This window comes from Myotis yumanensis, unplaced genomic scaffold, assembly GCF_028538775.1.
Source record: "Myotis yumanensis isolate MYYU_CA2020_CCGP unplaced genomic scaffold, mMyoYum1.0.hap1 SCAF_4, whole genome shotgun sequence".
Taxonomy (NCBI): domain Eukaryota; kingdom Metazoa; phylum Chordata; class Mammalia; order Chiroptera; family Vespertilionidae; genus Myotis; species Myotis yumanensis.
In genome coordinates this window covers 6,029,241-6,091,870 of record NW_027223755.1, presented here as the reverse complement: position 1 = coordinate 6,091,870, position 62,630 = coordinate 6,029,241, and the positions used below count along the sequence as shown (strand labels likewise).

General features: G+C 42.1%; 1 protein-coding gene across 3 annotated transcripts; it reads right to left on the bottom strand.

Annotated features, from left to right (window-relative positions):
- Positions 1-8,167: 8,167 nt before the first annotated feature.
- DAB2 (DAB adaptor protein 2) lies at positions 8,168-57,876 on the bottom strand. 3 transcript variants are annotated; one of them, XM_070411792.1, is made up of 15 exons: positions 57,676-57,876; positions 29,495-29,687; positions 28,406-28,545; positions 27,650-27,748; positions 26,980-27,111; positions 26,074-26,154; positions 25,595-25,621; positions 25,302-25,355; positions 24,632-24,694; positions 18,927-19,577; positions 17,807-17,969; positions 13,338-13,967; positions 12,693-12,802; positions 12,045-12,115; positions 8,168-9,896 (listed from the first exon to the last, which is right to left on the bottom strand). In XM_070411792.1, exons 2-14 carry the CDS (start codon positions 29,583-29,585, stop codon positions 12,050-12,052), a joined length of 2,307 nt encoding a protein of 768 aa, XP_070267893.1. In that variant the 5' UTR covers positions 29,586-29,687; positions 57,676-57,876; the 3' UTR covers positions 8,168-9,896; positions 12,045-12,049. The 3 variants fall into 3 exon arrangements, with proteins under 3 accessions (XP_070267893.1, XP_070267894.1, XP_070267892.1); XM_070411793.1 differs by lacking the exon at positions 57,676-57,876 and adding an exon at positions 57,168-57,243; XM_070411791.1 differs by lacking the exons at positions 24,632-24,694; positions 57,676-57,876 and having other exon boundaries at positions 29,495-29,669.
- Between the last annotated feature and the right edge of the window lie 4,754 nt (positions 57,877-62,630).

Below are 62,630 nucleotides of genomic sequence, written 5' to 3'. Positions count from 1 at the left end.
TGTAGCTCTTTGGCCCCTTGAGTGTGGCGGTATTTTGTGGAAGACTCAAACTCAAGGGGCCAAAGAGCCGCATGTGGCTCGCGAGCCGAGGTTTGCTGACCATGGCCCTAGGGCCTAGGCCAGTGGTTCTCAACCTTGGCTGCACATTAGAATCACCTGGGAATCTTTTTAAAATCCTGATTTCTGGGCCTCATCCTCCGGAAATTCTGTTATTTTGTTATGGGGTGGGGCCACAACATTAGTAACAAAGAAACAGAATTTCCGGAGGATGAGGCCCAGAAATCAGGATTTTAAAAAGATTCCCAGGTGATTCTAATGAGCAGCCAAGGTTGAGAACCACTGCCCTAGGAGAATATGGTCCAGAAACACAAGATCAACTATGTCAGCATGAAAGATTCTGAGATGGAACAATTTGCTCCAACCCCTCATAAATGATGTCCCTCAACCCCACTCCCTCTTGCATGTCCTCCAGGACTTGGAGGAAGGGTAAGGTGTTTTGGAAGTACCTGAAAAGGTGGACATCACAGCTGCTCTTAAAACACTGGTTGCACCCTGACCTGTGTGGCTCAGTAGGTTGGAGTGTTGTCCAGTACACTGAAAGGTCACGGGTTAAGCCCTAGCCTGCTTGGCTCACTGAAAGGTCACGGGTTCAATTCCTGGTTGGGGCACATATCTGGATTGCAGGTTTGGTCCCTTGTTGGGGCATGTGTGAGAGGCAACCGATTGATATTTATTTCTCTCTCACATTGATGTTTCTCTCTCTCTCCCTTCCTCTCTCTAAAAATCAATAAACAGGTATCCCAAACTAAATAAAAGTATGGAAAAAAAATTAAAAATAAAAATCAATAAACATATCCGTGGGTCAGTATTTTTAAAAATTTAAAAAAACACTGCTTGCATAATAGAATGACTAGGGGGAAAATATTGATGAAAAAACACTGATGCCTGCCCACCTCCACCTGATTGTAATAATTAAGCTGGAACGGGCTCTTGCATCAGTACTTTTTAAAGTTCGCGGAGTAAATTTTCAAACATTAGCACAAACGAAGACCAGTAAAGCAGGGGTAGGTTGTGGAGGTAACAGATTTAGAGCTAGTTTTCCCAGGACTGCCTTCCTTCTCCAGAAACAGTCCTACCTACAGAAAAGTTGTCTACTCTCACCACCCTTTCTTGCCCTTTCTCCTTTTTGTGCGAAGAGCTTGAGGTATCTAATGGGATTCCTTTCACAGGCTGCCCTGAGCTAGATGTTTATAAACAATGTACAAGGTCTGCATGTCAGCCATGCAGGATTACCTCACTCTCACGCTCTCCGTTTCCCTGTTCTTTGGCTTTATTGAGACACCTAGCTCTTTGCTCCATTTTTCTCCAGATTAGCATCTTCCCGCCGGCCCATCTGTCACACTATTTCTGAATTCCCTGTCCATGAAAAAACTCCTCTCCCAAAGGCAACTCCCTCATACAGCTTCCACTCCTTGCATGGGCATCTATAAACTATCTGGCACCAATCCCACCTATAAAATTTTCCACTGCTTTGCCTAAATCTCGTGGACACGATCTCTGACTATCTATCCTTTCATTGGCCTTTCGTCAGTTCATTTCACTTGGTTGAGGTGTATTTGGCTTCTGGAACTTCAGACTTGGACAAAAAGAAACTAGTGTTTCAGGACCAAACCCAAGTCAGACTTATCAGTGAAGAACATGTAAGCCCAATTAAATGTAATAGGGGATGACGCTTTGCAAATCTTGAACTCTCTTTAATTTTTTTCCTCTTTTAAAATTATGCTTTCTTGACACTTTACAACTCCCAGGCTGAACCCTGAGGCTTGTTCCCAGGAAAGAGACGGTAGAATCAAAAAGCAATTGATCACATGTGCATCTCAAAGCAGTGGGGACAACCCAGGTTATTATGCAGAAAAGGTGAAAAGACTGCCAGTCTGAGAAAGAGTGAGAGGGGGGAAGGCAAAGGTGGGAGAAGCAGGCTGGGAGATGTCTGTTCTGAGTAAGTTTTTCAGACCAACTACCCAGAATGGAGCCAGCAGGATACATAGGTTGAGGTCAAAGATAGGTGTTTCTGTCCTTGCCGTCTGAGACACTGGGAGAACAGCTTCCAGGCGTTCCCAGTGTGGGGAAGCCAACTCGGAATAAGAGTGTTGGTGCCATGTGCTTGGCAAGACGGGAGCGACTGGATTTGGCTCCCTGAGTTTCTTTGACAATCAGGGGCCACAGAGGCTGTCAAAGCTCCCCTCTGACCCGAGGAGGGAGAGCGGGGGTCGGGGGGGGGGGCAAGGGTGAGTGGTAGTTGGCAGGCTCGCTGGGAGGCTTGCTACCTTAAGGGCAACCTGAGCCTGGAACTGAGGGAAAAAGATGGAGAAGCTCTTACAATCAGACCTCAGGAGCCCAGTGTTACGAGGGCCAAGGTGGGGCCCAGGCAGCAGGGAGAACCACCAGGCCCTGCGGAGCCCCCAACTGCATGGAGAGGAATAGAGTCCACAATCTCTAGTCAAAAGCTTTAGCTGCAGGTAACAACAAGGTAGGTGAGGTGATGCTGCAGAGACTGGAAGAACCAGAGGACAGCATAAGGACCTGTCTGAGGATCTAGCCCTTTCTCAGCACCCCCCTCCACCCCACACCCCCATAATACTAAACACTATCATGGAGAAGAGCAGGAAGAAAGAAATGCATTTGAATTACTGAGCACATATTTTTTTTCTATATATTTTATTTATTTTTTACAGAGAGGAAGGGAGAGTGATAGAGAGTCAGAAACATCGATGAGAGAGAAACACCAATCAGCTGCCTCCTGCATACTCCTCACTGGGGATGTGCCTGCAACCAAGGTACATGCCCTTGACTGGAATCGAACCTGGGACCCTTCAGTCCGCAGGCCGATGCTCTATCCACGGAGCCAAACCGGTCAGGGCCTGAGCACATATTTAAAAGAGATAGTTACTTATGGAGGGAGTAATAATGACAGGATTGAGGTTACACGTTGGCACCTTCACCCAGCAAAGTGGAGGCATGGGAGAAGATCAGACTGGAGCAAGAAAGAGAGAAATAAAGAAAGAAATAAAAAAGCAAGGAAGAAAGTTACATTTTTTCTTTGCACACAAGTGCTGTGTAAGCAAATGTTTGAGACCTTGTTAGGAAATACGTGTCTTCTCCAGACATGTTCTGCTAAGCTTTCTTCTCTAGAGACAGGGCTGGCTCATAATTACAGATGAGTTCAGTCGGGAAACTGATCCTGTTTCTGGTCCAGCATCATCTCCTTTATTTACTTTTTCTCTCTTTGCTGACTTGTGCTTTTCACGGCCACGGTGTTGTGTGTGTGTGTTGTCGATGGGCTTCCAGATGTCTCTCTGCTCTCTGTTTACACGTTCAGTTTTTAATATTTACAGTTCAAGGGTTTGTGTTTGTCAAATTAAAAGATTAAGGAAGTCATCACCACTGATAGGCTTTTTAAATCCTGAAGACTTAAGAGGAGAGAATTTAAGTAAGCTGCATGTCATGAATATGTAGGTTTGACCAGTTATGAAGAGCATGCTGCCACTGGATGGGAGATTTTGATGAAACTACACAGCAGCATTCCTGTTATAAAATGGAATGTGTGATCAGCCTTCCTCATTGACCACAGGACATGCATCTAACCTGACTGTGCAGATGCAGGATGGGTTGCTATTTATCATGGAGAAGAAATTGGGAGAGCATCGCTCACAACCCATCGTTCACTGTGAGTAGTCTGAAGCTTGCATTAAACAAAAACAGGCTCACTGACTTGTCAACTCTGAATTAGAATGGACTAAATGTGAGGTTAAATTGCTGTGTTGCACTTAGAACTAGAAAATTCAAACTTTGAAGTGTTAACTAATCCATGCTGAAAGTGAGCTCTAGAAGGGTCAAATGGTGATTAACTTGCCAAATTAAAAATGAATGAAAACATACTTTTTTCATGCATTTTTTGTGACAGGCATACTGGTTACAGGAAAAGTACTATGAATAAAATCTTGGTGAATGTAAGATATGCCATAGTAAAGGGGGTGGTGCCAGTTTTGGAGGCAATGGAGTGGTTAAGTGGTTAACTTGAGGTTAAGTACAAGGACATTGGAGACTGGGTGGGATTTCACTTTAGCCATTTACTAGCTCTTCGACTTTGCACCTTAGTGCTCTCTTCTATAAAATGGTGGTGGTGGTACTGACAGACCAACTCAGAAATGATATGAAAATTAAATTATTTATTTGTAACACATTGAAGAATAGTGTCTGTAGGTGGTAAATGCTGGGTAGGTTGTTATTATTCATTGACTTCTGTGAGCTATCCCTGAATCCACTATTGTTTGCCAAATCTGGCAGTGTCATGTTTGCAGTGAAGTAAAATGGAGAGCTACAAAGCATTTTATTTTATTATTATTTTATTTTTTTCCATCACCATGTATCCCCTCTATACCCTCTTCCACCTCCCCCGTCCCAATCAGGAAGTAAGAGCTCAGGAGTTTTACAGTCCTCCCCTCAATATCTTTCCAACGGATCCAACTGAAATGGCACAGCCCTTGAGTTCAAATTAGGTTATGTCAACATTGAAGCCTACCCTGCAGTGGCTTTTAATTCCCTACCGCCTTCCAATTTTTATCGTCTCTGATAATTCTCATGCTACTCGCACATGGAAACTAGTCAGTCCTCTGTAGTCTTTGCTTCCACTTTCTAGTCAAGGTACCTTGCCATGACTTTGCTGACTATGCTTCCCATGTGCTTGTCTTCTGCCCAGAGGGTGCTACGAAGTCAAAGACTGCTGTGATCTGCATTTGGTGGTGGGCCAACATTGGGTTAAACTATCATCTGGGCATGTGGGAGTCGCATTGGCTAATCTACCACCCATTTCCAAGGCCTTCCTGCCAAGTCTGGCTTCATGGGCATGCAACCTGCCCAGTGCTCAGGGCTCAGCACTCAGAAGGACCCCATCCTTGCTTGAGTGCTCTATTGTTGCCATCTTGAAATTCTTAATTTCATGTTTGAACTTTTGTTTTGAAAGCAAAGTCTGATGGGAAAATGAAGCACGCCCATGAACAGAGGATATACACATGGAAAATGTCACCCCATTTGCACAGTGTTTATGTTGCCCTCTGAACATGAAATTCAGGTGAGCTCATGAGGTGTGGGAGTTCAGTCCTCAAAGCAAAAGTGCATATAAGGTAAGTGGATTGTGTCCATGACTAAGTAATATCTCTGAGAAGCCGCACTGTTCCTTTGAACTAGAACTTGCTTCCAACACAAAAGAAACACAAATGACCAAGAAACACTGTCAGACCTTTCTTATTAGTGTTCTGTCCCTGCATTAGCCACCTACTTACGCTGAAGATAATGACATTGAAAGAAAAAGATAGGACAACCCAGAGTTTTTTCTCCCCCCATCTTTCTTTACTGAGTAGTAAACTAGAGTCTACTGTAGAATGTACGTGTGTCAGGAAGTGAATTAAAAACAGTTGAGTTAGTATGTGCAGTGTTTCTATTGTTCCAGAAGGAAGGAAGTACAGTGCATATAGGAGTTATGAAATGCAAATTGTATAATTTCAGTGATTCCACTTATGAGTTAAAGATCAGTGGTAAAACTCATGTGAATATCTAAAATTTTAATTTTTCTTTGCTTAGAACATTAAATAGCAGATAAAATACACCACAATATGGGAGAAATTGCAGAAATAAGAAAGGAAGTTGATACTTTAATATCCCAAATGGCACTCTTTTCCTATTTTTTGAGCAAAGGAATTTTATTTTGCCCTAGGCCTCACAAATTATCTAGCTATCCATGTCTTTTCCCTAACTATCTTCACTATAGAAGTTGATAAAACTTTAAGCTTGATTTTCCCAGTCTCCCTTGCACCTAGCAGTGGCCATGAGGCATAGCTGAAGTCCACCCGGAATCCTTGGGAACAACTGAAATGCCCAGAACAAAGAGAAGACATTGAATTGTGCTGCCTTTTCCCTTTCTGCTCTCCTTCTTTGGAGCTATGCAGCCATTTTGTGACTATTAGGAGCCAAAAGGCTATAAAAGTTGGAGGGAAAAGTCTGTGTCTTTGAGGGCCTTGTTGAGCTAAAACCAGCAGCCATTAATCTAGATTTTTTTTATGTGGGAAGAATAGCCCCTACTAATTTTAGTCACTGAGTAGCCCATACTCTCATCTTCCCAGAGATGGGCACTCATATGATTCAGCACACCAGAGAGAGTTAGTAATTAAGTACACAGTTCCAGAGAAGTAAGGGCAAACAGGGTCCTTCATTGGGTGAGTTGACACGTGGCTGGTCCTTGTCCATCAGCATTGCTGTAATTAGGACATGTTAACAGGCTGTGGCCAGTTCACAGCCTTGTATATGTTCATGTCCTGCCCATCAGCTTAGAACATGGGTCTTAGTTATTTTGAATGGAAGGGAATTAGTTAAAACCTTTCCCAGCAGGAGGCAGGTGTTTTAGTATTTAGCAATCTCCTCCAGGGGTAATAGCTTGACTATTTGCCAGGGGCTTTTGGGGAGCTCCCATCTCTCACCAGAAAACTTTGTATTGAACCTTTTCGGGAATTTGGGTCAGAGTCCTCACTCATCAGTTTATTGCAAAGTCAACAAACTCCTGAGTTAGCTTTGTCCTCTGTGCTTCCCCCTCCCTGCTTTTAGCACAGGAAAGACAGAACTGCTCTCTCTGGACACCACAGATAACATTTTGATGGAAGAGTTGAAATCACTTACTGAAAAGATCTCCCTACCACAACACTCAGTTTTACAATGAAATACCATGGAAACCACTCTCTGAAGAGGTGGAGCAGATCACAGCCATTCTCAGACACGATGGGGCAGAAACAGAGCCCACCTCACAGGGTAACGATATCTACAGAATGACATTCTGTTGTGTAAATGGTAAAGCACCTCACAAATGCAAGATCATCTTGAGAAAATCAATCCCTTTTCTTTTTGTGTTGCCTTTGTGTGAGACATTTGGGAGCACGATGACTGTTCAAGTTCAGCTTTTAGCTTAGATCTCTCTGATGCCTAACTGAAACCCTCTTCCACGTAGAGGAGGGTTACCATAAAAGATGGACATCTGGCACCCAGGTCCGAGTAGCACCCGTGACTAGAGAGATGATAAAGAAGAGGTCTGTTTCCACTTTGCTGGGACACTTCAGTAAGCACCTTCCTGCTTGGTCAACAGTAGTTCCCATTATGCTGAAATCGGTGCCCTCCTCTAGCACACACGAGCAAGAGTTAATCTCTGGCAAGATCTCACAGAAGCCACCTGGAAATGGTACACGGGCTCAGTGGGTTAGACACACTGCAGACATCTGGATACATCAGGTAATTTGTGCAACATGCTCTAATCAGCAACCATCTTCACCTGTGGCTTTCTGGAAGCTGCTTTTGTGTGGAGTATGTTTCTCTATATTCTACTCGTGTTGTCAGAAAGAGCAAATGTTCAGGTAAGGGGAAAGGTAAACAGTAATATCGAATGTCCCATAACAGTCAAAACAAATCAGTGACACCTCCCACCTCCACCATACACACATACCAAATTCTTCTTATTCTTAGAGGAATCAAGTTTAGCACCAACACTTCTGTACCCAAGCAAGGCCTGCCTTGGGGTCATCTTCCTCAAACATCTAGGTCTTCTTGAAAAGAATGAGAGCCTCGAACTTTTATACAGAGGAGAGTGTTTATGGGTGTCCTAGGTTTAAAAATAACTGATCATTGGCCAGCCCACCTCATACAGAAGCACTCCTGAATGGCCTGCGCCAGCCTGAGCCAGTCCAAGGCTGTGTCTTGGTGAGGTCAAACAAGAACAAGAACAAGCAAAGAGTAAAAGGTGAGAGCCAAGAGTTCACTATTGAGTGATGTTTATTCCTGACGTCAGTTGAGGTTGTGCTGGTACAGGGCTTATCCACTGGATTCCCATTAATCTCCCAGGAAGGAGGGATGTAGGTCTGAGAGAGGAGAATAAGGAATTGAAAGGTATCAGATGATAATTTATTTATGGTCCTATTTAATGCATCTCCACTTCCTCTTCATCTTTATGACAATTCACAATGCATAATAACTAACATTTCTTCCTTAGGTATATTTTATATCTTGACCCTAGTACATCAACACAGAACAGGGGTTATATATTAGAATAAACTGATGGTAACACATGAGATTCTGCCATTCCAGTTTATTGAAATGAGTAAATTTATAGCTTTATTCGCATACAGAAAGTGCACAAGAAAACAAGTATGTATAAAATATTTATGTGGCTGATCATCACTTTAAAAATTTTTTCTACTTTCAAAAATTCAACTATCTAGAAATAATAGCCTCCAGTTTAGCACATGTAGGTATTTGGACATATAAAATACTATTTCAAGTCTGTGTTTATAATGGCTGAGTAGGAAGCCAGATGGAAAATTATGCCAAATTTGAGGAGCTATTACCATTAAACATAAAACCATGGGAATTTAGCTTGGACTAGTTGGGGCTAATCAATAGAGATTCATGAGGCCAGCATCTTATTTAGATAGTAAGCAGTCATCCTCTTCTTCTACCTAAAAGTTACATTGTATGTGGTTGATTAACACCCACAAGAACCTGAGCATTCGGGGTCAAGAGACAACATTAAAAACCCAACATAAACAAACAAAACTCATTTTGGCAAGAACCAACCCTCCAGAATTGTGCTAGCAATAGGACTGAAAGTGAACTGGGCAGTTTCCAAGGTTAAAGGAGAAAAATATTTCAGACATTAGGTTTGCAATGATAGGAGGAAACAATTGTTCTGCAGGTTCTTGTGTATGTTTTTTTTTTTCCTATCGATCTTCCAATTAACTATGAGGTTGTGGTTTCCAGAAAGCTTTCCAGTTACTTGATCAAGCTCTAGCATAACCCCAAATAAGCACCTAACACATTTGGCACAATCACATTTCACTTTGTGATGTGTTGTCCTTCATTACTGAGTCGAGTTCAGGTTTTCTTCAACATTAACTGCTCTCCTGAAACTTCAGCTCAAGAGGATGGCCCCCTATTCCACAGAAAGGATAAAGGCTGTCCCATTTGCAATTCTAGTTGCTGGGATTAGCAATTACTGAGAAGGTGACAAGAGTTCAGATCTGTGAATCATTAGATATTTTGCCCCACAAAACTCCATTTCTTGTGAAAAGGAAGTGATATGAACCCAGGAGCAAAACTGATTGAAAAGAGAATCAAAGGGAAAAGGAGAGGAGACACGAATAATGCATTTCCCTCATTGGCAAGAGCTAGCAGACTGGAGAAAGGATACTCTCGCCCTTGAGAAAAATATGATCTTCAGAAAGAGGAGAAGTTATATCTTTAAAAAGGTTCTTGGGTGTGTCGGATTCCAAAGTGCCTACAGAGAAGTTGGACTTGCTTCGATTTTACTTTAAAAATTCTCTGGAAGTGATGGTGTGAAGCAAGATTTAAGAAGGTGCCCTGCTTGACTACAATTTTTAGGTTTTATGCTCTAAAACGGAACCCCCAAACAACCTTGAACAGTAAGGATTTTAAAATTTATTCAAAGCAGTCTGATCTGAGGGGTGGCTGCATTGCACAACCAGAGGGTACATGGTAGAATGTTCTAGAAGGTTTTAGGGACACAATAGGCAAGGGCTCAGGTAGGGAAACTACTTCATTTATATTTAAGCTAGAGTGTTTAGATTCTTAATTTATTTAAAGCTATAAGATTCAGTTTAGCGTTAACCTAAACAGAAAGTGAGAGACACTTTACAGGTGGAAGAGGCAGCAAGAAATAAGGCAGCAGATAATACGCAAAGCTGGAACAAGGGCAGAGGTCAGGACTAGTGTGGCAATCAGCTTTGTCCTTGACTGCTAAGGCCAACCTTTCTGTTCCTCTGGATAGCCAGCAAGCCAAGTTCCTAGAGAAGTACGGAGAAGAGAAAACCTGTGGTTAGAATTTTTGGATTGAATATCAGTGTATTAAATATCAAGCCATTATTTAAAATGTCAGTAACAGTATCTCCTAGGGCTGATGCAAGAGGGTTAAATAAGATAATAAATGTAGAACCTGTAATAAAGTGCCTAACACAAGTGATCAATAATGTTAGCTATTTTCTCCCATGATGCTTCCCCTCCCAATCTGTTAGTTTAGCAGATTGACCAAGATTATTCTTCCTTCAAGACCTAAAGAAAAAGGAGCCTCCAAAGAGAACTCTAGTCAATTCAATTTAGTGCAAACAGTTCTCCCACACTCCTAGTGTAGTTTGTATTTTTCTATTTGTTCAATGCTTCTCCTGGAGAGGAGGGTGAGGAATGAGTCTCTGCTAAGACTTCTAGCCCTTCAATATATTACACTGTCTTATTAGCATTACAAACCACCTGGATGTTTGTTAAAACCAAGCTTTTCTCTTCAGCACCACACAGGGATACTTTAGGGCAAGGGTGGGCTCTGGAATTTGCCTTTCCAAAAATCTCACCCAGTTCTCTGAAGCTGATTTTATGAAAAAGCCCGTAAGAAACACTCTAACTGTAGCAACGCATTGAGGGGGAGGTGATCCAAATTGCAAATAAACTCAGTCTTATTGTTGTCAGATAGAAGATGGTTCTTTTCACTCTTTCTATGGGTCTCCTGAGCCAGCTATGCCCATCTCCTAAATGCAGATATACCTCCTTCCCTCCACTAACTTCAATCTTTTAATGTCAATCAAAGTTGCTTCCACTCACTGTTGAGAAAGAAAGGGTGGTTACATCAATAACTTACTTAGGATGAATCCGCTAGTGGGAAGGATCAACTTTCAAACTCATCGGCACTGACACTGTTTTTGAAGGAGGTATTGGCAACTGTCCCATTTTGGGATTTAATGCCATCAGACTATTTAAGACTAGCTTTGAAGGCCCTCACAAAGGAATAAGCACTGATTTGGGAGGCAGAGTATTGTGATCATTACCTCTTTAGCTGACCTGTTTTGTGGCTTTGGAAGGTCTACAGATTTTGAACCTTCTATAGCAGTGATTTTCAACCAGTATGCCAGAATTCTTAAAATATGCAATATCTGACTATTTAGTCAGGGGCACTGACCTCTTTTCCCTTAGATTTTCAAAAAAATGACAACAGCCAACACTACAATAGCCATCCAGTACAAATGAATCAAAATTATACCTATTTTTTTGTCAGACAGGCAAAAAATATAGTATTTTTTTGTGTGTCACAGTATTTTAGTAATTACTTTAGATGTGCCATGAAATGAAAAAGGTTGAAAACCGCTGTTCTATTGGAATCAAGTAATTACCAGGATGCTTTCTAATCACTTAAATATGAAGGTAAAACAAAACAAAACTAGAAAGCTGTAGGTGTTATGTTTTACTTCCATAGATACCTGAAATATCAAAAACACAGGATATGGTAGAAATCCACATGCCCAGGGGTCTATTACTACTTTTGATATATCCTATATAATAAAGGGCTAATATGCAAATTGACCAAATGGTGGAACGACAGATCACTGTGAGGCACACTGACCACCAGGGGGCAGACCCTCAATGCAGGAGATGCCCCCTGGTGGTCAGTGCGCTCTACAGGGGGAGCACCGCTCAGCCAGAAGCCGGGCTCACTGCTGGGGAGTGCAGCTGCAGTGCCAGGAGCCTCTCCCGCCTCCGCAGCAGTGTTAAGGATGTCCAACTGCTAGCTTAGGCCCTCTCCCTGGGAGCGGGCCTAAGCCAGCAGTCGGACATCCCCTGAGGGGTCCCAGTCTGTGAGAGGGTGCAGGCCGGGCTGAGGGACCCTCCACCCCCCCTTCACCCCCCCCTCCCCGAGTGCATGAATTTCATGCACTGGGCCTCTAGTATGTATATGTGTGTATATATATATGTACATATACACATACATATACATATACATATACATATACATATACATATATACATATATATATGAACACCAGCATAGTCATTATAAAAGTAGCTAAGTATAGATTTTCATGTCTATTACTTCTAAATAACAGAGACTGAACCTCTTCCCAATTCTAAAATTGAAATTTCATCCTCACCCCCTATGCCACCCTACTTACAGAAGTTACGCAAAAGGACTTCCGAAAGGATCCCTATATACATCGGGAGATGCAGGTTGAGGAGAAGTCATCTATGGAGATACAACCAACCAATCAATAAGTATACTTATAGTTATAAGAAAAAAAATACTTAAGACTTCTTTAATTTCTTTAAAATTCACATAGGTCACAGAAGGGTCTACAATGATTTATATTTGTCAGCTTGTAACTGGTGGTGTATATTTATTATTTACATCAAAATCAAGGTTCAGGTAGATTATGTTTGCTTCCCTAGAATGGGAAGTATTTCTTTTTCTTTTTGAGCTAAAGAATCATGGGTAAGAAACAAGGAACTTAAATCTATGAAAGATTTTTTAAATATAGTACTTTGGTTTGATTTTCTCTTCAAATGTTTTTATGAGCCATGTTCAATGAGATACAAAAGACTTTTTCTATATGATATTCATTTCTCAAGTTTAGAATAGGCAGCCCTGCAAAAATCACCTTCCCCCAGTTTCAGCTGATTACATGGTGGTTCTTAATGATAAATCTTATTCAACTGTCCTTTATCATCACAGGATTGTTATACCTACAAGCAAGGTTAACTGCGGAGGCAGTAGCTCTATGTGGCAACACTATGATTGACAGCTTGCAGCAGCTGATACTTACAGAGGCTTGTGACGAGCTGAAAGCATTTTTAGAGAAAGGGTTCTCAAAGGCATTGTCAGAAGAGTTGGTAACTGGCGGGGCACCTTGTCTGGGAGCTGGCTTTGGTGGTTCTAGAAGGTGAAAAACCCAAGTAATCAGTAGACAAGCTTTCCTCAAATACAGGCAGCAGCCCCTGGTCAGGCTTATCTTAGAAAGTGAGTTCCATGTCTTTGAAATGTTCATCAATGGAGCAAACATCACCACCACATACGAGGGTTCCCAATTACTACAGGCAATTCCATCCCTCTCAAAAGAGGACACCATGCATATTGATTGACTTAAAGTGAAAGAGCTTCAGATTCCCCACTGGAGGCCATGGAGCTTGGTGGAGGCTTTCCTATACAGCCCTCCAGCTACCAGCACCCATTGCCTATCAATAGCTCTTGGCAGCCCTCAAGATTTGTCACAAGAGGGCAGCACAGGGCCAGACCTTTTCTAGTGAGGTGAATAGTTAGCTTCATAAGGTAAATGGTTAAGTTGTCTCCATAACCACTGATTAGGCTATTGGTGGGTGGGAGAGTTTTCTTCTGATGGATTCTGTGGGCCCATATGAAGGGGGAATACTAGTACTTGTTGGCACAGTAGATGGAGAAGTGGGTAGCTTACCATTGATCTTTTTCAATAGTTGGTTAGCATCGAAGTCATCGTGGTCTGCATTCTCCTGAGGAATGCCCACCTTGCTGTTGAAATAACTCGAGAAGGCACTTGAAGTCCCCGAGGAGGGCTGGTCTCCCTTCCTCGCGGGGACCGGAGGCTGCCGCAGTTGTAAGTCCTTAAACATTTCTTTCACTTCCTTGACTTCTTGATCCCCGAGGGGGTCCAAAGCAACGAAGGCATTGGTGGAGATGTCCTTTGGAGGGCCAGTTCTGGGAGGCGGTTGAGGAGGAGTGACCAGGAGAGAGGAGAGCATAGGAGGGGACTGGGAAGACACAGCAGGAACTGGAAAAATATTGCTCTGAAAAGGATTCCCCAGAGGGCTGGCTGATGACCAAGTATTGGGTGACACAGATGCTGATGGGCCCCAAACAACAGGGGCTGGAGGGGGAGTTGAGGCTGCAAAGGATGAAGGCTGGTTCCAACCTGCAACCGCCGGGCTTGTGGTAAAAACCATTGGTTGACTGAATCCGGCAGGCTGAGCACCCATCATGGCTCCTGGGACCATGGAAGGGGACTGATTGAACACGAGAGATGGCGGGCTCCATGGTCCTGTGTGAGGCGGTGTGATTGCGACACCACCTGAAGGAAGTGAGAGAAAGAACTTATCAGGAGACAAGCTCAAAGAGGATTTCTGAGTTTCAGAAAACAACTTTCCCGGAAGCATTTATAAAGCATCTACATGGCCAATGCCTTCATTCAGCCTTGAGGCTGGCATGGAAATGAAGGCTCAGGTTACCAGGAGGTTAACGAGCTGATACAGTATAGCTGGTATCCAAATGCAGGTGGCATTTTGATGCCCTTTCTTTCTACCACATCTTTTTGCTTCATTGGAAGAGTAACACAGACCGTAAGTACCGAGTCATGAAAAAATGGGCCCCCCTCGTACATACACTGGTGTATTTTAAACAGCTAGAACCGAGCCTGTCAACACTATGAATACATTTACGTATACAAACCATGCTGATTATGAAGTAGCTAATTAAGATAAACCATAGGGCACTCTGAGTCACTGATTCCATCTTTCCATTTGGCAGCTGGCTACTGTCTGAGTCTTATGGAAAGCAGCTATCACGCATGTGCCTTAGGCCTCAACATGCTAATGCCCTAAAGAAACCATTTCAGAGTTGCCTTGCTTTTAAATGCTGCCAAGGTTGATACAGCTATACAAAAGGATGGTAAAATTTGGTTGGTGCCAAGATACTTTCAGGTTTTTCTATATGAACATGGAGAAAAGGCCAGTTATCCTGGGAGAGCTGTTTCAAATAAAAGTGCTTCCTGCCATGTGTCACTCACTAAACTTGGCCAGAAGTTAGAACATGGTATGCAAAAGAGGAGGGGAGGGAGAAGACCCCGTGGAGCAAAAACACCTTTGAGGTAACCAATGTCTTGTGCCCAGGGGTCTGATCTCTGCGGGGAACGCCCCGTGGCCTGCATCCCTGTCACATTGATTAGGAGTTAGTGAAACCACTGCAGTCCAAGTCTCTCCAATGTTGGCCCCTCTTCTTGAGAAGCTTGTTCCCCACATCTTGTTCAGAGACGGAGGGCATCGTCTCTCCTGCTTCTTCCCAAGTGTATTAATGACCCAGCAAAACTGTCACCACTAGCAGCCCTATTCACGAATGATGCTTGGCTCTCAAAACCTACTTGCTCTGAGCTTTGGGGCAGGGCATTCTTTCATCATGAAAGTGCTCTAACCCAACGAAGGGCCTTGAACTTGGGTTAGGGATGTTTCTGTTTCCAAAGTGAGAAATGTTTTGAAAATGGTATTCGGGGGCTGATGAAGCAGGGTATTCTGTCTTGAACTTTTCTAGTATTAGAGGTTGGTGTTCCTTGACTCAACTCTACCACCATGAACATCAGCCATCTGGCCACGAGCACACGGTGTGCTCATGGAGAGCAGTGGGTTTCGGGAAAGGCCATCTTACTAAGTTAACACCCTTATTTCTGAGGGGAGGGAACTGGGTACAAGAATATTAATGATTAAAGTTGGGAAAGTCACAGTTTGCGACAGTAGAGACGAAAACTCAGGCATACTGGCTCCAAACCCAGCAGCCTATCCTCCTGTTCTGCCTCTTTGGCATCAAGAAACAGGACTATTTTTTTTAATTGAATGTTAATTGCAAATATTTATTGTACAGATACAGCTTTAGACTTCATTTACACTAAAAGTATATACATATTCCCTTCACAATGAATCGAAGGGAAAGTTATCTTAGATGGTAGGCTTCTAAAAGGGAGCTGAGTTTGGACCGAGTTATCTCTAGCATTTTCAAACAAATTTATTTAAATTCTATTACTGAAACCCAGAGTCACTCAGTAATAATTTACACCAGATGGATGTGCAAATTGGGTAGAATTTTATCATCTTTCATGTTGAACGGCTTGCCTTCCCTTAGGAAAGTGTGTGGCTTTAGACATAGGTGGTATTAGTGGGAGTGGTGGTAAAAGAGAAAAATATTAAATTTGCCAGGAAATAAAGACTTTCCCAATATATACTTATGCCAGCCTTCATTCCCATCTACAAGATTCCATGTGTTGTGTTACCAAGATACTTAAGGCCCTGCTGGAAAAAGTAGAGGCAAGAGGTAAAAAAAGAAAAAAAAAGAGAGTTTCAGTTAAAAAAAAGTTCATTTTATTATATTCTGATTCTAGATGAAAACACAGGGTAGCAAGTCAAAACTGAAGGCTCAGCTTTTTACAACCCCTTCTCCCCACCCCCCATTCTCCAGAGGAGAGAGTTCCCCCAGCTGGGGCCAGCGGAAGCCAGACCTACCACCTTCCAGGGTTTGGCGGAGGATCCCTGCTAGTGGACAGGGGCTATACTGTGGAGCTCAGTTTGAGTCCCATGTCCAAACTTGGAAGAATCATCAGTATTCTGCAGTTGTATACCCCAAGGCCTCAACAGGGGCTCCTAGCCAAAAAGCTTCACTTCGTCTGAATAAATGAACAGTTATAGGGTCCAGCTGTATTTTCAGGCTGACTTGTTCAATATTGGCTGTGAAAATTCTTCGGGGCATGATATCAGACTACAAAGCTCTGTGATGTGATCTGGCCACAGACACTGCCTGCAAGCTCCCTACCCTTCTGCAAGGAAAAACATCAACCAGCTCCACTTGGGGGTGCAGGGAAAAGAGCAACGAGAAAGGAGGAAGCTCCCAAAAGACATGAAGAGCTCGGGGAGGGTCTCTTGACGGTACCAATGCAAGCAGGGTGCTGGGACAAGCTGGCTTCTCACCCCACATGCATTTCAGCCATCTGGCATCTGGGTAACGACGTTCCTTTTGCTCCCATCCTCCCGATATGATGAAACAGTTAATATGACAGAACTATAGTATGTTCCTTTGCAGGAAAACAGCAGAGAAAAAAACAAAGCAGGGTCCTGATGACTGGCTCTGCAGGAGGCAGAGAGAGATCCCTGATCAACTTGTACAGAACGAGGAAGGGAGCCCTTCGCTGCTTCCTCGGGGACAAAGTCTCTTTGGAGCTCATTGTGGTGCCAAGAAGCAGAAACACAGAGAATCCCCAGCCAGACAGCAAGGTCTGTTATCGGGGTTTCTGAAGACTGTACGACTGAGGCTGTGGACAAAGGGTAGCAGGGCCAGCCCTTAGGCACGTGGCCTTCCCCAGTGTCCTGCCACAGAGTGGCTCAGTGGCTCACAGGAGCTAGTGACACATATATGAATGGCAGCACCAGCACATCCTAGTTATCAGAAAAAGTCCCACCTCTTCCCTTATCTCTATGCTCTTTTCAACGTCACATTTACAGCATTTACTTCTTACTCTATTAAGACACTCAGCTCGCCAGAATATTGGCAAGGAGCTCCTAAGGCTTAAGTATGCAGAGGCAGATAGGATCTATGCCTGTCCACACCCTCCAGATACCAGGGGTGGAGCTGGGCTCAGAAACTAGGACTTTCATTCTATGACTTACACTTGCTTCACACTTTACTTATATCCCTCACAGGGTATATGTCCCTTCTAAGAGGGGTAGCTGTTTAATAGGGAAGAGGGCTTCAAGCTAGAAATGGCAACTTACATGGAAGACATGCACGTTCTTACTTTTCTAATAGAGACGATAAACAAGGCTCTGTCATCTTAGCCCCATTTCTCCAATGAAGCTGGGCTGTGTTTCAGAACCCCTCATAATTGTCTTTAGTGAGCAGTTGGTTCAAATAAGTACAATATTGAAAATGGATTTCTTCTCACATTCCAATTCAAGAAGCCAAATTTCATTTACATCCAAGGGTACCAAATGGGGGTGAGGTTGTACAGAAGGAAGAGTGGGAGAAAGGCTCTCTAAGATGCTCCAGTTTTATGCCCCTGAAACCTCTAAGGATATGAAGTGCCTTCCTTCTAGGCATTATCGTCCTGGGAGTGAAAATAACAGAGTCAAACCTGACTCGATCTCGGGCCCTTACCTAGACCTGCTAGGGGTCCCACAGGGGGAGAAACACTGGTCTTGAAGAGATCCAGAGGGTTGGTCTGTGGGGTTGCAGATTGTCCCGTAGGTGATGCCTGGCCTGGAGGTTCTGAGTCCGGAGGAGCAAAGATGTCTGATGTCAGCAAGTCATTTGCTGGAGACTGACAGGGTAGAGGGGGACATAAAGGAGTTACTCAGCATCAGAGAGATTCAGTGTCATTCTGTCTCCTACTCTGTACCTCAAATCGGGGACCACACAGAAAAACCACTTCCTATACTGATGGACTACCACAAAACACCAACCAACCAACCAACCAAAGCAAAAGGACAAGGATCCCTGCAATGGGCAGGAGATGAGGTCTTGGACTCTCAAAGTGAAATCTAATTTACTTATTTACACATTTGTGTCTGCCTGGTCTCCTTGCCAGCTAAAAGCTTGAAGCTGGGAAAGGGACAGTTATAAATAAGTAGCTTAAATGTGTTTGACCATTCTAGTGGGTTTGAATCAGCCTGCATGGCCTTGATACACTAGTCTATTCATTAGGCCAGCCTACATATTCCAAAGAGATTAAAAAATAATACTTAACAGAAACCACATTTTAAATTGCTTTTGAATGAAGTGGTAACAGTAAATACAGGTTTCTTTTAAGACGATGGATTATTCAGTCAACTTTTAATAGAGACAAACTCAAGAATTTGATGCCCCCACCTTGGTCATTAGCACAACCTGAGGGGTGTGTGCGGGGCGTGTGGGGAAAGTCTGGATAAGGGGAATCACAAGAACCCTTGCCCTCCGCTCCCAAAACGTGACCATCAAACTTACCAGAGGCACAGAAGCATAGCAGCATTAAAAATGGAAAAAAACTTGTGTTTAGTTAATAATAAGAGACAAGACATGCAGAGGGAAAGCAGGCGGCGACAACGCTGCTGAGCACGAAGCTTTGAAAGGGTGGTGATTAGAGGAAGGTATTCCAGGGATGACAGGCTCACCCCACCTTCTATATAGAGTACAGCCACACAGGAAACTACAATAGCAGCAGGAAAGACAGCTGGCCTCAGACCACCCTGGGACAGCGAACATGCATTCTGCCCACGGACATGCGGAGAAGACAATTCACCTTGGCAGTCCTTCTGCCTCTTCCTGGTTTGGTACTCTGTGGAGGTGGGATAATGGCTATGGAGTCATGTGTGGAGGACTGGACAGAGCTCTCCAAGTCCTGCTTTAGGCCATTTGGCACGGGCAGTCCTTTGGGAGGGCTTCCCACAAAAGGGTTCGGGGAGGATTTGACATGGAAGCCGTTCTGTTCTCTGTCAGAGACCCCATTCTGAGTTCTCACTGCTGGCTGGGTTTGCGGGCTGGAGAGGGGCCACGGGTCTGCCTGAGCTTCCTGCTTGCCAGTCCGGTTAGAGATCTGGTCAAACTGCTGACCAAAGTAATCAACATCCCCATTCAGGGGCCCATTACTCAGCGGAGTAGACAAGCCACTCAGATTCTCTGTCTTCTGATCTGGAGATTTGAGAGAATCAAATGAAGAGGGTGGCGATTGGTCCTGCTGTGCAAAAGGATCATCACGGAAAGGGTCGGGATTGGGGGTGGGAAAGAAATGGAGATTGGCAGGAAAGGCATTTTCGGGCAAGAAAGACGCCTGAGGCTTTGGTCGAGGAAGAGAGGAGGAGGTGATGCCGTTTGTTAATGAATTTTCTCTTAAAGAATTCTGATTGGTGTTGATTTCAGAGTTTAGATCCACTAACAGGATATCTTTGCTTTCCTATCACATTTGGAAAGAGAAAAAAAAAAAAGAGAGAAAGAAAGTGTTAGTCCATGTTGTGACTTCAAATGAAAAAGCTACATAAAATGAGCAGGCTTATCACAATTCCCGTGAGATTGTGGTTTTTGACAAACAGGTTGATGATGATCTTCTCCCATCCCCTCGGTGAGTGCATTTTCCAGTTGAATAGGTCCTCCCTCCCCCTTCCCCACCTGTGCCTGTTTATGTCTCAACTTCATTGACCCCTTAATTAAATGAAATCTTACTGTTGTTTATATCATTCATGTCACTGATCACCCTTACAGACTGGCTGAGTTCATGATCATAGTTGTTTCAATTCATGTCTTTGAAAGTCTTAAAGGAATTCACTGTGAGTCACTCCAAGTGATTAAGTATATAGAGCTTGAAGGTAAGACTAGACTTCAGAAGCCCTGCCCAGCTTCCTGCCTGATATCTTTGCTTTCCTATCACTGTACCCCAGTCATGTAACATCACCTCTCCAAATAAGCGCACTTACTGGCTAATATATTCATATTTTGCAGTTCTGGCTGTGATGAAGTTTGAGGTCAAATATATCTCCCTATAATTGGTCTTTCCTTGGGCCAATTATAGGGAGATGTCAGGTATGCTTTTTAAAATATTTCAGAATCTTTTTGAAAGTGCTAGCCAAGTTAGATCTCTCATCCTGATCCTCTTAGCCTCTCCTCTGGACACACCCTTTTGTCTACGTCTTTCTAAGAAAGTGATAACCTAAGATAGGGATATAATCTAACAACATCACATTAACCTCTTGTATTTGTGCATTTTTAAAAAATAATATAGCTTAAGCCTTAGCTGGTTGGGCTCCGTGGATAGAGCGTTGGCCTGCGGACCAACGGGTCTCAGGTTTGATTCCAGTCAAGGGCACATGCCTGGGTTGCAGGCTCGGTCCAACATACATGAGGCAGCCAATCAATAATTCCCTCTCATAATTGATGTTTCTATCTCTCTCTTCCTCTCCCTTCCTCTCTGAAATCAATAAAAATATATTCTAAAAAAAATATAGCTTAAGAGTTGCCTGTGTTATAACAGTAATCTCATCTATCTAGAGGATAAATTCAACTAATCTTTGTCTTTAATTTATATATAATCTAGTCTGATTTATGTATAAGGTGGAGATGTGGGTTTAAGAGTTAATTTGAAAGACATACCAAATTCGTAACTCTACAAATTTTATTCCTTATCAGTTTCTGGCATGTTAATTATCTGGGTTCTCAGTTGTAAGATAAGACATCCTTCTTAACATAAGAGCAGCCAATTGGGTCAATCTGCCATGTCTTTATCACTAATTAGGAGCCACCCTGGGACTGAGCTGTCACACTGACAGACCTTCCTCCTAACTGACTTTGGTCCATTAATACTTCAATATGCTGACCACAGAGGAATATAAACCATAAACACCTTTGAAATGGAAGTTGGAATTCTAGCATTGCCCTGAACAGATCACTAAACATTATGATCCTTGAGACAAAAACAACCGTCAGGGAATATAAAATTCTCAAAAAGAAAAAGGAGGCCTGAGCAGGCAGACCTCTTTTGTTTTACGGGAAAAGAATACATTTCTAGAAAGTTTAGACCCCAGATCAGACCTAATTAGTACTCTATCTTTTAGATCTAATTAGTACTTTATCTTAGTTTAGGTATAAACTAAATGCTTAAAAACCAGCTTTTCTTTTTATAACCAGAAGAATTTGTCAGAAGAAAGAGCTTGTCATTAAAATTTTCTTTTAATCAAAGAAACAGAATGGAAGATTTCTTAATGTAGGGATCTTTAACAATCAAAAGGCAGGAAAAGGTACTACAAAAGCTTGTGATTTCAGTATTTATTCATTTATTAGGAGCCACCTCTGGTTAGAACAGTTGGGTATTCACAGCTGGCAGAGTTCTCCTTTGCAAATACTTCAGAAGAAGTTCTTAGGACACCAAACAGGAGCCCCGTGTTAGACTTCGGAATAGTCGGCCTATAAGTGAAATGTATAAGGCTTCCTCAGCTCAGGTCTGTTGCTAATTCAGATTAAGAGTCTATCACATGATCTCACTCATAAGTGGAATCTAATGAACAAAATAAACTGATGAAGAAAATAGATCCAAAGACATAGAAGCATGGAGCAGACTGTTGAAGTTTAGAGGGATGGTGGGGTTGGGGTGGTGTTTGGGGAGAGATTAGCCAAAGACTTTATATGCATATATGCATAACCATGGACACAGACAATAGTGTGAAGGCCTGGGAGTGGGGGGGAGCAGGGAGGAGGGGGTCAATGGGAAATAAAGGGGACATATGCAATACTTTCAACAATAAAGATAAATTTAAAAAAAAGATTGAGTCTAGTTCATAGACTATAATGAAGAGATGCAAGACTCCTCATCCACCTCCTAGGTCAGAGCTTCATGCAATTTTTCCTTGGATGTCAATACTGCATCCACACGGCCATCGTTGGAGGACCCAAGAGACAAACACTAGTGATAGGAGAGTGAAATGCAGTCCCTGCTCTTAGGGAGCTCCAGCAAGTGGGGCAGCAGGCAACCAAGTGGTGTCTGTCCAGAGACGAAGTCTTAACTACTGAACTCCATAGCCTGGCTCTCCTCTAGGCAGCTATGCCACCTAAACATCTCACTGCCAAATCCTGGACTTCCCTACCCAAAGCTTTCTGTGTCTTTCTGTATTAAAATAAGCTTCGTTAGCCAGACCTTCAAACTGACCCACAAGCAGGGGGCGGAATCCAGTTTACATTTAGCCTAACTACTCTATTTTCCTACACATTTAAAAGACCCAGTTCAAGTTCAGATAATTTATAAAGCCTCTTCCCATGGATCCTCTATTTCAGTTTCACCTGTGCCCTTTCTGCATCTTACTTCCACAACACTGTGCCCTGGCCCATCCCTGCACCAGTTCTAACCTCCTTGAAGGTGGACCGTACCTTATGTTCTTCTCATAATAACTCTGAATGATCAACATTTTCATTAGAGCATGTCTTTTTTCTTCTTTTTCTTTTTTCTTTATTTAGATCAGTATGGATGAATATTGTTCAAGTGGTTTTCCAATAAAAATTACATTCTGAGTATGCTACTTAGTTTGCAACATGAGCTTTATTTGTAATGCATAAAACTATTCTGTATAAATGTTGGAGGAGGGACAGGGCCTAACTAGTAAAGTTTAGATAATTGAGATTTATCCTCTCTTCATCCCTTCCAAAGCAACTACTGTAAGATTTGGATCTTTTAAAACATGCTGGTTTTATCAAGTAAAGATAAGTTTATTTTGTGACCTATGAATATAAAGTCAATCTGCAAGAATGCGCTGGCAAAGTCTGACCAGCTCATAATTAATGCTGTTGGAATTCTCTTACTTATTAGATACCATCTACTTTGATGGTATTTATTTCTTTAATGTATTATGAGTTATTGATACACCAAAAATTCGTAAAATGTATGAAGTCTAATATCAACGAGACTCAGGCTTACTCAAGCTGCTTTCTATTTCCTTTTTCCTAACTTTCCAGAAGGCTACAGAAGCAGACAAAGCCGTCAGTGCTTCCTTGCCTACCCCATGGAAACTGCTTCAGAGCTTGAGTGTTCTGATCTCTTTCAATAAACTTGTTTGAATGCCAGTTACACTTGGAAAGCGTGCTTTTCAGACATCGATTTCAGAGCTGGGATGGACCTTCCAGGGCTGTCTAATCCTGTATGTCAAAAAGTTTCTCCTTAGAACGGTAACAGACACTGTGAAGAATGACAGGTTCTACAGACAAGTGAGTTAGGACACACTGCTTTACAGAACCGTGAACAGGCTTCTCTGTGGCGGCTTTGAGGCCTCCATAATGCAGTTATACAGTGTGAATCTCATAGGCTTAGGGGCTGGGAAGTGGGTATCCAGCCCCTGCTCCTTCTCACCTCCAGAGCTTCAGCATTTTATGTGAAGTTTCATGGACCTGGCATTGTCTGCAATACTCTGGGCCAGTGAGACTCACCCAGTCTCTGGTCTGCTGTGGTTTTATTTCCAGTGACCTTCTTGGCCAGACAGGCTTGCTTAATAATTCCCTGATGTCAGAGACCCCTAGACAGACAATGATGTTCTTTTGTCTGGTTGTTGCCTTCTCGTCTTTTATGATCAAGCCTGGAAATTCACTCAGCACTATTAGCTGACCCTCTAAAGCCAGGTAAATACCTTATAATTAACATCCACTAATAAGCTTTTTAATTGGTTTTAATGTTGGTCTCCTCCTTTTTAATTGGCTTTAACAATGTCATTGACATTGTGCATCTCATTGCTGTGCCCGGCAAGTAGCAGGTAGTCAAGAAACTATTAAATAAATAACAGAAGTTGTAAAAAGCCATTCAAAATTACATGGGTAATTTCACTGGAGGCCTGTTTTGGAAAGTCTGAGACTTGGGTCTTGGTGCTGAATTTGAACCTCTTTCTTTGGTAAATTTTTTTTCTTCCAGAATTACCATTTTCTTATCTGTAAAGGAAAATGTCATTCTAGTCTTGATATTAAGAAGATGTGATACACTCTAATATCCTGTAAAAAATGAGAAACTTTTTTTTTGGAAACAAGGACAAGTCTTGGTTAAACATAACGGAGCTTCTGTTTTAAATCTTGCTTCACACCAAGCTTATGCTAACTCACAAAGGAAGAATAAAAAATAAATGGAGCAGCCAGGAGGTTTTACAATTAATCATTTAACAAACATACTTCCTTCAAGTAGGCTTATGCCAAGAATTATTATTCAACTCCTCCTTCTGATCCTAAGTAATACCAAGAAGGACTACATTGCCTGACCTATGGCTCAGATTTAATCTCCAAGCAATATTAAGTATCTGAATTAGTCCTGATAGGCTCCCATGGTGACTTAAGATGCAAATTTGTTCTAGCAGCCATTTACACTTTATGCAGAAAAAAATCAGCTGCCATGTTCCAAGTTTCAATAAAGATGCTCAAGATTTCTGGTTAATTGCCAATTTGAGTCATAGATGTCATTTCCATTACATTGCAAATTTAAAAACAGACACTTACTGTTGGACTATTTAGGTCAGGAGGTGTAGACATGTCCCCAAACAAATCCATCCGGTCAACAGCCTTAAAAAAGTATTTGGATTAGATTCAGATGTGTCTACTCAAAAAGATTATTTTGAATATTGTCCTAATTGTTTCCTAAACAGACGTTTAGGAAAATAGCCGTCACAATTGAATTTTCATTTAACTAATACAGATTTGATATTGGGCGATTTAGGTCAGGAAGTGTAGACAGGTACCCAAACAAATCCATCTCGTCCAAACTCTTTAAAAAGTATTCGAGCCCCAGCTGGTTTGGCTCAGTGGATAGAGCGTCGGCCTGCATACTGAAGGGTTCCAGGTTTGATTCCACTCAAGGGCACATGCCTGGGTTTCAGGCTTGATCCCCAGTGGGGGCGGAGGGGCATGCAGAGGGCAGCCAATCAATGATTCTTTCTCATCATTGATGTTTCTATCTCTCCCCCTCTCCCTTCCTCTCTGAAATCAATAAAAAAAGTATTTGGATTAGATTTAGATGTCTTTACTAAAAAGATTGCTTTTTATATTAACATCAATGTTAGGGAAATAGTTGTTGCAATTGGATTTTCATACAGATTCTGTCTTTGCAACATCTACAGGAAGTAAAATCCACATTCCAGTAAGCAAGAATCATAAAAAGTCACATACATACCAACTTCAGTTTGTTAGCTTGGTCATCAAGAGTCATTAGGGCCTCGCTTCCATTCTGAAAAGATGGCAAATATTTAAGGGCTTAGTTGGCAAGTTTTAATTTCCTAGTGTGTTGGCTTGCTCAGCGGTTATAATTTTGGTCCTGATCATTCAACCATACGTCTCCCATGACCAGAAGGGTCATGAACACAGAGCAATAAGCCAGAAGGGGAGCATGCTGGGCAGGGAGCAAACAAGGGCTTAATCACGTCCGTCATACATCACAATTCACAAGGAGAGAAGATGCAGTTTTACCTCGACTGCGTTGTTGGCTTCTTCCATCTAAAAAGAAAGACATAAATTCAGTGATCTAGTAATTATAGTTAAAATGAGTTAAATAAAAGGACAAATATACCTATCAGTTCACAGGCATAAGCTAAAGAGACTCTTGCATATTATCTCTGCTCTACAGTCCCCTCCCCTTCTCACATTAATACTGGATTTGAACAGAGTTACTGGCCTTAAACTTGGTAATCCTGTATAGCCTTTAGAATTGATGTGAAGCTTGTAGGGAGGAAAGACCAGAGTCAGGGACTAGAGATAAGTGCTTAATGATAACTCCCATCCATTGCCCTGCTATTTGGGAAGAGGAGCCAATACATTTCTCTACTTCCCATACTTTGGAGATCTACATAGAAGCCAATTCTCCAGACAGGACATATGTTTACATAATGCTCACATATGGTCCTAATACTGTCTTAAGTTTAATAGAACCTGTATTGGGTAGCACTTGCCTTTTTCTTTTCTTCTTCCTTTTTCTTCACGTTATAGATAACTTGAAAAAGGTCCTTAAGATCAATGACTAATGGCTCAGCCTGAAGCAAGAGAGAACATCTTTATCAGTATTTTAATCTTACTATTTCCTTCCCTTTGTCTCCCATCAGTTCTGATTTAGTACTCCCCCCCCTTCTCTTAAAGCTCCTTACTACGTTCCCCTGTTTTATGGGGAATAACCCCTACTCCCATCCCCACCCCCAGATACATAAAAGACAGCAGGGTTAATAAGTACTTAGACCAAACAAGAAACACCACGATAATTTTCCAAGTCCCTCTGCATTTCGAGGAATAATTTGCTATTATTCCATAATCAGCATTCACCTTATAAGAATACTTATTCCAACCATCCTTGTACCACATGCTCCATGGGAATCAATGACATTTCAAAAATGATTCCTTAGACCAGTGGTTCTCAACCTTCCTAATGCTGCGACCCTTTAATATAGTTCCTCATGTTGTGGTGACCCCCAACCATAAAATTATTTTCGTTGCTACTTCATAACTGTAATTTTGCTAATGTTATGAATCGTCATGTAAATATCTGATATGCAGGATGTATTTTCATTGTCACAAATTGAACACAATTAAAGCATAGTGATTAATCACAAAAACAGTATGTAATTATATACGTGTTTTCCGACGGTCTTAGACAACCACTGTGAAAGGGTTGTTTGACCCCCAAAAGGGTCGCGACCCACAGGTTGAGAACCACTGCCTTAGACAAATAAACATAGCTATCCTTATTGTTTATCCCTCCCCCTATCTCCAGTTGTTTCTAGAAAGCTCTCTAGTTGAGAGATGACACTCCTACGTTCCACTGAGGACAAGTCCCCTCCAGGTATACCTCAGGGCTTAGCACTTACCTGCTGCCCTGTTTTTATGGCAAAAAACTGGTGCTGGCCTTCTGCTCCACACACATAACCAAATGCCCGGTTGTCTGTCACATCTCGGGCGATGAAAGAGATCTTATTTACCGGATGTTCGTGCTCTATCACCTGAAAAAGGACAAACACATGATTTACTGGGAAAATTAGCATCTATCTGTAGGCTAGCGCAGCTAAGCATCAGATATATGCAGAGGCTGAATCAACCACTGAGCCACACTGGACAGGTTATTCTTGTATTATTATTTATTAGTTATTTATTATTAATACAATACAACTGAAAACTTACTTTTCTCTACCCCTATATATTAAAATGAGACCCATGCATAGACCTACAATAGCATCACAAACCAAAGGTTAGGATTAATCTAGTTCTTGTATCTGGGGTCGAAAAGAACACCCAAGTGATATTATAGCATAACCGTGTTTATAGACTTGACACATCTATTAGAGGAAATAAATTTCAAGGTAAAGTGACTTAACTCCTCACCCCTACCCTGTTTTCTGCCTTTACATCTGAAGAAGTGATATATACTATTTTTTTTTTCCTACAGAATTTTGAAAAGGAAAAAGGGGAGCTAAAACTTAGTTGCAAATTGTTTGTCAAATTCAGGTGGTCAGAAAAGTGTCAGTGAAAGTGGATTCTTACCCCAGTTTTCTCATCAATTATTTTGATCCCAGAAAGGGAAATGTTGACCCAGATCCTTTGTTTGTGTTGTCCCTGAGACCGACCAGCCGCCGCCATGCCCTGATGAGGTTGGGAAAACAAGAAAACTTAGTTAAAACTACCTTACGATGCTTCTGATACTAAAACTTAAAAGGCAGCTTTGTTTTCAGCTTAATTTACCATCTGTGAAAGGCCTAAGCACCCTGCATAAGAGAGAGCAAGAAGGAATAGAAGGTGTTGAGCCAGGACATCACTAGTTAGTTCTGTGAACTTGGACAAGTCATTTTAATTCTTTGGATCTCAGAGCAGTCACTGGTAAAGACAAGAAGAATGTACTAGAAGTTTTTCAAAGGTGCTACTTCTAGGCCTTGTCTTACTTAACAAGTGTTATCTAATTAGTTTCATGTAGTGTCAGTGCTGGAATTAAAAAATTCAGAAAATCGAAGGTTTAACACTAAGGAGCACCAGTTTCCAGGGAGAGTCCTGACTTTTACCTGAAGACTTCCAAGGTTGAAACAAAGCAAAAGGCATGTGGAGTCCTGCTACACTAGAACAACACTCAGAATATGCAAACAATCTCATGGCTACTCATCAAATGAGGTGCCACTGGATCGATTATGTGATTGGAAAGTTTTCCTCTTGAATAATTGAGATACAGGTAAATACAAACTTCTCATCTAATTCCTCCTGTTGGCCATTTGCCGAAGACAGAGACAAAGCATGCTTTCTGCCTTTTACCTTTAGTTTCATCATAGAATCTTGGCTCATTTTATCTCCTCTTGCATCTGGCACATCATCAATGCCAATTAGCTTGGCCTTGTATTTCACACCATCACCTTTGAATCTGGCCAAAAGATACTCATCCGTCTTTTCTGAGCCTGAGAAAAGAAAGAAATATAGGATAAAGTTTATAAATGTATTTAAATATCAGCCCCATGTGTCATCAAATATGTTACAGAATCTACAAATCAGTGTAGTATAAATCTTGCTTAGACTATGATTGACTAAGTGTGCAATATTCAATCCTTACTCTCACTTCCTTTGAGTAAAACCATGCTCTTTAATACTGTATAAGATGTTGGGATGGAGAGAAAATAAACTCTTAAAGGTGCAAAATGGACTGAATTATGGAAAACTTATGCAACTATGTGAGGTGGGACCTGGGGATATTCATTATAATTTAAAAATACTTTTAAAAAAGAATATAAGGAGAATAATGCTTGTTTTTTAATAAAAAAAAAAATAAGGCACCACACAATTTATCAGCATTTTGAACTGTCAAAAAGGCAAAAGGGAATTATGAGTACATTTCTTTGAAAATCACTTAAGATAATTATCCCATCTTTATAACTTCTTTTGCTTCTCTTAAAAGGCCTGTGTGGTCTCATTTCCATTGCTAAAGTGTAGAAGTGAAAAGCAAGCCAGTCACGGAATATTTTCAAGCTATGAACGATTAAGACTCTGGCACTTTGTAGTGGTACTTCAGGTGGAGAACAAGGCTCGATAAAACAAAGGTCTTTAGTTTTTAAAAACAGCAACATGGTAAATAGGTTACTGAAAGATAACCATGTAATAATTGATAGTTGATTAATCAACTGAACAAGATGGCATGAGAGCTGTCTGGCAAGACCCAGGGCAATCACAGGATTCAGAGACACGTCTTGTATATGAAGTGAACCAAACTCCAACTCTCCTGCTCAGGCCTGGAGACCAGGCTCAGGTTGAAGCCAGGCCAGGGCCAGCTCTTACTTTACCCTGAACTTCTCATTTCTTCAGAGGTAACTACCGCAAGCTCCCCTCATTGGCCTCAAGAGGATTTCTCCATACCTTTCTTCTTCTCCTTCTTCGACGGTGCTTTTGGTGCAGCCTGTTGGTCAGGCTGACCATTAGATGTACTGGTTTCTACTTCGTTAGACATGGCAAGAAGGCAGACAGCAAACTCCAGCACCAGCAGACACTTAGTGACACCAGGCGCTCCCTGATGGCGAGGTCTCAAAAGAACATAACCGACTGCAGACACCTGTAGGCAGAGTTTAGAGGCGTAATGAGATTATAACACAGCAGACCCAGACTTTATGCCATAATAGGCCTACCACTAGTGATTCTCGAGTGCAGTTCTTCAGACTCATTTTGTTCTTTCTCCTCTATTAGACTGACTTTGAAAGCAGGGGAGTGGGTAGGAGTGTTTCCTTTGAGGTTTCCAAAATGGAAAGAAGGTGTTTATCAAATTTTTCTTTAGTCAATTGGTATCTGGTAACATTTAATGATTATCTAGCTAAGTAGCTTGTGTTGGATCTTTGGCATAAAAACCTAGTATGAAAGATAGGGATCAAAATGTGTCACACACAGAAAAATAAGGCTTCATAGCAAAATAGAAATAAATGGAATGCTGAGCTTGAGAAATGGCAACTGGCATTTGAAACTGGGTATTATAAATCCTGGTCCTCAAAAAATTCTTTAACTATAAAGGCAGTGTCAAGAGTAGAGCTATATATTTTATTTATTCATATTAATATTTTTTAAAATGTTAGGATTCTGCATATAACCTCCAGTGCTGTCTATAAGCACTATACTTTAAAAGACACCCACTTTTGACATTAACCCTTACACGTATCAGGGAGAGGATTAATTTATGGGGTGTCTGTTGTGTAATTACTTCATTGCGTGTGAATACTTTTATGCTATTATTTAGCATTATGCTATTATCCTCAACATGGTTGTGGTATATGCTCTCATAAAGCTCCCCCATGTATCACAGTAGGTAAAACAGAAAAATGCAGAGTCATTGTAAACACTAATAGAAGTGAACTAATGTTTCAAAAGGTTCTTTCATCCCCCAAGAATCAAAGTTTCTACACAGCTGCTGAGAGAGCTAGAGACAGGTTAACTTTCTACCTGGACTAAAGACCAAAGACAAAGAAAAGCTCCTCACAGTCTGTAATCCTGTTAAGACCACCAATGGGCTGGTGCACTCCCCAAAGCCCTCTTAATTCTATGCTTACAGCACCCATTTATTTGAGCTTTTTAATTCAAGGATCAAGTCCATCACATGGGAATATGTACTGTTTGCTATATACTTAAAGGATAAAAAGTTAAGTTTCAAGTTTTTGTTCAATGAGCTTCAACTGCCACTAACTTGCTTCATGAATGTTAACATGTTCTCCTGAAGGTCAGTACTTAATCTCTCCTCCATGAGTTTTTATATTTTTTTATTTTATTTTATTTTATCTTTTAAATCCTCACCCGAGGATATTTTTCCACTGATTTTTAGAGAGAGTGGAAGAGACAGAGAAAGACAGAGAGAAACATTGATGTGAGAGAAACACATCGACTGGTTGCCTCCTGCACATGCCCTGACCAAGGCCTGGGACAGGGAGGAGCCTGCAACCGAGGTATGTGCCCTGGACCAGAATCGAACCTGGAACCCTTTGGTCCACAGGCCAATGCTCTATCCACTGAGCCAAACCAGCTAGGGCTCCCATAAGTTTTTAAATAGTCCTTGTAGTCTTAATAGTCTTTGAAAGCAAATACATAGATAAATACATAAATCTATGTATAGTAATGTTATCTGAGTTATTTCATTTGGAGATTTAGTTGTTAGTTTTTCTCAAAGACACCTGGATAGTAGGGAGCCATAGAGAAGTCTCTGCACTTGGATGTCATGCAGAGTAGAGTAGAGAGTTCAAAGCTCTTTTCTTTCTTTCTTTTTAAAAAATTTATATACTTTTATTGATTTCAGAGAGGAAGGGAGTGAGAGGGAGAGATAGAAACAACAAGGATGAGAGAGAACCACTAATTGGCTGCCTCTTGCAGAACCCACACTGGGGATTGAGCCCCCAATCTGGGTATGTGCCCTGACTGGGAATCGAACGGTGACCTCCTGGTTCACAGGTTTTGCTCAACCACTGAGCCATGTTGGCCGGGCCAAAGCTCTTTTTACTCAAGACATCTTTGGGGGCCAAACACTATTTGCCTTTTACCTGTATTAACTCCAAAATTTACAATAACTCTGAGTATTAGGATACATTGTGATTTCACCTTTCCTGAGGGAAAGCCAAAGCTTAGAGGTTATAACTTACACAGATGCAAATACTAGAACCTGGGTCTAGCCCAGGCTGTCTGGCTCCAAGCCAGGGTTCATCAGATGTGACAGTGATGAATCTCATCTGAGAAATCTCATAATAGCTACAGAGATGCTGTTATACACCTCCTGTGGCTGCCAAAACATATGTCCAGTTCTAACACTTTCCAAACTAAGGCATAGCTTAAAAAATAAGTCTAGATTGCATTGAGCTATTGGGTCTGTTTTAAGCTCTAGTAAGGTCAAAGATCTTATATAAGGGGGAACAAGTGGGTATAAGACAACTAGAATGTATAGTCTTCTCATTCATTAGGTTCCCTGGGACTCTTCTGACCACAAGCACAACATTAATCAGAAGACATACACAATGAATGTTAGCCTAAGGTAGGGGTCACAAATTAAAGCTCAACACATATGCAAAGGGTTACCTGGACAGCTCCCCATCTAAACCTAGCTGGTTCTAATTTTTAGGGACAGGCTGCTTCTTTCATTAGAAGCTTGAGCAGGGAAATAAGAAAATACACCTGGAACCAAATGAGGATCTAAAGTTATCGTATATTCTTTATTCTTGACTCCTTCTTAAGGCCAAACATAGAACAAATTTGTAAATGATACTTTGCTACGTCAATAAAATTTGCTTCCATTTGAGAAAAGATATCTAACTTGGATTTTGGGCTTTACAAACCTCCCTGAAAGAATGTGAAGACTTCCCCTTTCCATGGCATAAGAATCAGATGACTGGGAGAGATTTTGGAGCTTGCAACACCTTTTCTGAGAAGGCTCTGAGAAATGTAAACCAGAACACTGCGTGAGTCATCTGAAGACAACTATGTCCTTTGCACTAAAAAAATAAAATAAAAACATGAAAAAATCTGCTAATCTGCTACAGTTTGTTTAGCCCTTAAAGTTATGCATGCAAGACATCCAGTATTTAGAACCCTGGAATGCTCGGCATAAGAACACATTTGTGTAGAGGCAAACTTGGCTGGTACCTTCTGATTCTTGCTTATCTGTTCCATCAGTAGGAATATATTGGTATCAGCAATGATACTAATTAATAATTCCAGGATTCTAAAGCAATATCCTGATACCAATTTACCACCTTCTGCCCAGTCTACCTTCTAGCCCTAATTATACAGAGCAGAGAAGAAATTGCTTAGTCAGCCTCAAAATGCTGGTAAAGGAGTAACTTGAGTTAAGGACTTATTGAAATATAGACCCATTCCACAAATGGTAGAGAATCTATTTTTAATGATAAGGGGAATGAGACAAACACCTAACCTACCAAACACTTAAAACATTTATCCTGACAGCTCCATGAAATAGAGTGTGTCTCTGCTTTATGAATAATGAAATGGACTCGGTAACACAAGATTATTTGCTAGTAAGTCTCTGAGCTCAAAACTGAACATGATATATGTCCCTGTTTCTACTATATATGCTGCTATTCTTTCTTTTTTTTTAAAGCTCACTGATTTTAACCCGTATTTTATAAGCTGCTTTCAAAGTCATAATCCCATTGACTTTAAGATATCAGTAAATTTTCCAGGAAGAGCCACATAAATAGACACAGTTAGGGGTGTTAAGGAGAGTCAAGAACAAAGCAACATAAACATCTTTACTAAGAGCATCCAGTACTTTGTACCAGTCACAAAATGTATTTCCTTGTCCTTTAGAACTTCATGCCTGGCTCAGCTGAGGTACTGCATTAGGGCATGTGAAATATTAACCTCCCAGGCAGATCTCAGGGTCCAAGAGGGCAGCGAACAGTTTTCACCACTATTTTCAAAGCAGCCTTTTGAAAATGAGGACGGTTGCCAGAAATGAGGCAGTGAAGTTAGGCTGTTTCTGAAACTTGATGTAACTCCTTTCTCCCTTAGCTGCTTAGATGCCCATGCTTTTAGGAAGGCTTACTCTACCTGCAAAAGCCACGCCGAGCAGACAGGAAGATTTGTGCAGCCTCTTTAATTGGGGAGGTGAGACTACGTAAATGCACACCGAAAAGGAGTCCTCAAAAGATCTGCTTGCAAATGCTGACACAGCTGTAGGGGTCTCAGTAACAAAACATGCCCGAGTCAAGGAGGTATACACAAGTTAGGCATTTACAGAGAGCACGTATCGTTGCTTTTAACCCTTGGAAGGGATGCTACGGGACTGAGCCGACACTAAGAGCCCTGAACCAAGAAGCTGTTCCCTATATTTGGAACCAAGTCTGACCAGATTTACGAGTTCCCTCTACAGTTCATTGTGAGCAGAGGTGAGATTGCATAGCAGCTAAGAGTTCAGGCTTGGGAATCTTAGATAACTTCACCATCGTTTAGCTCTGTGGCTGAGACAACTTAACTAATATTTATTTCTTCACTTGTAAAATGGGTATATAGTTTGCAGAACTGTTATGAGAAATCAATAAGAACTTGTGTAGAGACCTCAGTGCCTTGCATGTATATGGACAGTGCTTAACAAATGACAGCTGTGATTAAATCAAAGTTAGGCTTCATAGACACTATGTGTTGTGCAATCTTATATTGCATCCAACATTGCTTTCCACAGCAAGTGTTTAAACAGTTGCAGAACAACTGGGACCAATAAGTAAACAGCTAGTAAATAGAAACATGGAGGAATATAGTGTTTTAATTAGTAAGGCCCACGTGAAAAAGTGAGAGGGTTTGCCAATATTGGAGTCACCAACTGTTCAACTCTGGCTTCTGAGCCGACAGAGGGCAGGTTCTGATGGCAGGACTGTGGGAACAAAAATCTATTCTACGTTATCCAGAGATGGCTGTTCTAATGGATCCTGAGTCAACTCTAAGTCTACATCGTTACTACTGGCAGTTTAGAAGGTCTAACTCAGAGCACTTGGGGACATTTTACTGGAGAGCTCTCAAACTGTCAAGGTCTATGCCACCCCCAAAGCGATTCAACCAGGATCTCTGGAGAAGGGACTCAGGCTTCAATATATTGTAAAGAGTCCCAGATGATTCCAATGTACTGACAAGTGTGAGGTCCAATGGTTTACTGCCACAATCCTTTGTCCATTAAAAGAAACAGCAAGTGGGTTAGACTATGGAGCTGGAAGAAACTCGGGGAATATTTGGTCATACCCTTTCATTATAAAGGTTAGGAAACTGAGGACGAGAAAGAGTGTATAATTTGTCTAGTGGTAACATAGCTGATGGTGGATAGAGTTGGTGCCAAGAGAAATCTAGGTCTTAACATGAGACTCTACTGTTTATTCCTAGATATTATGTGTGTTGGTTTTTTAAAAACTATATTTTAAGAAGGCTGTACAAAGCCCATTATATATAGAGATTGAACTGCCATTTAGTAGATATACCAAGCAAAGAACAAGAAAATAGCTTAGCAGAATAGTTTGAAATGGAATTTCACAGATGTTTTCTGAACCAAAACAGAAAAAGGATTTTATGGGTCTAATTATACATCGTTGCTGAATTCTTTCTTGCCTAGGTCGCTGGAGTCCTACTTGGTCAAAATGGCTCATTAATGTTGATTTGGCTGCGGGGAAGAAAGTATTTGGCTAGGTTTGAGACGCAACTCGCAGATCAAAGAATTCAAGTTTATTTCAGTACATTCTCTACTATTCAGTGCTTGGCCTTTTAGGGTTTGTTTGTTTGGTTTTTTTAAAGCATGATAGGAAGTTTGAGTTCTTATGTTGGCATAAGTCCTTATTCTTGAGTCATTATGACCTCTCCTAATTTTGTACTCATCCCCACCCATTTTGTTTTTAAAGTAAATTTTTATTAAGAATGGCTCCTAGTAGGCCTACGAATAGTCATCATAATAAAGAGTGTTTGGGAGACTTTAAGCTTTATAAATGAGCTTAATGCAATCCAAATGAAAGTCCATTCTCTAGACTGGTCTTAGCAACCAATTCACTAGAAATGTCTAAACATTGTTCACAAGTTGAACTGACATATTAAGTTTATGATCAACTCTATAATGGTATCACTCAGTTATTTCAGTACAATGATAACTTTGAACACTTAACTCTAGGGTTAGAAGTAGTAGAAAGTATAAATTCATAATGAGAGTTTAATCCAGTATTTTGGAAAAGTGGGGCACAGATAATATACTTGTATGAACAAAGGCATGCAGAGGGGATTGAATCTAGAATCCTCCCTACACTTATTCAGACCCTATAAAAGGGAGCAGTGTTGGAATATCCCTGAGGTCCTTTGACCATGTGGGATTTTTTGTGAATATGGACCCATGAGGCTTGTGGTTAGATTAACTAAAATTAGAGAGTCTACCCATCTCAACTTTAATACTACAGTTAATCCGTTATTCTATCCCAGTTCTCGAGTGTGACCTCTTCCAGCTTAGACTAAACAGAACAGGAAAATTGAAATTCAACTTTATCTTTTAAGTCACTTCAACAAAAGGAAGGAAGTGACATTGAAGTTTTGGAGGTTTCCATCATTGCTTTACATTGCTGGCACTGGATCATGGTTTCCCTGACACCAGGGACCATCTGGACATGGATCACCAGGCTCTGGTATATGTGCTCTGTGTATCTCAAGTGAGCTGGGCAGGACAATAAAGTGGGAATAACTTGACATGGAAAAGGGAATGGGGGATTTCTAGTCCAGTGTATAGTATCATCAGAATCACCAGAGGTCTGCATCTGGGTGTTATTGGTTCCTGATCCTCCTAATGATAAAATATTTGCTTTCTTATCTATTATTTTCTCTTTTGTACGTGTCATGTGGGAAAGAGATCAGCAACATAATGACTGCATCCTTGAGCTCAAGGTCATAATATAAGTACATGTTCATCAGCCAGTCCTCTTTTAATTAGATAGATATTGAGTCACCTGTGGAATAAGCCATGAGTGATTCTCATTAATTCTGAGGAAGGGCTATTAGGAGTCCACTGCTTTGGGAGAAAGGATAATATGGCTTTTGGGGGGTGAGAAGGATTTGAAAAAAGCTACCCTTCCCCATATACCTTGGGCTTTAGGCTCAAAGGTAGTTGGCAATCTGGTGGGTAAGTTTGTATAGCAAGCTGAGCCATTTATGGGAAATGGACAATGGACTGAATGGTCCGACACAGGGTGAGGGGTGCAGGAGCGGGGAAAGTCCTTATGGTTAGAGAATGGGTAGAAGGTAAAATGTCTAGACTAAAATCCTAGGCTCAGATGCCAGGGTTCCCATCTCACCCAGAAGATACCTTGGCACTTGGACAGGCCTCACGTGGCTGGTGGGTGGTATGTATGAGACACTGAAAGAGCTGTGTGTCAAGAGGGCCTGTAGGGCCATGGCAGGACTCTGCTAAACATTCTCCCCTCCCAGACCCCACTGCAGGACCAGTGACACAGCGGCTGTTTCAGTCACCAGAGCACTTGCTTTAGTGGACAACATCATCATGTTTTAATGGCAGCACACCAGTCTACACTGGGTTGCTGCCATGGGCTGGGGTTACCCCATGCTATAGTGACAAGGACAGAGGGGGACCTCACATGGTTTGGTATGTCTAGTTATGAAATGACAGTAACCAGGAAGTATACCAAAAGAGTATGAAAAAGGAAGAAGATTTCAAAAAGCTACAGTGTTCATAGATAGCTGGGTTGAGCACCTGAAAATTAAAGGTTGAATTTAGAAGAGCTCTATTTTGTACAATTAGATGGCATAGGATACTATATTTCATTCTGCTTCCCTTGCATCCTAAATGCAAGGGAAGAGAGAGTTCTAAAGAATGAGAAATTTACATAAACAATTTTAGGGTTTTAAATGTTTTTTTTAAATGCTACTACTACCATGGAGCCTCTAGAAATTTCTATTTCAAGGCCTTTGGGCCAATGATTTGAGGAGAAGCATTATGAAACTGGTATAAAAACACAGTAAACACATGACTTTTTGAATTCGGCATCTAAATGTACAATGGATAGTGCTGGGGTCCATCCCCAGCAGGTCCATGGGTCCCTAAAGATGTGGACAGAGTGATGTACTTTTAACCAGACAGAACCTAGAGACAAAGAGCCTAACGAGAGAACATAGACACAGAACCTAGAGACAGAACTTGGCTGGAGATCCTAGACAGAACCTAGAGACAGAACCTAGACACAGAACCTAGAGACAGAACCTAGCAAGAGAACATGGCAAAAGATCCTGGACAGAACCTGACTACAAATCTTGGCTGGAGAACCTAGACAGAACATGGCAGGAGAACCTGGATAGAACCTGGCTGGAGAACCTGGCTGGAGAACATGGCAACAGAACCTGGCTGGAGATCCTAACCAGAACTTGGCCAGAGACCGTGGCTAGAGATCCTGGCTAGGCTGCTGATCAACTGAACACTGCCTCCGTGTCATTCCTTCTTCGCCGACTCCGTCCACACCTTGGGGAACCCCTGGACCTGCTGGGGCTGGACCCCAGCAGGATAGTATGCTTGATACTTGCAGAAAAGATAGTATAAAAGCTAAGAAGTCAAGGTGAAGGAAAATAACCATCAGTGTACCCATTGATTCCTAGGTAAATACAGTGACACAATTCATAATCTTTGTAATAATCCTCCCTCATATAGACATATTCTTACCCAAATTGATCTGCAAATATCTCATTGTTTTCATGTCTATCCTTTCTCAGTTAGGGTAGATAATTCTATCAAAATTAAATCCTCTACCTGGTTCTGAGCTAGATATTAAAGAATTCATATAAATGGGTCTAAGGAGTTTGTTTCTTAGAACACACAACATCCAGTTGTGCTTTCTCACTTCCAAGTGAAACGATCCCGGATGCAGTTGATACGAATGTGCAGCATATCTAGCATGTGGACACTAGGAGACAACAGTTCACCCATCTGAGTCTCTCTGTGACGTCACCTATGATGTTTATACACATAAACCTGTTAAACAGGTTTCCCTTGACTCAAGTGCATTGCAATAGTCATCTTGAAGATCTATGTGGAAGTTAGAAGAGTTTAAAAAGCATGTCATTTAGAAGCATCTGCATTTGAAACATTAAGCTATAAACACCAATAGAATTACTTTATGATATAACCACATCAGGCCACTTTAAAAGCAGGCAGGTAATCTTAAACTTGTCCTCTTCCAAAAGCCAGTGCAAGAAGCACGGCTTGATATTTGGTTTGTTCTTTAATTGATCTGGCTGAATTATATCAAATCCCACTGTGGCTTCCCTTTCAGGCAGAGCCCTACATTTATATAATTCTTCAAGCCATTGCTTGAGTGTTTCTGTACCTGTTTGCAACTCCCGTTTCAGATGCATGCTGTGTTTCAAAAGGTTTAAAGAAAGAAGAATGCAGCTGCCTTTGTAACATCAGCACAGAGTAGTCAAACTGATGTGTATATAGTAATTGGCTATATAGACACGGGGAATTATTTTTGTTACATGTCTGTACATAGACCAAAACCATGACAAAAGTTGCGTAGACTCTACTCAAGATCAGTTCAAGTTATCTGATTCTAAAATATTGTCTCTGGATTCTAGGTAGCCTTTGCAGCAGAATATGCCCTTTGTGTTACTGTTCAATCTATCCTTAGACTTGGCATTAACCTTCCATGAGAAACTTGCCATTGTCTCACAATTCCACATCTGCCATGATCTGTTCTAGTTGGGCAAGATATCCACTGCCAACAGGGCATTTAGGCTTCCTCTCCAAGAAGAATGTTGGCCCTCCTACGAACTAACCCCATTAAGAACAGTGGTTTTTTAAAGCATCGCTGTTTACTAGTATCTCGTGTGCTTGATATATATTTACTTTTAGAATGTTTCTTCATGATTTAGCTTGTTTCCCTTAGAGAAGACTGGACTGCTCTCAAGACAAAAGAAAAAGGAGTCATTTAAAAACACAAAGGGATATCCTGCCAAAACCGGTTTGGCTCAGTGGATAGAGCATCGGCCTGCGGACTGAGGGGTCCCGGGTTCGATTCCGGTCAAGGGCATGTACCTGGGTTGCGGGCACATCCCCAGTGGGAGATGTGCAGGAGGCAGCTGATCGATGTTTCTCTCTCTTCGATGTTTCTAACTCTCTATCTCTCTCCCTTCCTCTCTGTAAAAAATCAATAAAATATATTTAAAAAATAAATAAATAAATAAAATAAATAAAAACACAAAGGGATATCTTACTTATTTGCTGAATTTCAGGTTTAGAGAGAACCAGCAACCTGAAAACCAACCCTCTCCCCTCCTAATAACAGTGTTCTAGCATGCCAAACGTTAGGAAGTTTCCAGAATACCATCTAACAGGCCAGGGGAGTTCTTCTAGAAGAAATAAGAATATAGGCGCATTTACTTACTTCTTGGTTGATACTTGCAAAAAAGATAGTAAAATGAGACAGATTAACAGATCAGAAATCCCTACATAATTTCAGGTTCTGGTATACAGGGAGAAAGGTAAATCTGCTAACTTGTTTTCTTGCTTCTTAAGGTGATGCATTAATACTACCTGAGTCTTAAACATTTAAGATCACAGGATCCAAAAACATCCTGAAATATCTAGCCTACCTGCTTTGAAACTGTGAACACAGTTGTACAAATATTATTCAGTTGCTGCAGAGTGAGTATGGGATGGACAAAGTGGCAGAAATGCACGTATCCTTGAGCTATGTGCATTCTCCAGTTTCATAATGCTCATCATTCTCTCATCTTTTGGGAAATAGTACTGGGCCAAGTAAGTACATGGGAATCAATAAATGCATTTTTAAACCGAGGGATGGGAAAATTCTCAACAGCTGCACATCAACCCCTGCTAAATGGAGCAGATTTGGGATTTTAATTGCCACACAATTGAAACAACTACCTGGAACAATAAAGTGTTCCGATGTACTGAAATATCTGTGTACAGTTCATTCACTGCAGAGATAAATGAGCACAGGCAGTCCCAGTTAGAATAAAAACACCCTACCGCTTAATATCACACTTTTGCTTATAAAGTGTAAGTGAGACAGGTTTTGTTGCACGAATTTTAACTATAAACCCAAGTTAATACAATCAAAATTATACCTGTTGGAATCATGTAAGTCATAATTAATTGATCCTCCCGTCTACACACATGTCTAGACATCGACCTTAGAGACCATAAAGCAATCTGATCAGCAAGTTTGGAAGAATAATTTGGGGATCCTTGTATCTAGTAGAGCTTTCAGGGAAATGTCACTCTTATATAACCCTCAATACTAAAATGCTACTAATCTACAGAAGCTTTCAAGAAGTCAGTTTCCATACCCCCTTTAGCAAGTCATTTAAAGGAACTTCTACAAATAAAGTTAAAATGGATGATGGTGTTTCAGAGAACTAAGGTCAGAGTTCTTAGGAAATGAAGGTGCAGCTCACTGGTCTTTCTTGTTTGTATAATCAAAGACCAGGAGGAAAGACCTCAAGCGCCACCTTAATCTGTACAGATGTCATCAAGTTTATTCTGGGATTTAAAGAGCAACTTCAAAGATTTGCTAACATATATATTCCACTGAACTGCTTTCTTAAGTCATCTCTTCTAACTTTAAAATCTTTCTAGGGTAGTGGGAGGGGAAAAGAAAATTTGTACCTATTGCATACAAATAGGATATCTAAGAAAATTGTCCTGGTTATGGCATTAGACATTTTTGAAGGCTCATATCTTGAATATTTCATTTCCTTGCCACCCGTTTGTGTAAAATAAATAAATAAATAAATAAATAAACTACAGAGATAGCATTAACCAATGACTTTGAGGAGCTTAGAAAAATGTTATTTTTTTCCTCAAACCCAACATATTTTTTTCACTTTTGATCTAGATATTATTCTACAAGATAGAAAAAGTAATTAGTGTCTCACATTTATATTAATTAACACGAAGTAATATTCCACACAATATGCTGTTTCTTATGAATGTCATGCTGCTAGCCTGATAGACAAGTCAGTTTGGATGTTTTAAAAGGCAGTAAATGCATTAATTAAACAAGTCATTAGTTCATATGGTGCCTGTTATGCCCAGATTTTAAGATCCCCAAAAGACCACACCAGGAGCCAGCCAGTCCGACGCAAAAGCATAAGAGTCTGTATTTCAAACCCGGGTTTGGCTCCCCTACCCTCCTTACCGACTCAACGGCAAGCCAAGTGGCAGGGAGAGACCGCCGTGAGAAAAACCAGGGTTTTAATAGGGGGTGGAGTGAGGGGACTGTGGGCCCTGCCGATTGGCAAGGTGCAAGCTAGGTCTTGTTACATAGGATGCGGTAATTCTTATAGCACGCACATCCCTCAACTGTCATTGGTTAGTTTAAAGAAATCCCAGGCGTGGCCAGCAGAGGCCTGGGCTTCCGGGAAGAAGGGGGACTAAGCACATGGCTCCTACTCCAATATGGAGGATATGGGGCAAGATGGAGGGAATAGCCCTCACCCTTTCAGTGCCAAAGGATTTGCTGCTTCCCAAAGGGCTTAACTTATTTGAAATGATAAATTTACCTACTAGGACTATCTAGTTTTTCTGGTTTTCTAGACCATCAAGATGTGTACTGGATCTATATCTATGTCTTTTAAAATGTGTTATTCAAAATCATCTCCAGCTGCAGACAGTTTTAGAGTGAATCCAAAGCTGGGTGACCCTCCACTCCTCCCATGTTAAATGAGTTTGATTTAAGGTAATCTCACTTATTGTATTGTCTAATAGTTGTGCTAAAAACCTATGAATTATATTGTGTGTTTTTTTTAAGTTGTTTTTTTTTAATTTTATTTCTCAGAGCTTTGGCTAGAAATTGTGTTGAGTATGTGTCCTTCAAATTAAGTTATTATTTATAAACCTGCCCAGCACTCAAAGTCACAGGTATTTCTACTTAACGGTCAAGGTTTGGCTTTAGGGCAGTCGTTCTCAACCTTAGAGAACCACTGGGAATCTTTTTAAAATCCTGATTTCTGGGCCTCATCCTCTGGAAATTCTGTTTCTTTGTTATGGGGTGAGGCCACAACATTAGTAACAAAGAAAGAGAATTTCCAGAGGATGGGGCCCAGAAATCAGGATTTTAAAAAGATTCCCAGGTGATTCTAATGTGCAGCCAAGGTTGAGAACCACCGCTTTAGGGCAAGAGGTTGGTCAAAGATCTGCTTTACCATGGGGACACTTTCCAGAATAAGCAGGTAAATGAGGGTTTTCTTTTCCCAGGCCTGTTGCATGCATACCATCCCTAGAGGGTCCCATTACCTTTTTAAGATGACAAATCACGGGGGTGTCACCTGGGTCTATTGTTCTAGAACAGGGGTGGGCAAACTTTTTGACTCGAGGGCCACAATGGGTTCTTAAACTGGACTGGAGGGCCGGAATAAAAGCATGGATGGAGTGTTTGTGTGAACTAATATAAATTCAAAATAAACATCATTACATAAAAGGGTACGGTCTTTTTTTTTTTTTTTTTTAGTTTTATTCATTTCAACGGGCCGGATCTGGCCCGCGGGCCGTAGTTTGCCCACGGCTGGTCTAGAATGACATGAACAGGTAGACTACACGGGAACGTCAACATCAATGACTCACGGTAAAGGAAGTTTCTTGGGTCATAAAAAATTTAATATTTAAGCAAGATACTAGCTTCCAGAGCAATCTTGTCTGTTCTTTGAACCATTAATGACCTGAGGCAAAATTCTGTTCCTGCTAAGTAATTGACACATAAATACTTAAGGAAAACAAGGGATGGATATAAGTGATTAGCTAGGGCTCCATTTGTCGTCTCTCTTGTGATCTCTACTATGGTCATTAAATAAAAGTAACTTGAGTTGGTCCTTGAAGCTTTAGCCAGATCCACTCCACTGTGGCATCTGCTATTTTCTAGTCTTCTTATGTAGGCATTTTTAGCATCAGAGAATGCAATTCAATCATTTGTTTACTTAGCTGAACTCTATAGCCCTGTACAAGGACAAGTCTTCTTTGAAAGCCACTGTTAAATTCCTAATCCAAACTTTATTAAAAAGACTCAATGTGGCAGACAAGGAAGTTAAGACAAATCCTCAAAAAAGTCATGATCAAGGCCTCCTACACTTCACAGAAGCCTTCAAGTGTAGCAATATGTGAAATTGAGAATGTGTCTATAGTTGTAATGTTTTATTAGCTAGCAATGTACTTCTTCGCAAACTATAGAAGTGGATAATTAGTTACACCAAGGAAACTAGTGGGAGAAACACCACTAACAAGTTTTCTTAATTCTTCTAACCTAATCAAAGTTCTACTTTTAGAGCTAATTATCAGAAGTGGGATGTGAATCAAGTATCTTTCTCAGGGTCACTCTCTCCAGTATTGAGGTTCCCTACTTAAATGCCATTCTACATGTTCACCTCCATCTAAGAAATTCCCTTAAAGGAAAAACAAATGCCATCCCTTCTCACTCTAAAGAGTATGTAATTTATCTCACACTGCCTAGCAAAAGTGAATACACAAAGAGTAAGTCATTGGCTACCCTACATTTCACTCTGAAGTCATGCTATTAGAAAATGTAAAACACCTTCAAGTATTATAGCCTTTTTGTTGTTGTTATTGTTCAGAGCATCGGGGTTTGGTAATCGATTTGCTCAAAGCCATTAATTTAGAGATCGGAAACAAAATTTGCCCCTGAATGCCAGTGGTCAGCATGCCAGCAAGTTAGTTCATGTAATAAACCTACATCTCTACTACGTGCCAGGCACTCATCCAGAACAAAATAAAGATCTATTTCCTTAGAGGGTTTACACTTTAGCAGGAGAATCACATACATGGGTTATAATCATTCAGAAGGTGATACATGCTCAAAAGATAGCAAAGTGGGTTGGGAGGGCAGGGTTGGGGATGGCTTAAACAGATTTCTTAGGAACACTGAAGGAATACTACATTTCTAAAAGTTAAATGCATTGAATATTCATTACAGACCAGGTGTGCTGCCAAGACTTTCTCAATTGACCCAATGGGGAAGGTATTATCATCCCTACTTGACAGGAGTAGAAGCTCAAGAACAGTTCACCAGCCAGTGAAAGCCACACAGGTCTAAGCTCTTAACTTCTCTGTGTTACAACAACACATGCCAAAGAAAGAATTAAGGTAGCTCTTCAGACAAGTGCATTACCCAGAAAATACATTTGGGAAGGAGTAATTGATAGCAATGCCTAAAGGATATTTATGTCAGCTTGGCTAGGGGAAATACCAGGGGAAAAGGTTGAAGGGTGGGTCAAACGGGATTAGAGTGGTTTATAAAACAGTATTTTGTCTAAGTGGTACTGGAAAGACTTTGAGGTTTTGAGCAGTGGTGTGGAGGTCGGGGTGGTGACAAATCCCAGTACAGAGCCATGGCATCAAAGAGTCAGATGGCTTTGTAGGAGGGTGGTTGCATCAATTTACCACTTTGAGTGATTCAACACTGCTGGTTTCTTTCATTTAAAAACTTGGCTACTCTTTTGGAAACAAAGCCTTTTAATGGAAAGGTTAAGGTCTAAAAATCTCAAATGTCAGAGTCAAGGTTATCTCATCATGCCAAGCTATGATGCTCAGTGACCTTCAAACTTCAAATAAACAGTGTCCTAGAGGTGTCCTAAAAATAGTTAAAGGCCACTACATCTCATAACCGCCATTCCAAGGCCCATTCCATCCTAAAAACAGAATTTCCATTAGATCAGTTTGATAAAAACTTGATATAAGTGAAATGATATTTTGAAATACGAGCACCGAAAGGAACATCTTTTGTAAAAGGCAGCTATTGACGAAAATAGTCATGGCATTATAGCTCCTTGCTTGAAACAGAATATATAGCGTTTCCCATTTTACAGATGTTTCCCTACATAACTATTGAAAGACTAGAAAGATCAGACCCAAGAAATGATGACTAAGAAGGATGGAAGCAGGGTGAGAGACAGATGTCTGCTTCTCACACATTTAGAATAGTGACACTAAAGTGACATGTGCCTTTATGTACTTTAAAAATCAAATTCCTCAGAGATATGTAACTTGTCAGCAATATTTAAATGTAGGTAAATCTATAGTCTAACTTGGGCTAAAGATAAACACGTGAAGATGCTCTAGGTTCAATTACATGAAATTACATTCAAAGGCTAAGAGGATCTCCGCAGCGAACATGTCTGAGAGCATCCAGAATGCTGCCCACAGTAAGCTTTCCACTACCTTCTTAGACATCGTTAATTGGTACTTACCTATCCAGAGTTGTTGAGAAAAGCTGTTGATATATTAAAAAGTGAACAGTACATTTTGAATTAAGTGATAACTAGGATTTGGAAAACCTCTCTTTTTTTTTTTTAAATCCTCACCCAAAGAGATGTTTTTATTAATTATAGAGTGAGGAAGGGAGAGGGGTGGGGGAAGAGAGAGAGAGAAACATCAATCAAATCCCCAACCTAGGAGCCCTTACCAGAAATCGAACCCACAACCTGTTGATGTATGGGACGACTCCCCAATCAACCGAGCCACCCAGCCAGGGCTGGAAAAAATATTTTACGCTAGGATTTTGAAAGTTGATCAGGGCATGGTCTACTGCTGGTTTCCAGACTGGTGTTCTTGGAACCACTGGCGTCTGTGCAGACAGTAATGAGCTGTCAACCTAATTTAAGCATTTTAAAAAGCCTAATGGACATCACATCTTTATCTACAATACAGCTGCACATGCAACATTTAAAAAACACGTTTCTTTCACTTGGGCAGAGATTGTGTTAAGTCAAAATGATAGCCTTAATTATCCAGTGTTGAGCCAAAGGTTTCATCTATTTTCTCAATTTTTATTAGCTCTTTAGTAAACAGTTTAGCAAATATTCTTAAATAGGAAAAACAGAAGGAGAATAAGGAGTTGTCCTTGGATGAAATATCAGGTTGAAAACTAGTCACCACTATTATTATTAGCCAACTGATTATACCATCGGGACAGATGGATGTTTGCGCTCTGATGGATACTCCACTGGTAGAAGTTAAACCAAGGACTTGAAAAGACCACACCATCTGGAGAATTTCAGTAACAGCTTGTCTGCTTTTCTCAGGCCCTGAGCAGATATAAACTAGAGGAACATATGGATATTACTCATTATAAATAACCTTAAAGTTTTTTAAAAAAGGATTCATAACTGTTTTACTTATACAACAGATGATAAGGCAAGCTCAAGTTTCCCATTCTGCTTACTCTATAATAAAAATGTACAAGTAACGTTACAAACGAGTAGCATACATAACGTTACAAATGATGAGTCATACATTCACCTGGCTACCTGGTTATCGTTTATTGAACACCTACTGTGTGCCAAACACTGTATTATGCTGGATATACAGTGAAAAAACGGACATGGTCTTTGCTCTCAGGGGCTTATAGTACAGGCAGGGGAGAGGGAACAAGCAAGGAATAGTTACAACTAAGTGCTTTAGAGAAAATGTTTCTGATTATGGTAGAACACTTCACTGCCATTAATAATGATTCATAAGAGCAAAATTAGTGCTTCATACTGCAAGGAATTTTATATAAATTACTTTCTTAATATCAACCATAGAAAGATGCAAATGTTGTCTTAAGGGCTAAATTAGCCTCCTCAACAGACAGTTTTAAAATTATGACATTTACTTGAAGCATTCCTTACAAGGGGGTTATGCACATTTACTGTTTGGGAGTCTCCTATAACCATAATGTAATCTGCAGGAGTGTCTGTGTGCTGGAGGGAAGAATCTTATGGTACATCAATCAGGTCATGAAAGATACCTGTGATGCTCCCTGCAGAGTTACCTTAAAGTCCGAAGTTTTGAATTGACAATGTTTTCATAAACATCAGAAACACCATGTTCATTTCGCATTCAATTTTCACACGGCAGAAGGGCAAGCTATTCAGAGATGACGCAAACCTTTATATTCTAGAACCAAATGTGTTCTTTGGCATTTTGATTTGTTGATACACTTATTTATGCATTCATTGGTTGATTCATGTCTGTGCCCTGACTGGGGATTGAACCCAGAACCTTGTGTATCGGGACAACACTCTAACCAACTGAGCTCCCCAGCCAGGGCTCCTTTGGCATTTTGAATTGCCAGATTTTCTGAGTGCAATCATGTCACTTTCCGATCAGGCCAAACTCCTGAATCGCAGATTGAAATGAAGCAATATTATGAAAGTGTGCTGGCTACCCCCTCCCATGGCCTGTCGTGGCTTTGATTATCTAAGGAGCACTAGCTAGTTGCAAAAGATTTAGCAAGGTAATGTCAGGTAACTCTTGGTTAATGTGACCTTTAAGAGAGATAGGACTTTATTATCACCCCCATCAGTAAGCCCTCAACCAGTGTTGGCTGCAGGAGGTATAAAAAGTCCAAAACAGGATATGGCTGCATCCAACGTTTCCATTGAAGAGTTCTTGTATAGAAAACAGAACCTTTTGTCTCCATATACTACCTGAAAATAGAACTACAGAAGTCATTTTGCATATGGATATACCTAAAAGCTCCACAGCAGTACTGTCTGTAGCCCAGCACGAAGCTAAGGTTCTGTCTTAGACTGTTCACACTGACTGAAACTGGCAAAACTTCCACCCTCTATTTTCCATAATTACCCTTTGTTTTCACACCTTTCCTTCCTCCTCATCAATTTTTTCTCCATTCTAGCATTCCTCCCTGACCTGCCTCATCGCCACCCCAAGTTCCTGCTTCCAAACAAGCGATACTATCTCGTCCCTCACAATTAGCCAACTCATATTGCAGTGTTATTTTTATATTTCCTAGCCCAGGGGTGGGCAACCCCTGGCAAGCGTGCCAAACATGGCACGCCAGTAACTTTTGCTGGCACGCGAAACCCTCTCTTATAATCTTCCATTTACAATTTTTGTCTTAATATCGACTTTTTTATTTTTCAGATAAATTCAGTGTAGGTGCAACTTAGATCAATAAATAATTTTACATAACAAGTTATCTTAAAGACCATAGACATGGATTGATGAGAGAGGGGAAGAGCAATTTCTATGCCTCTGCCTTAACTCTCCCTGCCTAGATCAGACCAGTGTTTTGGTTTCATCCACATACGCTTGTGAATCTTTGTTCTCAGTGATGAATTTTGTTAAGTCTCGTAATAGGAATAGCCTGATGGATGAAAGTAGTAGCTCGTGCATATCTCTGAAGGTCACGAAATATAAACCTGATGTAAAATCTCTGTCATCAGTGATGCAGCAGCAAAAGTCCCACTGATAATATCAAACGGAGTCATAAAGTTTTCTGTCGGACTATCAGTGTACATGTATACATTAAAAAATAAATGTATTTTTCATCATCATATACTGTGTTTTTGTTGCTCGAATGAATTTTATTTTCTTTAAGGTTCTTCACATACGTACACCTTAAGAGATACCAAGTAGGCCCTGACCAGTTTGGCTCAGTGGATAGAGCGTCGGCCTGTGGACTCAAGGGTCCCGGGTTTGATTCCGGTCAAGGGCATGTACCTGGGTTGCAGGCACATCCCCAGTAGGGAGTGTGCAGGAGGCAGCTGATTGGTGTTTCTCTCTCATCGATGTTTCTAACTCTCTATCTCTCTCCCTTCCTCTCTGTAAAAAATCAATAAAATATATTTTTTTAAAAAAAGAGAGATATCAAGTAGGTGTGACATGTTCTCAAAAAATTAGGGTTGGCACGCAGAAGAATTTTGAGCCAGAGATTTTGCTGGTTTTGGCACGCACTCACAAAAAGGTTGCCCACCCCTGTCCTAGACACATGGCATAAATACGTTTGAGTATATTTAGAATATACTTGAGGTAAAGAAAATATTTGTGGGGGGAAAAAAATCTTTGTGGGATAAAGTTTTCCTTCTTCTCAAAAGGTTCAATGAGAATCAAGTGGTAGGAGACGCTAGCTGTACCTGACCTACATTGATGGCTGAATTATTGCAGTGATGTCCTATCAGACGTCCTGGCCTTCCTGACTCTCATTAAGCAGGCACCATGTTCAACTCCAAGACTCACTGTCAACCAGAGATTCAAAGCCCTTCATAATTAGAATGCACAGTATAATAGTATATGTATCCACTGTTTCCCTGGGGAAGCTAATTTCTTCCCCATGGGACACACACACACACACACACACACACACACACACCATGCTCTCTCATGTTGCCTTCCTACCCTGTAATACCTGTAATACTTACTGCCTTACCTATTTGAATTTCTACCTGTCATTCAAAGTTCACTCAAGATGTGCTGTCTTGGGGAAGTCTTCTCTGACTCTCACCAGCCCTACCAATTTCCTATAGTTGCCATGACCTAGTGTTGCCCTCTGATTCATGTCCACGTCTTTCCCCACTCAGTGAAGTTTTGAGGTCAGAGAGTCAGCTGTCCTACTTTCCCAAGCCCCACACAGTCTGGTCAAGAGCAGTGCACTTATAACAATAGGGGTAAAAACATATTTTCCATTTGATCCTTAATATTCAGTTAGGCAAAACTTTTCTCTACTTTGATTGCTGACTTCTCATGAAATACAGGTTTTTCTTCAACTTCTAAGAAATCTCCACTCAAACTCATCCTGCCAATACAGCCAGGTGAATTGATCTGAGTCAGCATTTTGTCTTCCTGGTTTAACAAGGAAAACTACTGCTTAGTGAATAAAAATCTAAGTTCTCGCCTGACATCCAAGGCTCAGTGCAATCCATGTCTCCTTCCTAAACAATACCACCCCTTATCTCTCTGCCACTCTTGGCCAAAATTTCTGTGAACACAGTCATTTGTAGCTCAGAGCCCAAGCTTCTAACCTCTAACCTATGTCATCTCCTCAAAGCCAGACTTCCAATAATTCAGACACACATTTGCTTATGTGTTTCTCCTTAGAATGCATGACCTCCACCATGCCTGTAAAGGCCAAGTCCATTATCACACTGATATTCATTTTTTTCCTCTGGACCCTACTCTGTATCACTTAATTATAATACAGCCATATGCTAGTTGAGTAGTTGTCATTTTCTCAAAATTTCTCATAGGCAGTAATTGTTGACCTCCACGTGTCCACCAGCAGGTGTTAGGTAAATGTTTCCATCCAACTGTCAATAACAACCACTTTCAGTCACTGAGAACCTTAGGCCAGCTGCATAAATCAGAAATCCCAAAGAACGAGTTTTCAGGCAGTTAAGTAAGCACCTATGCATCAAGATGTCCTTCAGAAGACAGCTTGTACACTGAATAAAATACCATTTCAATTCAAGTACATGTATGTTTCTGAAAAGACTCAGCTATAGTTGCCCCTTGGTCCAGGCAGAAATCAATATTAAATCTTATAATCAACCAGCTAAGGATGAAAGAGCCTGTTCTATCAGTTACAAATTTGTTTTCTACTTCAGAAATGGGGTTGCATTTACGATGTTAACTTTAGAGGCAACGGTTAAAACCTTCCCCCACAAAAAAACAAACAAAAAATAATATCCCTCCCCCCCACCACCAATACAGAGCTGAGACTTTCTTTTAAAGGACAGATGTTTGAGCACCTACTATGTGTACCATTCTGACTTCTGGTCCTCTAATCTAGAGGCCAATTATACATTTCCTGCCTCAACTAACATTGTGTCTCAAAGCCAAGCTGGTTCAGCATTCTTCATATGAGTACGCCAGCCTTCAGAAATAGATTCAAACACATTTGGCTTATTTCTGCTGCACTAAATGGTAGCAAAAAGCACTTTAGCATTTGTACTACACATTACAGAGGATTATAACAGGTCTTGGTCTCCTAATAGGACAATTGATATAAATATGAAAAATAAATGAGGCCAGGTGGGTGAAATGCTTAGAACAATGGGGGCAGCTACATCCAATATGGACACATTTAGTGAAGTTACTCTTCACTTTCCAGTTATTTGGATGTGGATTAACTCTAGACCTCAGGAGGACTCAACTGTCCTGCACACATGAGATTCAAGTGGTACCTTTAGAGCTAACACTTGGGTGCCTGTCCTGATTTATAAACCATTGCCTCATTGTCCTGCTTGACCCTTACATTTAATAGTTTCAAGGTATGTAGGAGAGATGGCCTTCTAATTTTCAGCTTGAATGTGGTCATGTCTAGATTTTACCCTGCCTAAAGCTCACAAACAACAAGAACAAGACCATTTGTTGACATCAGCTTAGCTATTACATCCAGAATTGTAGTTCTAGAGCGTACATTTCTGAAGCAGCAGCACATTATACTAATGGATAAAATGAAACTCAGATGTTATATCTCTTGCCTTAAATGGCTAAGCTGGGTTGTGAACACAATGATTTGTGGTTCAGAACCCAAGCTTTTAACCCCTAACCTATGACGCCTTCTCAAAGCCAGACTTCCAATTCTCTACTTCTAGATCATGTCCTTGTACTTTTCAGTCTAAGGGTATGATCTCTGCTAACCATCAGTCTCTGATTATCATCAGTCATTCCTAGGACTGTTTTGCAAGGTGAGTGAGGCAACTAAGGGTCAGAGACCTTGAGAAGCTTTTCCAAGGAGTGGCAGGCCTATGTTTTACATTCTTTGCTTCACAGGATGTAGACTTTTTTCTCCATCTCTACTCATTGGAAGTTCCTCCATTGCCAACCTAGTACATACTTCACATAATAGGGACTTAGTAAATATCCAGGTAAACACCAAGATTCAAATCATACACGTTCATGCTTGAATTCCAGCTCTACCACTTCATGATACCACCTTGGGCAAGCTGATATCTACTGATCTTACTACAGTTAAAAAATGGAGATATCTTTTCTATCTTAAGTTATTTAAAGTGAAAGCCAAATGGGAGAATGGAACATTACTTCATAAACCATAAAACTCTATAAAAACCAAGTACAGTATATGCATTTACCATTATGGAGAGGGCTTCATCTGCGCTCTGGGCATGGCATGAATAACAAAATAAAAAATGTTATAGGTTAAAGAAAACCATCTGGTTCAAGGGTAATGGTCTAGTTTACTGGGATCTTTTCTTAAAGAAGTAACTGGGACAGTCTCCTAATAAATGGAGATTAATTATGCTCTTTTAAAACCCCAGGAATGGGGAAAAGATTTGGAAAGGAGGTGATAATATAAAACTAAGGAGTACATCGATTTTCCTAGGATCAAGAAAGCAATAGTTGAGATAGCAGGAAAAAAATCTCAAGGTCTGTGCTTTTGCATCTTTCTGCTCCCAAGACTCAGTGAAACTGAGCTCTATTTAAATGCTTTGCTTTCTTATGTCTATGACTGTAGGAATTCAGATACTTCATTATGTTTTCTATTAAAACAACTGAATTATAAAGCAACTGAATTGTGAAAGTTACTCTATCATCATGTGTTGCTCTTGTTGAAATACAGCTGGATGGACCCTAGTGCTAGAGTTTGGTTCAGTGGTTCTGGGATGGGTACCAAGAATTTGCATTTTTAACAAGTTCCCAAGTGATGCTGATGTAGCTGGTCTGGGGACCACACTCTGAGAGCCACTGCCTTCCGTGAGTTCTCTCGAGCTGTGAAATACATGCCACGCCTGCCACGTGTCCAAACTGGAAGACTGAATTAATCTGATTGTTAAATGAGAACTTACGGCAGCAGTTCATCTGTCACATAAAGATCTAAGTCTATTTCATTGTAATACTTTACAGCCCATTGCTAGGGAGAAATAGGATAGATTTTTAGCCAGAGAAATCCTCACCCAAACTTCTTCCAAGTTGTACCGGGTTTCAAACCTAGATTTTCCAGGACTCTTACCTATGCTTCCTGCTCCCTTTACTGTGTGGTTACTTAAAAACATCTACAGGACAACCCTCGTGCATTCTGCCTCCTGGCAACTTCCCTGCAGCTGAACACAATGGTCTTCCCCATTCACTCAGAATTCTTACCAGCGTAGGGCAGTTAAAGGCTACTTGCCCTGAGTTATACGTCATGTGAGCAGAGAAAAATTGCCAGGATACGTCTATATTGAGGCAATAGCTTTTATGTTCCTTAAGTTTCATAAGTCTTAATGCTTTGCTATTTTGATGATGTAACAAACAGTTAAGAGTTAGTCAATTAAGTAGTAGAGTTCAAACAAGTTTAAAAGAAGAGGAAAGGGATGAGGTGGGCAGAGAGAAGATTCTACCTCACTTAATAAAAAAATAATAATAACTTCCATTTTTAGACCAGGAAGCGATTTGTTCCGATTTTCCTTACCCTAGAGTGTCAGGCTTTCTTCCAAGGTATGAGAAGAATTTGGGAAAGGGAATAACCGTGGCAACCTGCCCAGCTATGTGGGCAATGATAGTATAGGGCCGCCTGCCTCAGAAGATATTTTATTTCTAGCCTAGTCACTCAGTTTAGCACGGATGGTCCCTCCCTTCCCACTTCCTTTTGCTGTAATGCTGACCTCAGGGGGAAGGGCTGCCCCCTCTCAGAGGGAGTCTGAGTTGGGGGAGACCAGAGGAGGTCAGCTTGACCAAACCCCACTGCAGGGTTCCACGCAGAGGACAGCGAGTAACTCCCTGTCTGTTCTAGCGTGAGCACAGCAAACATGCTGGCTTTGTTCACAGTAAGTGCTTGAATGATTAACATCTTGCAGGTAGATAAGCGGTGTCCAATTATGACAAAGATTCTCCATTCTGTCTTCAGTTCTTGCAAAGATAACACAAGTCAGTTGTTCAAGGGACAAAAACAGAAGAAAACATACATTTCTAAGGGAGACAGAATGAAATATTTTAAGCATGTTAGATGAAGTCTGCCCAACAAATCTAGGGGTAGGTACAATTATTTCCTCCAGATAAGAAAGCTGAAGTACAGAGAGCTGATGCAATTTACCCAAGGCCAGGTGAGCAGCAGTGGTGTGACTGGGATTTGAACCAGGACCTCGGGAGGCAATGGGATTCCAGAACCCACACTCCCAACGGCTCCCCAGGCTCCCCAATCGTGCTGGGCGGGAGGCAGAAACTGGCCTGGGCTAGCCTTTTGTGCCCACCCTCAGCATCATTTGTTTCCCTCTTCAGAATTAGCATGTTTTTTGAAGAGGAGGGGACTGGATGACCTGTCTCCCTTCTGATTCACACAATCAATCAAGTCAGGAATTGTTCCCATGAGTTACCTTTCCCTGAGGCCATTTCATCTGAATGTGATTTGGGCCTGCCTACCTCTGACCAAGTCAGTGGCATGCTTCAACGTCAGATCTGCACAGCGGCACCAGGGAGAATTTTAAATGACCACATCCTGCCCCTCCGGTGTTTCATGTCGCCAGTCTAGTTCTCATTCTGGTTCTGTTTGGAGGGTAGAAACCTGATGTGTTAGGTCAGTTACTGAAACTTCCCCAACCAGTCTGCTTTCAGGCCTTTTTCCTGGGGGAGGAATGTTCTGGGGGCCATGAGGGCAACTAGCACCCCGAGAGCTAAGTCTGCAGCAGCCTTTTCAAGTAGTTCGGCATCTTAGTTTTGTCTTTAAGAAAAGTGTTAATTATTTTTAAAAATATATTCTTACTGATTTCAGAGAGGAGGGGAGAGGGAGAGAGAGATAGAAACATCAACGATGAGAATCATTGATTGACTGCCTCCTGCCTGGCCCTTACTTGGAACTGAGCCCACAACCCAGGCATGTGCCCTTAACCAGAATCGAACCTGGGACTCTATCCACTGAGCCAAACCAGGTAAAGCAAGAGCATTAATTAAATCCTCAAGTCAGGAGACACTGAGGAAGAGAAACTCATGAAGCCTTCAAAACGGTTCCAGATGAGAAATATTGGTGGTAGCGGGCTTAGGCTTACAGGCACATGAGGGTAGAATTAGAAATGAGCAGCTGTACCACGCTTGCTGGGCCATCAAGAGCCCATGTCTCCACAAAGCCTCCTACCGGCCGGGAGCCACTCAGCAAGGCGTTTGCTATCCTGCTCTCTTAATCTCCAGGTGACTGAGGCCCGGCCAAGCAGGCCAATACATCTCACCCCCAACCAGCTGACCAGCAGCTTCCAGAGGCTCCTGTCCCATCTTCAGTCCAACAAGTGTCTTGAAAAGCAATTCCCTTCAACCCAAATGAAGTGACTGAAATCCATTAAACCTTTCGAGCAAGGCAACGGATGAGCTTCGTGCATAAGAATTTGGACTTTGAGTTGAATCTAAAACTATAAAAAGTCTGGAGTGGAAATGCAGACTTTGGATTGTCCTCAACTAAGTAGGCAAGGCTTTTAGCCAGTGCTGCGCTGCCTTCTCTCCTCCTGGCCTCAGGTGAAGATCAACTGTGTCTAAGATCACGAGAACGGCAACTACGCATGTGTCACGGTTCAGAGTTGGAAGACGTTCTCTGCCATCTGCTTGTTCTGGTCATTCAGTGAAATGTGGGAGGGCCTAGCCTAGCTCAAGAAGAACTGGTTTCTGGGGGAAGTCATCTAAGAAGGGATAGAGACGGCGGAGGGAAGGAGAGGGAGAAGTTAAGTTATTCAACTACAACAGAAAAATAACCCAGTCTGCTTTAGGAGAAAATGGATTAAGAATTCAGAAGAAGACATTTTTCCCAGAACCACGTATTGGGAAACACCACTCGGTCTCCTCTGTGCTTTCTAGACCGTCCACAGTGCACACACTGTGTTGTGTTGTGAGGATTGTTTACTGCCACGTACCCAGCACTTCACCCAAAAGGTCCTTCCCCAGAGATTAAGGAGACCTCAATGCCAAATACTCCTGAATTCTCAAGACAATAAACTTTCCCACAGCATCATTGAGGCTTGTCTGCCTTCGGGGAGGGAGAGATAGAACCTGGGGTGGGTGGGTACCAGGCCCAGAGGAGAGCACCTAACCAAGGTCTGGCCGCTGGTGTGGGAGACCACGCATGGAGCTGTCACAGAGCACGGAGACCAGCCATTTGGTGGCTGCAAGGCTCTCCCATCCCAGCTAGATCCTCCCTCCCCGACAGGGACTCGATGCTCCTGAGTGGGGAGCCAAGTTCTAGCCCGAAGGGAGGTCAGTTATAAAGCCCATCAAAGCCATTCCCAGAGCCTTATCAGATGTCTTGAAGGCATTTGTGTAAACTTTCTTTCCTCAGCCACTCCTTCTGTTCGCCTTACTTCTGTCTTCTTACTTCTCCCCCACTCCCCTGCCTGGCCTGATTAGGGCCAGAAATTTTTTCATTAAGTCCCTTTATAGTGCAATAACAACGTTTACTATTCATGAAGTCGCCCCTCCATAATTTTTAAGTCTTTCCATGTGTCTGGAAGCTGATTTCTGCTCCGCTCATTTTACAGAGAGCCTCTCTTCCTTCCAAACACAAACTACAGAGAAAGAGGAAAAGGTGAGGGGGGGGGGGGTGGCTGGGGTGGGGATAACATCGAGATTCTTTAAGTGTTTTTAATCCAGTTAAATTTCCCTTTGACTCCAACAGCTCCCTGCTGACACCGACTGGGGACCTGAATTCCAGGCTCAGAATTAAGTCAAGAAGAAAGGATGGCAGAAACAAATAACAGAGTCAGCTCTATGCTAGGAAACCGCTATGCTGACTGGGGCTCCAAGACTTTAACCCATTCATCCCCACCCCCTCCGCCCCCCCTTTTCTAGAATTCTTACTTCATCTTTCCAGCCGGCGCACAGCAAGCAGGCAAACACCCTTTCCCCGCTCTGGGCTTCGTGGGTTTCAAACAAGTCTGTTCAGTTTCTTGGGCACATACTTGCTTCGTGCGGGTGGAAGACAAAGTTCACGTTTTAATGCCACCGGTTGTCAGTCACCAGGTAAAAGCTCCCCCGGGCACGGACCCGTCCCCAGCCTTTGTCACAGGGCAAAACTGAGCCACCGAGGTGGGGGGCAGCCACCCGAGCCCGGCGGGGCTGCCCGCAGAGCCTCACACCAGCACAGACACACAAAAGGCAGGCGCGGGGAAATGTCACCCGGCCGGCCCGAAGGTGCGCGCATTCCAGGGAGGCATTCCTGGGATGTCAGGCCGCGCAGCCGCTTCCCGTCCCCGGCTGGGTCCCGAGGTGCCCCGCCGCCCCACGTCTGCACCCCAAAGCGGAAAGCCCAGGAGGGGAGGAGGTCGCAAACATGGAGCCCCGGGGGAGGAGGGGGAGAGCTACTCACAGGCTGGCTAGCGCGTCCGCGGAGCGAGCATGACCGGCCCGCGAGCCTCCCTCCCGGCAGCCGCGCCGCGCTCCGGCGGCCGCTTAAATAGCCCGGAGCCGCGCCGCTCCCGGCGAGATGGTTGTAATCAGATGCTGGCAGCCCGGGCGCCCGAGGAATGCGCCGGGATGTTTTTGCTGCCCGGGCTCGGTAACTCCCCCTCAACGTGTCTGCTGAGTCTTCCAAACTTAACTGTTTATTAACTCGAGTGGCCGCCGCGCCGACGGCGCTGGCCCCGGGCCCGCCAGCGGGGGGCGATCGCGGGGAGCCGGGCGCGGCGCCGGGCAGAGCGGGGCGCAGTCCCAGCCGCCACTCGCTGGGCGGGGCGGGGGGAGCGAGGGCTGGGCCGGCTGGGAGGGGGCCGGCGACCCGGGAGGGTGCAACTGAGGACAGTGAAGGGCAACTCCGCAGGGAAGGGGTGGGACCCGACCTCCATCCCACCAATTCCTCCGTGGATCGAGGCTGGGAGCGGGGAGTGATGTGGCACCCGGAGTCCTGGAACCCGTCGGGTCTCTGTGGACAAAGGGCTGCCTTGACGCCTGACTGCCCTGGCCAGAGGCAGCTCCCCGCTCAGACCTGCGGCTTCTCTGGCTGGACGTGCGCTTGCCTCCTTTAAGGGAATCGGGGTCTTTGCCACGCAGATGGGGGTGCGCTGACATGGTGGGAAACGCGTGTGTGTATATGTAAACCGCACTGCATTTGTGCATGGAATAGAACCCTGTATACACAGATATAAAAACAGCCCTCCTTGATGAGATCGATATAAACAGAAGAGTTCCTGTCTAGATAGCCTGTCTAAACAAGCTATATATCTGATATAAACTGATTATATGCGTGCACATCCATGGCTGGACGTATAACACGCCTTTATCTGTACTAATTTCCATAACGTTTCCCACACCTCTATGAAAAATGGGAGACAGGAGAAATAAAACCTTAGAAACTATTGAGGTGCCCAGCAGGAGAAGGTACTCACGGCTCATCTCGGTGAGCCTGGGCCAGCTGGGAATTCACTTCCCCACCGTGAAAATCATGACACTTGCAAAACCTCCCCCGGAAGCTCTGGTGCTTTTTCAGAGTTGTGAAATTATCCTCGTGAAAACCGGGTCTCTGTCCCTCCCCCCACTTTTAAGGCCGGAGAGAGTGTGCACTAAGCAATGTGCAGAGGCCACACTGTGAGCTGGATGGGAAGGGGTTATTGATTTGATGGAGTAAGCAAGGACCAGTGCATTTGCATTTTGTCTCTGGAAACTGGGGGTTCAAATCGGGCTCCTGGGACACCAAGGATGTATTTTGTGGTCCAAGCCTGGCCCCGGCTGCGAAGCCGCTCTGTAATTTGGGGGCAGCGCACTGTGAGTGGCAGCCCCTGCGCTCAAGTAGGTCAGACTCGGAACAGCCAGGGTTCCCGGGGCATAGAGCAGCCCAGCCCGGTGACAGGAGAATAGCGCCCCTCCTGGATTCTGCTATGTCTGCCACCTGTCTGGCCCTCCACACCTAGGGCGCTGGACCTAGGAGGCTTTCACTGACAGTTCCCAACATTCCTCTGAGGTAATTTCCTATTATTAAAAAACCCCCTCCCTCCAAAAAACAATCAAAAAACAACAACAACAAAAAACCAGTCTGTGTGAATGGCAAGAGTATACACACTTTAGTCTTGGGCTGGTATTTGTAACATGGATGCAGAGAACTTCGATCCTAGGACATCCTAGGACCGTGGTTCTCAACCTTCCTAATGCCGCGACCCTTTAATACAGTTCCTCATGTTGTGACCCACCATAAAATTATTTTCGTAGCTACTTCATAACTGTAATTTTGCTACTGTTATGAATCGTCATGTAAATATCTGATATGCAGGATGTAATTTCATTGTTACAAATTGAACATAATTAAAGCATAGTGATGAATCACAAAACAATATGTAATTATATATGTGTTTTCCGATGGTCTTAGGCGACCCCTGTGAAAGGGTCGTTCGACCCCCCCAAAGGGGTCTCGACCCACAGGTTGAGAACCGCTGTCCTAGGACATAGCACTTCAGTTTCCAGAGGGATGCCTTCACTTGAGGAGCTGAAGAAATGACAGCCGATTTCAGGCAAATCAAGGCTTTGACCATTCAAAACAAAAAACAAAGCCAGGTCTCTCTGAACCCTCAATCTGTCCTGCTTTCTCAGCTCTGAAGTGACCATCCCAACCTATTTTTTTTGAATCATAAAACTCTTACCGAGAAATGTTAACTTATGTTTGCTCTACCCCACCGAGTGGAAAGGATTTGTCTGAGAAGCCAGCAGCAGAAAATGATTTCATCTGCAAGGAGCTGTAGTTTGAAGGAAAGACTTGGATGCAACAGCTCATTTTTGAGCAGCGGGCTCACACATACAGCTTCCAAATGGACAGCTCTGTCATTTCACGCAGAAACCTGAAGAGTTGACAGTGGAGAGCTCTATGTGAAGTGTATTTTTATTCTCTAAGGCGCTGATATTGCTTCTGGCAGTACTTCAGTGTCCTGCTCATATGGGGGGGGGGGGCGGGGGAGAAAATCAATTTAACCCTTCTTATCCCTGGTGGGAGGGACACAGTTTTCTGTTCCATTCATCCTTGCCTTTCTGTGCGTCTCAAATGAACATCCTTGCAGCTGGAGACTCACAGCCAAGCCCACCCAGACGTTAACCCTGCCTGCACCATGGTCTTTTCTTAGCGCCCTGAAGTGAATGTGTAGGAAATCTAGGGGAGGAAAATTCAATGCGAGGTTTAAAACCCTGGTTCTTGCATGGCTCCCCCGTGCACAAAACCTGCCTGTGAGGGAGAAGGAAAAAAAATAAAACTGATGACTGCATTCCCAGCAGGAAAGGGGTAGTTAATCCCGTGATGGCTTGCTGAAGAATGCATGGTTTATTATTAAAGTAATCTCTTAAGATTTTCCTGGAATGTGCTTCCACAGCAACTCTGCCTGTGTGAGCTATCCTATGTGTGTGTCTTTTCTTCCATAATGAAGCCGGTTCTCTTCCCTGAGGCTCCCAGACCTAATGCTTTCTCCCCCCCTTCTCCAGACCGCCTTCTGCCCCCTTTCCTCCTGCTCCTGTCTCCCTTTAACACCCATTTTTTAATCCTGGCATTTTCCCTGGGCTAAATGGCACTTTGGACTTGGCCACAGGACACGTGTGCACCTGGTGGCCCCGCTGGGCACGTTCACATGTTCAAATCAAACAGGGACTGGTTGGAGCCTGTGGGTCTAGCAAGGTCACCTCCCCCACCCCTTCTCAGTGTCATAAGAAAATGAAGAGAATAACCATTGTTCTCAGAAAATGTGCTTTGACCTTGCCGGTCCTGCATATTTATAGCTGCAGAGAAACTGGCCCTACCAGATTCGGCCGTTGGCAAGGCAGGGCCAGTATGGAGGCTTTTCCACACCTATCTCTCCATCTGTCTATCTCTCTTTCTAAAATCTAAACAAATATTTGGAGGAAGCCTCCTTGAAGGCAGCCTGCTTTTGTTTGGTAGGCTGCTTTTGTTTGTTGTGGTTACACCTGTACTGCGCTCAGAACTCAATACTTGCTATTTGCTTGTGCTATGAAATATCAGCAAAACTCAAATGGTATTCAAAGAATTGGAATGTTGTAAAGTGAAGAATATTGAAAAATTTGATCTGCTACATTTATATAACTCAATACTTTTTTTGGTTACCAACATACATTTCTATAACAAGAAGTCGAAAGTTAAAAAAGAATACTCAGATGAATTACTGATTAAAGTATTATCTTATTTGAAAAGCAAGTTGAAAACTTTTTTAAAAAATAAATATACATATACTGTAATCTAAAAAATATTAATATTATTTTAGCAAATACATGTAGTTCTCCATCTTACATATAAAAATCTATCCCTTAGAAGTAAACATACACATAAAATACCAAGAATGCTGCACTGTGATGAGCCTCAGAGACCTGGGGAGCAATGATGTTTGCCAATAGCAGGATGATTGGATAAGTTATGATTCGTCGGTACTGTGAAATGATATGCAATCATTTAAAAGAATAAATTGGAGTTTAACCTTGTAATGTGAAAGGCTTTTTATTAGATATTGTTGAGTGAGAAAGGCAAGATACAGAAAAAATGTAAACTATGCCTCCATTTTAGTGATACGGAAAGCAACGCCTCTCCATGCAGGTTTGAGTACTTGTGTTTGTGTGTGTGTATGTGTGTATTCATGATAACAAGGAGACTGGATTGCAATACAGATTACGGGTCCCGAGGAAGATCAGAGCAGACAGGGGAGAGAAAGGGGTTAAGCACTGTGCAAAAAGGGAAAAGAAATTAAAATAGCCTGGTTGCATATGTAGATCGCATTTATACATCTAAGTGGAATGACATATGCACAGGTTCGCACAGTTTTTTAAATGCACCAAAGGATCTTAAGCTAAAGAAAGAGTTGTCAAAGAAATCCCATAAAACAGCTGTCATTGACATGCTTCCCGCAAGGTCTTTCAAAAGTGGGTATTCATCAGTGTTCTCAAGTTCTACCTTGGTCTCTAGAGTAATAGTCCTTAAACTTTAATGTCCACAATAGACTTCCTGGGAACTTGCTACAAGGGCAAATTCCTGGGCCCAGCCCCAGAGACCTGGACTGGAAGGTGTGAAGGTAGGTGGGTGGTGGTGGGTGGTGGTGGTGGTGGGGTGGTTGAAGTGCCCTGGAATCAGTGCTTTTCACTAACACTTCCGGCGGAGTCAGTTGCTAAAGTCTTGGGGCCCACGCTCTGAGAGACAGTGTGTTTCCCCTGCAGTCCAGAGGATACTCATGTTGTTCTCTGAGCAGCAATGAGAACTGTGAGGCAGGGAGAACCACAAGGTTAGAGGGAGGAGGCAGGTGCCATCGGCCTTAGACACTAGCCTTTCCCTCTCCCTTTGGCTCAAAGAGTGGG

What these genes read in the sequence shown, in the direction of transcription:
- DAB2 (XM_070411792.1), bottom strand. Translation starts at nt 29,585, where the DNA reads ATGTCTAACGAAGTAGAAACCAGTACATCTAATGGTCAGCCTGACCAA. An exon ending in GGGACCCCTAGCAGGTCTAG is followed by an intron (nt 13,968 to 17,806) that starts GTAAGGGCCCGA and finishes CACTTCCTTCAG; the next exon opens with GTGGTGTCGCAATCACACCG. An exon ending in TCAGCTCGTCACAAGCCTCT is followed by an intron (nt 12,116 to 12,692) that starts GTAAGTATCAGC and finishes GTATCTCCATAG; the next exon opens with ATGACTTCTCCTCAACCTGC.